The following is a 72,089-nucleotide window of genomic DNA, read 5'->3' as shown; positions in this document are numbered from 1 at the left end:
AATTCAACCACTCAGTTTAGTTCATATGTGTTTGCATTTGCGGTTGGACACCATTGCACAAATTTATGTGTACAGTCTGCAGTAGGGCCAGAAAGTTTGCATCTATGTGCGCAGCGCAGCAATGAAACTGGAGCACTGTATTCTCGTCTTTGTTTGCTTCTGTGTTCTTGCTTTCTTTTTCTTTGTTTGGGGGAACTTACTACATCATCAGCCATACATGACTGGACTCTCGAGTGAAATTGAGCTTGAAAGACCTTGAGAGTGGAACTGGTAGCTGTCCTGCATGAGAAGTACTGTTGTCATACATTCATTTATGGACATATTCCAAAATGCCTTATTGACGATATGCAAGAGTGGGCTTTGGACTGCTATAGGGATGCGAGTGCTGGAACTCAGGACCGTTTTTTTCAAGAGGTCTAAGTGGAGAAATGCCCTGTCGCCAAAGCTTTGGACTGCTATAGGGATGCGAGTGCTGGAACTCAGGACCGTTTTTTTCAAGAGGTCTAAGTGGAGAAATGCCCTGTCGCCAATTTTAAAAATCACGAAAACAGAGGGGTCATTTTCATAGTTACCTTTGTTGAAGAGCCTTCAATCCTTTTGTGGCAATCGGAAAGCCAGCTCTGCCAATATCCAGATTCATGTGTGATTCTTTGATTTCTTTTGCATTGGTGAAAGACACATCTTATGGTCCCTTGGAGCTAGAGAAGTGCACTAATCTCCAAGTACTTCTTTTGCAGATTTCTCTTCAGGATAGTTGGCAGTTTGGATGCACACTTTCGTACAAATTATCTTGGCCTAGTTTTTTGTTTTTTAATATAAAATCTTTGAAAAAAAAGTGTAAAAACGGCTGAAAGGGAAATGGTATACTTCAAAATTTCCTGATATGTTTTTGTTTGTGCACACTCACGTGCACTTGGGCATGAACACAATGCATATGCATGGATACATGTTTATGTGTGCACGTTCGTGCATGTGCATGCATGTTTCACACACATGTGCATAGCTATTCACATGTCTCTTTCCCTTTCTTCTTTGTGCTTTATGTTGGTCACACATACATACATGCACAGATGCACAAGCATGTGCACATGCATGCAGGTAAATGCACTTGTGTACAAGCCTACAAGCATGTGTATGAGGTTGATATTTGGTGGATCTCTATTCTTGTTACTGGATTTTGTTCCCTTAATTAGTCAACAGTAGCTTAACTGAAGGAAATTAGTATCTGTGAAAAGCATGTATCTGCTGTAATTAAGCTCTTTGTTCAATTTTTGGCTGGTCTCTTATTTGTCTTTTTCCTGTTGCTTTGTAATCATTTGCATGCTTCACACATTCTTCTGTGAACTAGTAAAACATCATGAAATGTGCAAGTTTGGCAATATGATGTTTCACACGTATAAAGGTTGTGGCTGGAACACTTTTCCTGAATCTAGCTCTTCATATGTTTCCCAAATATAATTTGCATTTGCATGGTTCGCTAGTGTCTTCTAAGGGGATGTATAAGATGGGCTTGAGAATGCCTCCTCTTCTGTCACTTACATGGTCCCACTGCCACATTTTTTGTTTTCACAGGCGGGTAGACAAAGGGCAGAGGGAAGGCATAAAGTTATGGAAGACTTTCTTGCAGAGTTCTATGGAGAATGGGAAGGAAGACTCTAGACACATGATGGTAACCATCTGTTGACTTTTACACATACGGGATTGTTGTATCTAGTAAAAGTACCAAGAGAGACTGATTTTTAGTAAGCCCATATAGTCACAATTTCTTTTTAAAATCGAACATAGTTTGTATGGTGGGGGATTGACCATGCATGGTGCATAAAACATAATGAATTGGTATGCTCATACAATATATGTATGTGTAGAAACCTATTGCAAGAACATTGCTCAAGCACAGCCCATGTACTCAAAAAGTTTCAGAAGGTTCAAATTTTGTTTATACACTAGGGCATGCATATTTTCTCATATTTTACAATCAAGGATATAATGCATAAGTGTCTACAATTGTGCATCGATATGCTTATACATAAGCGTATGTGTCCAATGGTCATGCAACATTAAGAGGGTCCTTTGAGTTTAAGTGTCTAAAATTGCACATCAATATGCTTATACATAAGTGTATGTGTTAGATGGTCATGAAACATTATGAGGGTCATTCTTTGAGTAAGGCCCATATATTCACAAATTTTGGTATTGGTCAAATGTCATTTGTATTGGGGGGGCATGCATATTTTCTCATTTTTAACCATGTAGAGTTACCATATGCATAGTTTTCAATGTCCATGAAACTTTTCAAGGGTCTTCTTTTGAGTACGATCTATTTAATTTCATATTTTCATATAGGACATGCATATTTGTTGGTTTTAAATCATCTTGGTGTATAAGTTTCTAAAAATATGTAGTGGTCATTATATGATATGTGTAGGTGCATACATGTGGGTGTATGATGTTCATGGAATTTCCAAAAGAATTTATTTCGCCTAAATTTCATCTACTTGCAAATTTTCACAATCAACATCATGTGTATGAGGCATGCACATTTTTTCATTTTATACCTCATGGCATACGAGTGTCTAGATATGGACACTTATAGACTTATATCATGTTGTATGTGCTCAATGGTTATGAAACTTTGCAAGGGTCCTTTATTAATATATTCAAAATTTTTCATATGCGTTGGATATCGTGTGTATGATAGGACATCCATATTCTCTAATTTCTCACCATGCATGGTGCAAAAATGTCTAAAAATTATGCATCTGTATGCTTATATCATGTCTATGTGTCCAATGGTCATCAAAGCTTGGAGGGATCTTTTCTTGAGTAAGACACGTATTTTCATAGTTCTATAACATTTTGTAGTTTATAGCAGGACATGTGTATTTTTTCATTTTCCCCCCATGCATAATGCATTGTCTAAATTTTGTGCATCAATAGGCTTCTACCTTACATGTTCATGTTTGATGTTTTAAAACTTTGTAAGGGACTTATTTTTAGTAACACCAATAAACTTACCATTTTTCATAATGATTTCTATGGTGGGACATTCACGTTTGTTCATTCTTAACCATGCATGGTGCATGTTAAATGTGTATCGGAATGCTTATACAATATGTGCATATGCATGATGCTCATGAAACTTTGGGGGGGACTTTTTTTTAAGATTCAACCAAATAATCATAAATTTTCAAGGGTTCCGACATCATTTATATAGCTAGGCATGCATATTTCCTCATTTCACTCGTAAAGTTTCAAAAGGATCTGACATTGTTTCTATAGCTAGGCATGCACATTTTCGTATTTTAAAGCATGATTATCTAAAAATGTCCATTGATACTCTTACACTATACGTGATCATGAAACTCCCCTATAACTAAGTCCCATATTCTCTTGGTTTAGACATTTTTTGCATGGTTGGGCATGTGTATTTGTTCTTTTTTTTACCAAATGCGGTGCATAAGTTTCTAAAAATTATGTGCATTCGTATGCCTATACCATACACGTGTATACAATGGTCATGAAACTTTATAGTGACCTTTTCTTTAGTAAGACTTATTTACTAGAATAGTTTCCTAAGGTTTGGACACTGTTTGAATGGTAAGGCATGTGTGTTTCTTCATTTTCAAAAATGAGAATGTGCATGTGGTTAAAAATTATGACCGAGAGGCTTCTTACATGTCCAAAAATTGCATCGTATGCTTATGCAATACGTGTATGTGTCCGATTGTCATGAAAACTTATAGGGATCCTTTTTTGAGTCAGGCCCAAGTAGTGATAAAGTTTTATAAAGGTATAAGGTTATCTACATGGTAAGACATACACATTTTGTCGTTTTCAACCATACATTATGCATGAGTATCTAAAAATATACATTGTTACCCACATATCATATGTATGTGTATGTGTTCGATGTTCATGAAAACTTGGTAGGGACTCTCTTTTAAATGAGTCACATATAGTTAAAACTTTCATATGCTTCAAACATCTTTCCCATATACTCACAAAGTTTCGAAATTGTTTATATGGTAAGGCATGCACATTTTTCTATTTTCAAGCTTATATGGAACATGAGTGTTTAACAATGCACATTGATACACTTATACCATACAAGTATGTATCCAATGGTCATGAAACTTTGTAAGTGTACTTTTTAAAATAATTTTCATAGCCAAACTACCAAGTGGGTAGCTCAAAACCAAAGTCGATTGAAGGCAATGGTACCTCACAGATTAAGGCAACAGAGGGGATCATGGACCAGGATCTATTCATGCTTAATCTAGTACGCCGAATAGAGTGTAGGAGCATGGCTACACACACTTGCTACAATTTTGAAGATGTTGTAGTTCAAGTCAAAATTTTGGTAGACACAAGCGAGGTGGGAGTGCAAACCAAGCTGGTTTTGGATGCTAAACACATTTTGTTGAGCTAGAATCTCCATGTTGCTATCCCAACTCTGAAGTTTCGGGTTAGAAGGAGATACCTATTTGATATCGGGTCTGGTGGCAGATGGAGGAAGTTGAGTTCACTGCTCCCCCACAATCCATGCATCAGGTGTACCTGGGCCAGTGCATCCCATAATATCAGTCTATGACCAGGATATAAAAGCTTTCAATCATTTTGTCGAACAGCGTACCTTATGCTAGCATAATATTTTTAAGGCAGAGCGTCGCTTGATTGCTAATCAAATCTAACAAGCCTACAATGCCTGAGATCTCTACCTATTACTCTAAAATTTTGTTGGAGCTCGAGAAACTCCTTAGTAACCACGTTATATAAGGCAGCAACAATGCGCAATAATGTGCGCGACTTATGTAAAGGATCTGCTTACTAAGTGGCAAGGGGGTGAACTGGTGAGATACTGCAAATTCTGAGACGACATTGGGCATCACAAAGCCACACAAAATGAGCATGAGGCAATGTGTAAAGTGAAAATCTACTCAAGATGGAGCAAATAATAGTAGAATGCAAAAGGTTGAAAAAAGCTAGGGAGAGAAGGAACACATGAGAGAGGAATCGCCTCCCCTATGGCAAAAACACGAGCAGGCTGCATGCTCTCTCCCTCTACATGCACCCTTCACCCCCCACACACACACACACGTGTATGCATGCACATATGCACGCATGCCCACATACACACATGCATGCATGTACACATACACGTGCAAGTAAACATGGATACATATATACATATATATCTCTATATATACATACATACATATATATATATATATATAGAGAGAGAGAGAGAGAGAGAGAGAGGGAGGGAGGGAGGGAGGGAGAGAGAGAGGGAGGGAGGGAGGGAGAGAGAGAGAGAGAGAGAGAGAGAGAGAGAGAGAGAGAGAGAGAGATCTATTAACATCTATAGAAGGCCTCATACATATATGAGACAAAGTACAAACACCATGTAGTGACTTACGACATCTAGATAACCAGAGAATCGAGGGTGGGTGGGGCATCAAACTCACTCCTCCCAAGTAGATTATAAGGCATAGCTAAATTCTTATACTATCATAGTGTGGCTTTTATAACATGAGTTTAAAACTGAGAGTCTTTGGGTTTGGATTTAAAATCCTTAATGAAGACCTACCCATCTCAATAGATAATTGCTCATTTTCCTAATTTTTATGCTCCCTTCACTTCGGTGAGTTCACTGCCTTTTTTTTTGAGCTTGGATGTAGTGAGCTCCTTAGATATCCAAATCTTTGTACCCTTCAATGTATGTATTTTCTTGAGAATGGGTGGGTGGGGCATCGAACTTGCTCCTCCCAAGTAGGTTATAAGGCATAGCTAAATTCTTATACTATCATAGTGTGGCTTTCATAACATGAGTTTAAAACTGAGAGTCTTTGGGTTTGGATTTAAATCCTTAATGAAGACCTACCCATCTCAATAAATAATTGCTCATTTTCCTAATTTTTGTGCTTCCTTTACTTTGGTGAGTTCACTGCCTCTTTTTTTTGAGCTTGGATATAGTGAGCTCCTTAGATATCCAAATCTTTGTATCCTTCAATGTATGTATTTTCCTGAGAATCTTAACCCTTGCTGCCTTTCATCTAAAATAGACTAGTGTTGCTATTTTGATTTATATAATTGCATATGTCATTTATATCCCATTCAACTTGTGGTACTTCTTTGTTAAGGCATATGATTATGTCATCTACATGTCTTTCCTCATCATCATGAAGGAAGACATTTTTCAAGCCCCAAATGCATATGATCATCTTATTGTGTGCTCTAGCTTCTTGCTCTCTTACCTTCTAGATAAAAGGTCAGGCCTATTGCTTTTGTTTTTGGAAAGAGCAAGCATTTCTTGATTGATTTAGCTCACTTGATTGGTGATTATGTCCTTAAGCATGGAGACGAAGATGCATTACATTTATGTATGACCCTTGCAATAATTTATTTCTTTTCGATACTCTCCATGTCCAACACTTTTCTCCCAAGAGCTGTAAGCTAAAGCTTCAGCTCTTTGATTGCTTGGTGCAGATAGTAAATTTTCTTATGAGGGTCTGAGATGGTCCTGCGTCTCAAAGAGGGAATCTTTGCATAGGGAGTGGGTACCAATAGTGCTACCTTGGCTGAGTATGAGGGCTTGCTTAACAGATAAAATGACTTCATCTTGCAAGGGTTAGGAGGCCCCATGTTGGCTTGCATAAATTTGACTACACCAATCTCACACCAATGCTAGACCTAACATCTAGGTTGGGCCAAGGGATCAACCCAACTTGGAGTTATCTAAGTGAACTAAAACTAAAAGAGAGGGCCTGCAAACTAGTGAACTAAAACTAAAAGGGAGGGCCTGCAAACTAGACTAGAACACACCAAAGTAAACTAAACGGTGATGATTGAATTAAACCAAATTGTGACTTGTGAAATTGTGAACTTGCAAACTAAACCAAGAGGAGGCGGCCTATTGACTTGTGAATAGGCCAATGATGAACTATAGCGTGGTTGCTACTACAAGTGGGCTAACATTAGAGGAGATAGATGGAAGACGAGTTGCAACTAGCCTCAATCCCTAAACTCTCTAATTTCCCTCTATCTTTTCCATCTAGCAAGCTCAATGTTCCAAAGGTCACCATACTGATTTTCTGTTTTAGCTTTGATTCATGAGCTAAATTTTTATCGTGGATGTCTTGCGCACAGAAGTGTGTTACTTTGTCTACCACAGAGGCTGAGTATGTTGCAGCCATAGAGGGTTGCAAGGAGGCTATATGGCTTGATCAGCTAGTGGGAGGTTTGGTAATTCATACAGGTGTACCAACATTGCATTGTGATTCTATGAGTGCTATTCAGCTAGCACGGAATCCGATTTTTCATGTAAAGACCAAACACATTGAGGCAAGGTAACTTTTCATCAGGGACGTACTTGAGGACAAGCGCATAGAGTCCAAGTTCATATAGATGATAACCCTACAAATATGCTGACAAAGAGTCTACCTAGTCAATAATTTGAGTATTGTCATGTATTGATGGGCATTGGATAGTATGTCTACTAGTTGTTCTCTCTTAAAGGCACATTGGCCTTTAAGTCAGAGGTTGAGGGTGCTAAAGTCCACTTTGCCTTAACTCAATTATGTACAATACTTAAACATATATATATATATATATATATATATATATGAATGACATGGAAGATTAGGGTGTTCTGCACCCATCAAAACTTGTGTGGCTCTGTTTTGGCTCTTGCTCTCTCTCACCCTCTTCCGTTCCACTTCCGTTGAGAGCACTCTCACTCCACTTACTACTTGCAAGTGCACAGATGTGCGTCCATATGTCAATCACCCACATTCAAGCAGTTCAAACAATTGTAACATATGATAGTGTTTTTAAATTCAACATCTTAAATAGAAAGGTGTAGATGGTACACTAATATTCAAGTCCGTGAATATGGTGGAAAATGGTTGAAACGACCCCTAATTTTCTTAGTTACTTGTGTTTGATGACAAGGAACATGGGTCAACCACTGCCAATCACCTCAATTTATTGATTAAGAAGGGGAGACCCTATCTCGCCTGAGTACAATAGGGATCAAATTCCAAGAGTCTCTTCCTAATTGCTAGTCTTTGCTTACCCTCCACATGATTCTTACAAGTGCACAGATGTCCAAAATTGATCATTTAAATCTTGACTCCCTTAACATGGTTAATAGTGGGTTCAACCACACCCAATCACCTCTACTCCTCATGCATGACTACAAAGCTATGATGATGCTTGGTTCCACTGACCCCTCAAATTACACGGTTCTCAATGCTTGGTGACTGGTGCATGTATAGTGCTTGGCTGGAAGATGCTCTCTCTACACTTAACAAGTATCCTGTCACAAATCTCCTACTCAAGGCTTGCTTTCATATTGACATCGTGAACTAACGGGTCTATGTTTCATGGGCAAAAATCATTCGAAGATGTGAGAATGAGTAAACACATAAACCAATAACAACCACTTTGTAGAGAGCTTGTAGTAATCAAGATTACTTGGCCCATAGAAATAGATGATGACTCCACAAACACTCACCTTGGATCAAGGCGGACCACTCACTCACTGACAATGGGACTTCAGACTTGCGCTTGGACTTGCCACTCACACAAAACACTTGCAAGCTAAGTGCAAGCTAAAAATTCTATCTTTCTAATACATCTTGGTACTTAGATTGGTTCCCATTCTACTAGGTTGTTCTAGTAATGGACCTACAAAGATCCTACCTAGAAAAATTTCTAAGCTGCTAACTTTAATTGGACCATAGTGTTGGCTAATCACTCTCTATCCTTGTCGCTTGAGGATCTTCCACTTGGCACTTAGGTCTAGTTCTATTTCTACCTCTAACCTTTCGCAACCTGATGACTTTTACAAAGCAGTAAATAAAATAATGCTTAGCTCTGGAAGGGATAAGCTTACGTCCTTGATCATGATGTTTACTTGCATTGTTATTACTTGACACAGCTTCTTCTAAGACTTTTGCATGTCTTTTATCAAGATTATCCTTGGCTAAAATATCCAAGAGTGCTATTGACAACTGTTCATGCAAATGCTTAATCTTTTCCTCTGCTTGCGATTGTGCTGTCCTTTCATTAGAAGCATGTGTATGATATGCCAATATCTTGGACACACCAAAATATTAGCTTGATATCCCTGCACATCATATCCCGATTCCATCCATTCAAGTGCACATAGGCCAACCTACCATTACTGCTATAATCTCCACCACCTTGACAAATGCTAACCCAAATCTACAGTCTAATCGATTCACAACGGTGACATAACTCAAATCCATAAAGCTCCAGCTATATGAACTAAACATTGAGAAGTGGTTGATTGGGTGAATGCATGACTAAAGGTACAATGCATTAGTATTAACAAGCTCGATTTAACCTTCAATTGTCAATAGCACAATTAACAAGTTAAAGATATGAACGTAGCCTATATGAAAAGCAAGTGGATGTGCGTATGTACTGAATGGAAACCTAAGTAGAAGACTCTAAGGTGCTAGGAAATAGCAATTAACGTATGATTTCGTTCAATGGTCTGTATTTAACTGGAAATATGATTGTGGTGAAAGAAGAGATTCCATGTGAAAATTTCAATTAAACACGTACATGATCATTGGGATATATTACGGAGGGAATAGGTGAGTCTGTTTTTTCTTCCAAGGCCACCTCCATCTATACATATTTCGACAATATACAACTACAGAGGTTTCTATCGACACAAAAAACAAGAGGTTTCTGTCGCCACAAAAAACAAAGTGTTCATTTGAGAAATCTCAACACCTAGCTCACGGATTGTGCTAACCTGATTAGAAAGTGCTCGGATAAGCTCTTCCTAGTTCTACAATAACACTAATTACTGAAGTTAGTACTAGAGGTGCGTGTGCTTTGTTTGTATAGCTACAGAACATCTCAATATCAAATGCTATAGAACTTTGTTAGTACTAGAGTCCTACCAGTGATCAAATTGGCACATTAGATTGCGTAGTGCTTGCATAGTGCTTGCAATCTAGGGATCAATATATTTGTAAGTGGTATGATCTTACTCAGTAAGGACAATGAGAAATTATATCAAACAGTTTTTGGCCTGATAAGAAGGAAAAATAGGTATTTTTTTAGATATTTCTTTTTATTTTAAGGTGATTTGTCCACATATGCTCCATTGAATCGTTTATAGGTTGTTGTAAGGGGCTTTCAGTGCATGCATTCAGTGGCTCCATCTTCTTTGGCCTGCCCTCCCCCCCCTCCTCTCTCTCTCTCTCTCTCTCTCTCTCTCTCTCTCTCTCTCTCTTTCATGCTCCCTCCCTCCCTCCCTCCCTCCCTCCCTCCCTCTCTCTCTCTCTCTCTCTCTCTCTCTCTCTCTCTCTCTCTATTTTCTTCTTCTTCTCTTGGGTAGGCCACATGAATGAAACTCATCTTGTTGAGATCATGGGTGATGGCATTCCCTGCCTTGGAAGATAATTTATATAAGAGAGAGGATCATGAGGAAGATGCCCTTCGAAAAAGGGATACACTTTTTGCCCTCAAATTATGAAGTTTCCATGAATCGTGATCTTCCCACACGTGTAATATGTGAGCACTGAACAAAAACTCCCCAAAAAGCATATGAATTTGAAAGGCCAAACCACCTCTGATGACACCAAGGTGCTATAGGTGCTCTAGACAGAAGGGACAGAGGCACTTGTCAGATGCTGACGGGGCGAACCGGAAGCAAACGTAGATTTTGATCATCAAGCTTCAGAAATGTTTGAGAATTGAATACATCATCATGATTCTTTCTAATCAATGCCTACACAATCAGCTTTTGATTAGGAGTGTCTTTGCAAGGTTGAGAAACTATTGAACAGATCATCATTCTGGACTTTTGCAAGCATCACACACTTGATGTCTATCTCTAGAACTATTCAAATTAAACAGGTAGTACGAATAAATTACCACTAACTCCTAATTCTGAGGTTGCTTTTCTACAAGCTAGCAACATTGTTAAGTGAGATTAGTATGCAAGACATGTCCTTCCACTAGTCCTTGCTATAAGTGAACTGAGGATGAATTGGCATCCAAAATTGATACAGAAATTAGCATTATTCCTTGCTTACATTCCAATTTCCATGGTCTGTTAGGGAGATTTGTCACTCACCCTGCAATTTAGGGCTAGCACACTCTTCCTTGCTTAATTGATTCCCATTCGATTGCAAATTTGTTGAAACATGTTTGTCAAGTAGAAATAACATTCCCAGGGGAAAAGTCTCATTACGAAACTCCAATTCGTATTTCCAAGAAGAAACTAATCCATGATGCTTGCAACGTGAAACTATCCATAAATATTCTGGTTCACTGCTTTTCTTTCTCACTGAAAATAAGTCAGACCTATCTCTTCTCAAATCGTTTGGATTTGATTAAGATGGAGATTCTGGAATGGCACCCATGAATGTAAGCTCTCACTGATCCGATGAATGAATACGACATCTGGGTAAGAATAATTTCTATATACTCAACTTAGACCGGTAGGAATTCAATGCTTTTGAATGAGAAGCTCTGTGAAACTCATCAGTCAGCTACGTGCATTTCTAGTGCTTATGGTCTTGATGGGTTGTAGGAAAAGGTAGAGGAAAGGCATTGTGGGCACAAAATAGGAGGTGGATTTGAGGCAAAAAGAGATTTTGATAAGGTTTTTGTAGGCGAGAAAGGGGCTCCACAAAGCTTGTAGAGAGCTTAGAAGGAAGAAAGTGTTCAAGTTGGAAGGCTTAACAAGAGAGATGGCCCACATGACATGCTCTTATTTGCTATGTTTCTCTAAGTAAATTCCTCACTCTTCACTTTTGTAATATAAAGGCTTGCGAGGCTACACAACACTTATTTGCTATGCTTCTATGGAGTAAACAAGGTATTTATTAGGTCAAGTTTGTGCAGCCACACCTAGCAACGATGATGATAGGCTACTTTTTTGCTTGTTTATTTAGCGTGTTCTATTAAACTTGCTTGTTACTACTTCACACCCATCTTTTTCTTATGGAATATGCTATGCATTAGATTTCTTTGAACTACATGGTGGCACCTCAATGTCAATCTTTATAAGGCATTTAGTAGTTCAAGTTTGTTCAATCACATCTGGTAGTAGCAATGATGATAGCCTAAGATTATATGCATATACATTTATGGATAGATATGGTTTGTATTATATTGGAATCTAAAGAGCTTTTATCATGAAATGACCAAAAGGCATATCTCTCTTTTCTTTTAAAAGAGGGATCTATGAAGATTATCTTGTTTGGCCATTGTAATATACTCCAATGATTTTTATGCTTTGAGGATCTAGTAGCCATTTCCTCCATTACCGTATGTTTTTTTCAATTTAGAGAAAGTTTTGTAATGGTTCGAATGTTTCACAAGTGAGTGCCACATTTTGGTTTGAAAATTGATACCGTAGAGGGAATTCACTTGAATCAATAGATTACTCTTCACCGCATGAATCCTCCTTTGTAGGTACACCAAAGACTAGTCAAGATGGCATTGTGTTTATTAGGGTATTCAACAAGGTTTGTCATGGTGAGTTTTATTGGTTTCACATTGTATTGCTTGAAGCCCCACAAGTATCCTTCATTACCATCTTTGTGTAGATCAATATTTATAGCAATCTCAACAAGAAGGGAATCTTCTTGTGTAGCTTCTTTGTCTTCATTGCCATTATCATCTGTGTCTAGCCTTTTACTTGCTTCCGATTGTGTCACTTGTGGGTTGGTATGTTGAGGAGGTGGCCTCTTTTCTCCTCTTCTGGCAATAGTGATAGGATCCTTTGCTTTTCTTTTTTTTCCTGTGTCAGCTTGCATTCGCCCTCGAGAATGTTGGGCCCCATAGCACCTACTTGCACTTGATGTTTTGAACCTTGGGAATCTCTAGGCCTACTTGCACTTGCTACTGAGAACCTTCTTCCTCTCCACCTTGCTTGGATTCTTCAATCTTTTGTGTAGTCTGTTGAGACCTTACTACTTCAATAATCTACTCATCTATATATCCTATCTCTTTAAAATCCACAACAACTTCTAGATTACCTTCAATAACTCTCTCCATCAATGCATCCCATATACTCTTCAACTGCCTCAAGGCATTAGCTAGATATGAAAATCTTGCATCATCTGGTCCTTCAAGCATAAAGTACTCCTTGCTCGTCCACAACTTCTGTAAATGTAGTTCTAAAAGAGGTACTGACTTTACATGCCATCATGACTCCACCTTTGAGCACATCCAGCTACATGAGCACACCAAGATTTCTAAATGCCACAAGGCTAAAATCTTCACTTCCACTTTCTCTTTTGTGGCAACTATATGGCAAAGCTCTAGCTTTTCTAGAATGTACCAGCCACAATCAAAAAAATTGTTCATATCGTTGGTATTGCTAGTTTAGAAATCATGCCCGTCACGTCCTTAGTATAGATAGTGAATGCGAGCTTGGCAATTGATGTAGAGAAAGTAGGAAACAAATAGCTTTGAAGTCTGCAACATTTCAAAAAAAGACACATTATTTGAATTAATAAAAGTCACTAAATTTTGAAAAGTAATAAATTAAAAATTCTAAAGAAAATAAAAAATAATAATCACTAATACAAGATAGCTTTCTCCAAATATATTTTATCTTATTATTTATTACATAGTTTTTCATCTTATAATTAACTGTATTAAAATTTATTGTTTATTAATAAAAATATGTGTCTTTATTTTACTAAATTTAAATAATCTAAAATTACGAGCATCAAATTATCTAATTAAAAATAGATATAAAATAAATAAAATTTTATTAGAAACAAATTAAGGTGAGGAAGAAAAATAAGTGTTCATGGGAAATGACTCACCCAAGAAGAAGGAAAAAAACTATGGGCACTCCTAATGGAATACCAAGACTGCCTAGCATGGTCATGCAAAGAGAATAGCAATGGGATCTTTGCCCACAGAGTCATGCCATTTGGATTATGCAATGTCCCTGCCACATTCCAAAGAGTCATGTTCACTGCTTCAAGTCATTGCTCAATAAGTTTCTATAGGTCTTCTTTGATGACTTCTACATCCATTCTAAAAGCAATACCACCTTTAGTGCCTTGAAGTAGTTCTCATCAAATGTAGGGAGTATGGCATCTCCCTAAATCCAATAAAGTGCTAGTTTATGGTCACCCACGGAGTTGTTTTGAAGACACATCATCTCTCAACATGGTCTCACTCACATCGTCTCTCAACATGGAATTGAAACTAACATGGACAAAGTCAAAATCATTATGCAATTACCACCTTCGTAATATTCAAAAGGAGTTCAGGTTTGTGAAGAGAGTGGGAGAGAAGGAAGGAGTCTCACTTACAGCTTTCTCACATACATAATGGGGGAATATACACAAAGGTGGAGGCTGAAAAAGTTTTCCTCTTCTTAGTTGTGAAAGCCAAAACAACTCTAACTACAAAAGAATACGTGAACCCTATATGTGGGTCTCAAACCAAACTCAGCTAACTAAGGTGGCATACTAACTGAGCCACTAACTAGAGTACATATAGATAGCTGTCATCCAGCTATTATTCATGGGCGGTGTACCAACCGCATCTGCAACTCTAACAAGTCGGTGACATAAATGCACAATAGTCACTTTGGCATATCATGAGTGGAGCTCGATATCTCAACACTCCCCCTCGAGCTCAATCCCAATTCCTGCACACAAGGCAGGTCTCTGAATTTGCGCAGCTTCTCTCCACCCAATGCCTTCGTGAATATGTCAACTACCTGATCCTCTGTGCTGACATAAACTAGATCAATAAAACCTACTAGAACCTTCTCCCGCACATAGTGATAATGCACCTCAATGTGCTTTGTTCTAGCATGATAGACTGGGTTATTTGCCAAGTTTATACTGCTCATGTTGTCACAATAAATGACAACTGGCCCATCTATAGACTGATGCATATCATAAAGTAGCTTATGCAACCAAGCTGCCTCACATGCAGCCATTGCTGCACCCTTGTACTTAGCCTTTGTGCCCGACAAGGCAACCGTAGGCTATTTCTTGTTGCTCCAAGTGACTGCAGCACTCCCAAAAGAGAACACATATCCATTGGTAGATCATCAATTAGAAATACTACCAGCCCAATCAGCATTAGTGTATCCATGCAATTGTATCTAAACCCCAGTCTCATAAAATAGTCCATACAGCAATGTGGACTTCACATACCTTAGTATGCGTCTAGCCGCATCCAAATGCAGTTTCCTTGGAGCCTGCATAAACTGACTTACCAAACCAACAGCATAGCTTAAATCTGGCCTAGTAATAGTCATATAAATCAAAATTCCTACTATGCATCTATACATAGTAGGGTCTTCCAGAAGCTCACCTGCATCCACGCTCAACTTCACATTCTGCTCCAAAGGAACTGAAATAGGCTTACAGCCTATCATCCCATATTTGGACAGCATGTCCAATCCATACTGCCTCTGCAAGAGCCATATCCCACTTGTGGATCTAATCACCTCAATGCCCAAGAAGTAATGCAGCTCTCCCAAATCCTTCATCTCAAACTTCTGCCTCAATAGAATTTTCACATGAAGGATATCTTCATCACTATCACCTGTGATAATCAAATCATCAACATAAATGACAAGCAGCATAATGCCTTTCTCTGTTTTTCTCACATAAAGTCATAAATCTGCCTTGGAAATCTAAAAGCCAATAGTGACAAGATACTATCCTATCTTGTTAGACCATCCTCTAGGTGCTTGCTTTAAGCCATACAAGGCTTTCTTCAACTTGCAAACAAACTCAGGATGAACAGCATGAACATAACCTGGTGGCTGCTCCATATAGACCTCTTCTTGCAAATCACCATGCAAGAAAGCATTCTTTACATCCATCTGATGTAAAGACCATTCCTTTGATGCAGCCATAGCAATGACTGCTCTTACGGTTGCCATCCTTGCAACCGGACTGAATGTTTCTTCATAATCAATGCCATATGTCTGTGCATACCCCTTGATGACTAATCTTGCCTTGAATCTGTTCACAAAACCATCTGCATTGTGCTTCACCTTATACACACACTTGCAGCCAATTGCATTCTTGTCTTTAGGCAAAGGCACCAATTCCCATGTAGCATTTCTTCCAAGGCATCCATTTCTTCATCCATGGCTTTCTCCCATTTTTCTTTACCCATGGCTTGCTCAAAAGAAGTGGGTTCTCGTTCATGTATCACTTTGACCATATAGGCATAGTGAATGGCTGTAAATCCATCATATTTCAGCCTATCCATAGGATACCTAGCTTTGGTAGACCTGTGCAAAATAGGCTCAATGCCAGGTGCTCTCAAAACATCCCTTGTCTTCCTTACTCTAGGTATAACAATAGAAGGAATACCCAACTCATCATTAAGACACTACTAGAGGACAATACAAGTCCACTAATATTTTGTGATTACTGCTGTGAAGTCTGTGCAGCATTACCATTTTGTGCATCTACATCATCAATCACATTTACTGGTTTATACCAGCTATTCATCTCATCAAAACATCATCTTTGCTCACTATAAGCTTACAAGTAGAAGGGTTATAGCATCTATACCCTTTCTGCTGCTGCAGAGAATAACCAATAAAGATGCACTTCTCAGCTTTTGGATCCCCAACTTGGATCTCAACTCATTTAGCATATGAACATAGGCAATGCAACCAAAAACTTTCAAATGAGAAATATCTGGTTTCCTACCAGTATACCTCTCCTCTGGCATCATGCCATGTATTGCTGTAGTGGGAGTCATGTTCATTATGTCGACTACTGTAGCAACTGCTTCAACCCAATAATAATCTGGCAGGTCTTTTTCATTAAGCATGGCATGAAATACCTCTCCACTATGCCTGTTTTTCCTTTCTGCAAGTCTATTTTGTTGTGGGGTATGACTGCATGAATATTGCTGCTTTATGCCATGCTCTTGTAGGAAACATGCAAACTCATTTGAGAGGTACTCTCCCCCTCCATCTGACCTTAGGCATTTTATTTGAAGCCTATTTCTTTTTCAACCATAACTTTAAAAGCTTTGAAATGCCCAAACACTTCGCTTTTCTTTTTCATAAAATATACCCAAACTTTTCTGTTGTAGTCATCAATAAAAGTGACAAAATAATGACAGCCTCCAATAGATGCAGCTGTAGAAGTCTACACATCAGAGTGGATTAATTCCAATGTACTCTTACTCTCTTGAACATGTCTAGGAAATGGTTTCCTTGCCTGTTTTCCAAATTGATAGGCTTCACATACCTTATGCATTTCTGCAACCTTGAACTTAGGCAATCTTGCAACAATATTTTGGGCCTGCATTAATTTAAGTCGTCGTACATTAACATGACCAATGCATTTATGCCAGATATCAATATCTACAACTACATCGGTCCCATGTGCAAACATTGCTGCAGGCACTCAATTCAGGCATGTCCGCATCCAACGTAAATATCCTACCCATCTTCTTCCCTTTTGCTATCAAGCGACCTTTATTTTTCATATCCTCAAAAAAGCATCCATGAGGATTAAATCTAACCTGCAAGCCCTCCTCAACCATTTGACCAATAGAAACCAGGTTCTTGGTGATATTCGGGACATGAAATACATCAGACAGGTATTTCTTTTTTCCATCCTGCATAGACAATGGAATTTTACCAATTTGCACAATAGGATGTGTAGTATCATCACCAGTTTCCACAAATCCTGGTCTTTCCATTTTCCTTGCATCCTACATCCATTCTGCATGACGGGTCATGTGATTTGATGCACCTGAGTCAACATACCACACATCATTGCTTTCTTCTACACTTGTTATAGAATTGGTCTTGTGCTACACCATAAACAGATGCTCATTTCTGTCATCACCCTATCTAGTAAAGGATGCATAATTGCCTCGCTGTAATTTTTTAGTCATGATGTCATTCTGCTTTTTATAGCAGTCTTTAACCATATGACCCATTTTACCATAGTAGTAGCATTCAACATTGCTGTTTGCATTTTGCCCTCTCTGCCATCCACCACAACCTCTTTGGCTCCCCCTGCCTCTAAAGTTACCACATCCTCCTCCATAGGACTGGTTTTCTTAAATTTGCTGCATATTCTGATTTCTACCATGGCCTCCAAATCGGCCTACTCTACCTTTGCCTCTACCTCTTCTAGCATTTGAGTAGAAGATAGCTTCTTTTGAAGTTCCTCCTAAAGAAGATGCACCACCATTTCTCTGCTCTTCAGAAATTAGAAGAGCAATCAAGTCCTCAAAATTAGGAAAATTCTCACGGACTGCAATGTATGTCTGGAATGTGCATAATCCTTTCCTAGACCATTCAAGGTCACAGGAACTAAATCATCATCTTCCACTGGCAACCCAATAGAAGCAAGTGCATCTGCAATCTTCTTCACCTTCATGTGGTAGTCATTGATGCTCATATTTTCTCTCTACACATTATGCAACTCCTACTTGAGCTGCATTTTCCTGGCTTGCATATTTGTGCTATACATTTTTGTCAAAGTATCCCATGCCTCCTTTGGCGTGCTTGCATCCTAAATATGCACAATCATAGAATCTAAAATACTGATAGACAGCTAGTACATAACTTTTATGGCTCTCTCATGCTAGCCTTTAAATGCCTGCAACTCCTGTTGATTGGGAACATTAGGAATAACTGGTTCTTGTTCAGCTCCAGTAATGAACTCCCAATAGCCTTTTCCCTTAAGGAAATTCGTCATTCTAAACTTCCATGGTTGGAAGTTGTTCTTGTCAAGCTTTTTAGTGACAATTTGTGAAAGAGCATCAGACACCATTATAGCACACTATTCCAAATTGAGGATGTCCCAAAATGGTGTACTAGCATCATTGGATACTTAATGATAGGAAGACCCCCAACAAAGTTGCGGCCAGTGGAAGCACAAAATCTCATCATCAAAGTTGCACCATATCAACTCATAGCAGGCTAACTGTACAAAATAGTTACAGATCAAATCCTACGTAGATGCATCATTCCACATGAAATCTTACTCATCATCCACCATGAAGTGCATGAAGGCATTGTAGGAGAACAATTTGATAGAGAATCCACAAGTTGAAAAATTCTTTTAGTTGGCTATTGGTGGCCCACATTGTGTAATGATGCCTATGAGTCCATAAAAAGTTGTATGCCAAAGAACTACCAAATGCCAACACAAAGACTTCAATCTTCTAACCATAGTCATGGTGCAACAACCCTTTTAAAAATGGGAAATTAAATTTGTAGGACTCATACATCTCGCTACTGCCAATGGAATATAAGCCTAGTACAAAATTGTGGCTACATGTTAGTTCACTAAATGAGCTGAGGCAAAAGCAGTACATAGAGTTGATGTGATCACACGGTATGGTGTCCTCGTGAAAATAATCTCTGACCGATGCACACACTTTGTAAATGAAGTGATTCAGGAACTTCTCTCAAGATTCATGGTTGTACATCGAAAGAGAACTCCCTTCTATCCCTAGGGGAATGGGCAAGCAGAATCTACCAATAAAACCTGATGCATTATTCTCACAAATGTAGTGGTGCCCAAATGCTCTGACTGGGAAAAAAGCTCAACTCTTACCGGCCTACAAAACCACTTTTAAGGTCAGCATAAGTTTTGCGCCATTCTAACTAGCATATGGTTTGGAGGTAGAAATCCCATTAGAATTCACTATCCCTAGTCTATGAGTGGCAGTACAAGAGCACCCTGGTGATAAAGAATCCCTTGAAGCATGACTACTCCAACTTGAGAAGCATACTGAAACAAGATTAAGAGCCTACCATGCAATGACAATAGAAAAAGACAAAGGAAGGCATGGTTTGATAGGAATCTCAAGGATAAGGAGATTAATGAATGTAACCTTGTCTTGCTCTACAATGCCAAAGTTAACAAGCAAAAATTAAATTATCAAGGCCAAGGACCTTATAAAATCATAAGATTAACCCCATTGGCACTGTGCTCCTAGAACGTTTGGATGGAGTGCAATTGAGCTCGATGATCAATGGCAGTAGATTAAAGCCTTACTTCCATCAATGGCAGTAATGCTTGAAGTGCAATTTAGCATCGCGATGATCAATGGCAATAGATTCAAGCATTACTACAATAACTCACAACTCATCCACAATAACTTCCAACTCATCCACAACAATTTGCAAGCCAACATCAACAATACCAAAGATTTGGGAATCTCAAATCCCCCCTAGTTAGAACTAGATTGTTCCACCTACATCATTGGCAGATATACATTTTCACACATATAGGTCAACCCAATCGATTTCAACCTACGGCTCAGAGGTGATGATTGGGTCCTAGTTACCCTATGAATTTCCAAAAAAAAAGCATATAGTCAAGTCCCTCCCTAGTTGTTAAGACATGTACACACACAATTTCACATAGGCACATAGTGTATTGCATCAATAAAAACTCTGTAACACACTCTCAAAGCATGACATGATTTCACAACACACACATGTACTCATGCACAACTATCACACCTGCAAACAAATTGATCTAAAGTTTCATGACTCGGTTACAATCCTATTCAAAATGAATGCTGGATGGGAAGAAATACCAAAGCTAAAAAATATTCAATGCAAGAGTCTGCAGCCTTAGCATTGAGACCCCCACCAAAGTTCATAGCCGCCTACCTCTTCTCAACCAAAGTGACCCCAAGAATTTGTGGTGCAGAGTGATAGCTCTGACAAGGAGTCAGTGCATAAAATGGAATCAAGAGAAATATTAATGAAACCCACGTCTCATTCCAACTATATGACCACTGATGCAAGCAAGTCCCAAGAACTTTTTATTGCCACATCCATCAGCATATGCACTTTCCAATGCCACAAAATCCTTCCTAGAGCAAAGGGGACTTGGTGCCTTATTTGACCACCTACAACACCTACAAGAAGGTCCTACCATGATAGCATACATCTAGGAATTTCTCCACTCATATCACTCCAAGGATGCATAGGCCAACAAATACAGCACCATCATTGTAAATCAGAGTCCACTGAATATTATTCTCAATAAGTAATTCAAAGGGCTTTCTCACTTCCAACTAAAGGGGCAAAATACCCCTCAAGGCTTGCCAATGCCAAAATTTGAGAAATTCAACATCTCCTCTCCAAGGGCAACCAGTTCCATAGGGATGGAATAATTTTGCATATAATCATAGACACTAGACTCAAAGAAGCATCTACATTCCTATCCACAATCTTGGTGTCAACTATGGAAAAAGTCAATTCCTTCTAATCCACACATTTCTTTCTCAGAGGAAGCTAAAACAAGACTAGATCCAACATTTGGTCATCTTCTTCAAAAAGAAACTCGATGGTTTATCCAGCCAAAAATGTAAAATTCCACACTTATTGGCAGTAATCATCAGTAAAGAGGTTTAAGAAAATTAAATGGCTCTTACAATGTCACCAAAACCTCGAGGATCTTGACATCCTCCTGTCACCCATGTGGGAATAATCATAATTGCCTCCTCATGCCGCATTTCCCAATGAGGATGCCCAAAGAAACAACTACCTCCAATGGAGGTAGGGAATGAGGAATTGCCACAGGACATGCTACAGCTTGGTGCACACTTGCAACCAATATATCTCAATCAACAGCAGCAAGAGCCATGTGAAGAGAGTGGGAGAGAAGTAAGGAGTCTCACTTGCAGCTTTCTCACATACACCATGGGGGAATACACACAAAGGTGGAGGCTCAAAACAGTTTTCCTCTTCTTAGTTGTGAAAGCCAAAAGAACTCTCTCTAAGTACAAAAGGAATAGGTGAACCCTATATCTAGGTCTCAAACCAAACTCAGCTAACCTAGGTGGCATACTAATTGAGCCACTAACTAGAGTACATAAAGATGGTTGTCATCTAGCTATTATTCATGGGTGGTGTACCAACCGCATCTGTAGCTAACAAGTCAGTGACATAAATGCACAATAGTCACCCTGGCATATCACGAGTGGAGCTCGACCTCTCAACACTCCCCCTCGAGCTCAATCCCAATTCCTGCACACCAAGCAGCTCTCTGAACTTGCACAGCTTCTCTCTGCCCAATGCCTTTGTGAATTCCTTGCCTGTTTTCCAAATTGATAGGCTTCACATACCTTATGCATTTCTGCAACCTTGAACTTAGGCAATCTTGCAATAATATTTTGGGCTTGCATTAATTTAAGTCGTTGTACATTAAGATGACCAATGCATTTATGCCAAATATCAATATCTGCAACTACATCGGTCCCATGTGCAAACATTGCTACACTCAATTCAGGCATGTCCACATCCAATGTAAACATCCTGCCCTTCTTCTTCCCTTTTGTTATTAAGCAACGTTTATTTTTCATATCCTCAACAAAGCATCCATGAGGATTAAATCTGACTTGCAAGCCCTGCTCAACCATTTGACGAATAGAAACTAGGTTCTTGGTGATATTCGGGACATGAAATACATCAAACAGGTATTTCTTTTTCCCATCCTGCATAGACAAAGGAATTTTGCCAATCTGCACAATAGGATGTGCAATATCATCACCAGTCTCAAATCATGGTCTTTCCATTTTGCTTGCATCCTACATCCATTCTGCATGAACTGTCATGTAGTTCAATGCACCTGAGTCAACATACCACACATCATTGCTTTCTTCTGCACTTGTCACGGAATTGGTCATGTGCTGCACCATAAACAAATGCTCATTTTTTCATCACCTTGTCTACTATAGGATGCATAATTGCCTTGCTGCAATTTTCTAGTCATGATGTCATTCTACTTTTTATACCAATCTTTAACCATATGACCCATTTTACCACAGTAGTAGCATTCAACATTGCTGTTTGCATTTTGGCCTCTCTGCCATCCACCACGACCTGTTGGGCTCCCCTTGCCTCTAAAGTTACCACGTCCTCCTCCATAGGACTGGTTTTCTTGAATTTGCTACATATTCTAATTTCTGCCACGACCTCTAGATCTTAGCTTGCTCTACTTCTGCCTCTACCTCTTCCAGCATTTGAGTAGAAGACAGTTTCTTTTGAAGTTTCTCTTGAAGAAGATGCACCACCATTTCTTTGCTCTTTAGAAATTAGAAGAGCAATCAAGTCCTCAAAATCAGGAAAATTCTCATGGACAGCAATGGATGTACGGAATGGTGATAATCTTTTCCTAGACCATTCAAGGTCACAAAAACTAAATCATCATCTTCCACTGGCGACCCACCCAATAGAAGCAAGTGCATCTACAATCTTCTTCGCCTTCATGTGGTAGTCATTGATGCTCATTTTTTCTCTTTGCACATTATGCAACTCCTGCTTGAGCTACATTTTCCTGGTTTGCGTATTTGTGCTATACATTTTTGTCACAGTATCCCATGCCTCCTTCGGCATGCTTGCATCCTGAATATGCACAATCATAGAATCAGAAATACTGATAGACAACTAGTACATAACTTTTTTGGCTCTCGCATGCCAGCCTTTAAATGCCTGCAACTCCTGTTGATTGGGAACATTAGGAATAACTGGTTCTTGTTCAACTCCAATAATGAACTCCCAATAGCCTTTTCCCTTAAGGAAATTCATCATTTTAAACTTCCATGCTTGGAAGTTGTTCTTGTCAAGCTTTTCAGTGACTATCTATGAAAGAGCATCAGACGCCATTACAGAACAGTGCAAAAATATTCTGTCACTACAAAAAACAACTTCTGCCTCACAAGGGCAAATTTGCAAAACTGATGAAAGTGGTATTTGACCACACAGTCACTTCCTAGTGACGATTTTGCATCAATAGGCAATAAGAATGATTCTATCACTCCCAATATCTCTGCTCGTAGGCATACAATACAATTTTTGTGGCAACTTTTCACCGACCTGCGGAACAGTGGTCGCACAGCAAAAAGCAAGGCACTTTTCTGAGTGCCTGCGAAAAACTTCCGTCACCAAAATGGGCCCCGAAATGTCCTCGAATCAAAAAAATAATGTCACTAAGGGCTATGCCCTTACCTATAGCATATACTGCCCTCTCTCCACACTGCGAAGGGCATCTCAATCTGAGACAGTGTACTCTTGCACTTTTTGCCTATGCTACCTGTAGAGATTTGCTCCCAAACTCGAAAAAGGAAAGCAACACTGATCCTCTTACCAAGACACCACAAACTTGATTTGATTTCTTGAGATCCTTACCACGAATCGAGCTCTGATACCATGTGAAGAGAGTGGGAGAGAAGTAAGGAGTCTCACTTGTAGCTTTCTCACATACATAATGGGGGAATACACACAAAGGTGGAGGGTGAAAACAGTTTTCCTCTTCTTAGTTGTGAAAGCCAAAAGAACTCTCTCTAAGTACAAAAGGAATAGGTGAATACTATATGTGGTTCTCAAACCAAACTCAGCTAACCTAGGTGGCATACTAACTGAGCCACTAACTAGAGTACATAAAGATAGTTGTCATCCAGCTATTATTCATGGGCGGTGTACCAACCGCATCTGCAGCTAACAAGTTGGTAACATAAATGCACAACGGTCACCCTGGCATATCACAAGTGGAGCTCGATATCTCAACAAGCCAGAGGTTACATTAGTACAAGCACAACCCGGCAACATCATGGCATTCAATGAGCCACAAGGGGATCTACTATAAGATCAGTAACAAGACTACTGCACCCAAGTGTCAAAACTATTGACGGTTCAAACCACAACCAACACTATAGTGTTTTTAGGGTGGATGCATGGGCACCCCATGTATCAATAATTTTGACAAACCTCATCACCATCAGCCATCCTCCAACATCAAGCCAAGCAAATGCTCCAAATGTTGGAAATATTCACTATCTTGGCCAAGGAGGAGCATACCCAAGAATTGGAATGACAAGCTGTAGTAAGCTTCGGGCCCAAATAGCAAAGAAAGAGGTTGAAGACATGCGGATGAACCAAGATCTCCAAACTTAGGAGAAAGAAATTCTTAACATGACTTCCACCCTCAAATAGAGCCAAATATAGTTGCGGTAGTAGTTCACGCAACAACAATCCTAGCGACCACCAATGACCAATTCACCTTAGTCCACACTCAGTAAACGAAGGAACTTGTACAAGCTAGGCTCACATTAGTCCAAAATGAAGAAGAACTCTAGGATTGCCAAGAAAAGCTTGTAGACATGCAACAATCTCTAGTGTTACACACTTTTTGCATTGAGGAGCTCACAAGGGAGTTCAAAGAAGAGCTTGCCACCATTTTACAAGAAACCACTGCTTAAGCCCAAGTCTTGGAGCAATGGTCAAGTACCAATGAAGCCATTCCTAAAAAAGAATAGGTCACCTTACAGATGAAAAAGCTTAAGGGTGTGTATACATTGATCTACCATAAGTATAAGGAGAAGTTTGATAAGCTGCACCTCCACAAGGTTACAGTCTCAAAGCTTAAGCTACAATTTCTACTATAGACCAATGAGCAATTGATGACACAATAAATGAAGCCCCACTAAAGTGCAAGATTGTGCTTTACCAAGAGCTTGTGGCCGCTCTACAAGCTAGATGATCATCTCAAAGGACCTACACTAATCCAATGGAAGTAGATACAACTCAAGATTCTATCTGCTCATCCAAAATAACAGGGGAACATTCCATAGCGGCAAAATCTTTGCACAACATTTGTCAAGACTTGTCAGAATATGAAAAGCATATATTTTGTTTGTCCATCCATGTAGGCTTTACGACATTGAAGACGAATGCTTTCACTTGCCTCATGGGTAGTCCTCTCCTCAGGGTCATCAGTGGTCTACTACCCGCTACTACAAAAGCCCTCAATATTATCTACAGGGAATGACATATCCACCATCCTACCCTTGTAGCTAATGATCCCATCTCATCAAGAAAAAGAAGTGTCAGAGGATGAATTGGCCTATCTCATATCTAACTTCCCATATCTTTCCACTCTCTATGCCAATCTCATAAACTCATTCCCCGTGTTGTTACTACTCTCTTAACCTTTCTTGAGCTCCAGTCAAATCTCTATTCCCTCAACTGCCTATTTTCTCATGCCTCTAACCAATTCCAACTCACCCTATAGTCTCCTTTCTTGCACCTCATTCCTAATTTCTTACCTACTATTGCTAATCCCACCATCGAGTATTACCAAGTTGCTCAATCCATTTGCCCAATTCTTCCCCCCCTCCCACCAACAATACCCTTCCATATTGTTCCCCCATCTCCCCAAACCCTCTCCATGCACCTTTATCGCCTCCAACACTAGTTGAGGTGCCATTACCAGCAATGGACATGATCTTTGATTTTGAATATCAAGATCCAAAGGATCCTAATTGCATTTCCAAATCAGATTCCAATGATGGGGATGATTATGATGTAATCCCACTTCTAGGTAACCCCATCAATGACTTCTCAAACAACTACCTAGATATGAAATTCAAGGCGGATGGACCCTAAACAACTTCCTAGTCCAACATTTGTCAGCATCAGATTACTGAAGCTTAGATCTGTAAGTTGGATCCCCAACCTGACAGCAGGAGATGATCCAATCTCTTTGATGTGACCTTCTTAAATGAATACCTCCATGCCTCATAACCCATACCAAGTTCTATGTAGTACCATGATGGCACCATTGTGATGCCAACATACACAATTTGAGAGAGGATTGCACCATTAATTGGCCACTAATCGAGCCATACTCTAGAGTGGAATGAAACATCCAAGGAACGTAGATTGAGGCACTTTAGCAACATGATGCATGCATGCGAGGCAACATTGACTGCATCCTATGACAAATTGCTATCTTTTGCAAAACCTTGGAATACATTCTTGAGGTTTTCAGCCACATCGATTGCCATCTGCTTACACTCGGTTTCAATCCAATGGCCAGATTGATGCTCAGACTACAAGTAGACTCTATCAAAGAGTCTTCTTAGAAGCTTGCCACATATCTCTTTTTGAACAGATGGTGGATACATAGTTCCTAAAAACTGAGCAAATATTGTATGGTGGAAAGGCATGACAACATGATCGTTTGGCATGCCATAGGTTCCACAGCCACTAGGTTACACGCATGGCATCCCCAACTCCATGATCACAATAGGCCATAACCCGAGGATGGGTAATAAAATGGATCCGAGGGTATGTTAACTATGTGTCAACATGGGCTCAAGTAGCATAGAAGGTGTGTGTAGAGTAGTGGCAAAGCTTCGCTTGTACTTAGATAAAGCTAAGAATAATCTCTCTTAGGAATCCTACATGTATGTTCTAGATGCACCTTCTACATGTGCATCCTACATGCAAGTTTCTACATGTGAATCCTACATGCATGTTCTAGATGCACCTTCTACATGAGCATCCTACATGCAAATTCTACATGCGATTCCTACATGCATGTTCAAGTTGCAACTTCTGCATGTGCATCCTACATGCAAGTTCTACATGTGATTTCGACATGCATGTTTAAGATCCAACTTCTACATGTGCATCCTACATGCAAGTTCTAGATGCAAGTTCTATGTACCATTCCTATATGTGCATCCTAGGTATAATTTCTACATGTAGAGAGAGAAAATCCTACATTCCTACATGCAGAGAGAGAAGCACTCCAAATTTGGATAAATATCTCATGATGGAATGAAGGCCACACTCTTTGGGGCATTGTGATGAGCTCTACTTTTGTGTTCTATGTAATTGTCTCCAAGTGTCCATGCTCACTTGCACTCTCACATCCAAAATCATGTCCTACCCTTGTCTCCTACTCCCCCCTTCTCCAACCTTGTAACTCCTCCTTCCCCTTTCCTGCTCCCTTCTCCTCTCTCTCGCCCAACCCCTTTGCTCTTACACCTTCTTTCTCACCCACCCTTATGCTTTTCATAAACCTTTGCCCTCTTAGATTAGTTTCTCAATCCTTGTCCTTCAAGATCTATAAGGGAGAGGAGTTCTCCACCATGTATTCTATTTTCAAACCTGGATCCCCCTTCTAACCTCAAACTTCCTTCTAAACCTTGGAGTCTCCTTCTGAACCCTAAACTCCTTCTAAACCTTAAACCCCCAATGGAGTCAAAAGCCTTCACTACCCCATCCATGTTGCTAAGTATTCCTTTCATGCAAGCATGTGCAATTTCTTGCTTCCTTTGAGAGCACTCTCAACTGGTATCAGAGCCTAGGTGATTAAGCTGAGCATGCGTGAATGCCTGGAAGCTCAGCAGCTCTGTGGGAGAAAGGAGAAGCTCGGCGAAAGCTTTGTGGGTGACTTTACTTGCATCCAAGTGTGCAGAGACCTTGAAGAACCTTTGGAAAGTCACTTTGGTTTTGTGAAGTGGTTTTGAGAGCCTGTTAAGTGTTTTCAAAGGAAAAGTCATTTTTTAAGCTTTTCCTTGTTCCATTCGATGACAGAGACTCTGTATTGACTTGTAGAGGCAATTATTGCTTACTTTTGGTGTACATTTCACTTCAGGAGCTTGGAAACACCTTTATTCTTGAATTTGGGATCATTTCTTTGGAATTCTGACTCAGTGTGTCAGTTTCTATGTTTTTCTGCCCAGGTCTTGGAACTCAAGTTTGGAGCAACCATTTGCAGATCTGTCAGTTCCAGTGGACTCCAGAGGTCCTAAAACTTCTATGTTGCTCATCATTTGCACTTCGATGGAGTTTACAAATAGTTCTGTTTCCAAAAACATGTCGGTGGAGTATTTTCAAAGTTATAGATCTCTGTGCATTGGATTTTGTCTCTCTAGTATGCATTTTTCATTCTAAGGTTTTGAAACCTTAGATTTATGCCACATGGCAGTGGATAAGTGTTGACTCCCATTTCTCACTCATCAGTTGGGATTTTGGAGTTCCAGCAGAAGAGAGATATTTGCAGATTGTCTTGCTAAGTTTGATTATGCAATGGTGCCCATATTTTGAGGCATCTTAGGTTCTATTTTCAGTAGCAGTCATTGCCGTGGGACCATGATTTCTTGAGCATACCTTATGCAAATCACTCTAGTTGCAGTTTGAGATGTGTGCACTCATTTGTGGTGTGCATTGGGTTGCAGTGAATGATTTATAGGCCATTTGGATGCATTGTGATCCTTATTGGATGTGCTAGTAGGCCCAGATTGCCTTGTGGGATGCTATTTTTATGGATGCTTTGCACATGGATGCTATTTTATGCCGAGGGATAGCTTTGACACATTGTAGGTGATGCACTGATAGTGTTATGCTCTCTTGGATGAGATATTGGTAATGCATATGCCCATGAATGGTGTTTATGCTTGAGCCATTTGGTGCTTATTGGCATTTTGGATTGCCATTGCAGCTGGCATTTTCTTTTGGGCCAGATTTTCTCATATGGATGCATAGTACGTGCTCATGAGTCAGCTGTATCTTTTGATGCCTTGAGCTTTGAGTTTTGGTGATATTTCACTCTATTGTGGCATACACATTTGGGTGCACCTGGTATTTGGTGTGATTCTCTCTTGCAGGCACTAGCATTTGGGATTTTGCTTCATTTGCATCATGGCATCCTCTTCCATGTTTGAAAAGGAGATTTTCAGCATTAAAAAGTTTGATGGGACAAACTTTTCTTTGTGGAAAGAACAGATAAGGGATGTGCTTATTCAAAAGAAGTAGATTAAACCCTTGGCACGTATTGAAGCTAAGCCTACAGATATGTCTAAGGATGATTGGAATGAGTTGGATGCATTAGCAAAGTCTACTATTAGACTTCATCTTGCAGAGTCAGTTTATTTCACAGTAATAAATGAGCAGACTACGGAAGATTTGTGGAAGAAATTGTGTGCCACTTATGAGAAGGAAACTGCCTCTAATAAAGTTTACCTCATGAAGAGGTTGTTTGAGTTGCAGATGAAGGAAGGGCTTCTCACTTGACTGAATTAAATATTATTTTCAGCCAGGCTTCAGGCTCAGAAGATGAATTTTGATGCGGAGACTAAGGCAATATTTCTCTTATGTTCATTGCCATCCTCATGGGATACCTTCCGTACACCTATTAGTAACTCTGCACCTAGTGAAGTACTGAAATTTGATGATGTTGTGGGTAGCTTGTTGGCCAACGAAGAGTCTACCTAGTCAACGGTTTGAGTATTGTCGTGTATTGATGGGTATTGGATAGTATGCTCCCTAGTTGTTCTCCCTTAAAGGCACATTGTCCTTTAAGTGGGAGGTCACTGTGCCTTTACCCCGGTTATGTATAATACTCAAACACATATATAAATGAATGAAAAAGAAGATTAGGGTGTTTTGCACCCACCAAAAACTTGTGTGCCTCTCTGTTTCTCTCTCTCCCTCTTTTGTTCTTACTTTCGTTAAGAGCACTCTCAAAGGTAGCCATTCTTTGAAGGGGAAGGTCGAGATGAGCTTGCTATGGTCCGGGCAGCCCCACTGCCATTGCTTGGGATGGATCATGTGGAAAAGGTGAATGTTAGAAAATTAGGCATTGAGATAAAAAACTAGGCGACCATGGCATTCAATCTCTGTTGATCGTTGAAAACTGCCAAACTTTGACAACTTACATCTTTTAATTGACAAAAATAAATGGGTTCATGTAGAATATTTTGAATCGAATGGCAAGGCATGATTAGATATTTAATAGGTTCTATTGCACCATTTAATACATTTACATGCATCAAAGTAAGCAACTTATGAATTTATGGCTAATTTTCTCTGCCAAGTTTAGAGCATGATCACCCATTTTAGGCTTTCATTTGCCAAGGGTGAGGATAGTAGGTTAGCCAAATTAGGTGCTTCTTTTCCAATGATTTTTAAACAAATGCACTCCTAAGTTTTGCCTAATTGCACCATTAATCCTAATTTTTTGTGTAAAGGTCCTTTGGGATTGGTACTTGCCAAGTGACTCTTCATCGGTGCCTCGGTAAATTCTATCCCACTGAACTGTGTCTTTCAGACCTCTCACGAAACCCCTTGTCCTTTGGAACTCGTTGATTCCTTTCAACTTAAGGACTGCCTCCTTGTAGTTCGTTATGTACTGGACCTGGACTAAAGTGTTCTTAGTGTTCGTAAGTGGAGGGAAGTCTTGCCATTTTTGCAAGAAAGTATTTATTGTGTCCTAGTTGCGCTCTTTTCTTCTTCTTTTTTTCGTGTGATGTACTGAAATTGAAAGTGCGAATAGCGCCCCCTTACGAGGTGACCAAGATAAAATCCTAAGGGAGCTTGAAGCCCAATAGGGTTGAGCCGCTTGGTCTAAACTCCGTTGGATTGAGTTCTTTTCCTCCCCGAGGACATTCCATGCCTAAATTCAAATATAGAACTCAAATACACTAGGTGTGTTCCGGCGGCAAAAGAGCAAGTTCCGTCAAACGGGTTCCGGCAAAATTGCTTTGGAATTCTGGTTTCCAAAAAAGGGGTTCCGGTTTCTTCCGTCTGCACAGGTTCCGTGCGGAAATCTCTATTTCCGTTATGCAATTTCTATGTTTGTTGCTTGAGGATGAAGAAGTAACTTGGAGTGAACGTCACGCGCATTCCTTTCCTTAACTCAGATTTCGTTGCGTTCTTTCATCACAGTACCGTCACTGTTGGTCCATACTTGAGTTGTCAGTAGTTTGTATCCGTTGTCATCGCTCGTTTGATTTTATTAGAGTATGGTGAACGGGGGCTGTTTGGAATCTATGAGTTTATGCTCACAAAAATAACTAGACTACGTTTCCGGAGCAGAAACTGCTCAGGACCAAGAGGCTATGGAAGACATACGTATACCTTTTTGCGCAATTGTAGCACTGGATACTTCAAGCTTATGGTAATTTTATGAAATGAATTAGTTTCATAGGCCGTCCGTGACTTTGGGATTACGTTCTCATCTCATAAGCTGTAATGGACTCCAGCTACAGGGTATGTCGCACCTGTGAAATCGTACTGCCGGACAATGGCGGCATTGAAGCCGTTTCTTGCGGGCGTTGTCGACCATGCAATTCTGACAATGGTACAAAAATGCTCTACCGTTTGCAGGTATCACACTATTTGCCTGGCTTGTCTTCTTTACACTATTGCGGTAGCAGTTATTCGATCGCTATTGATTATTCCTTAAATATACAGCTGTCAATCGCGACAGAGGATCGAGTAATCCCAGTGGTGGCTTTCGATAAGGCTGCTCGAAGGCTTATGGGTTGCTCTGCAGATCAATTTTTTGAATTTGCATCTTCCAATCCGTTTGCAGGTATTTGAATCCCCCGCTTTTTTTCAGTGCTTCGTGTTGTCTTACGTTTAATGTAGCTCATCTAAGTGTGTAGATGCCCCATTTTGTTGGCTTGAGCTAATAAAGGTGGGTTTCTTTCTAGCTCAAATCGTTAGCGAGATACTTAAAGGGGAGATGGTCGAGGTGATACTGCGGCCTCCAAAAAGTGGGCGGGCTCAACATATGAGAGTTATGTCTGTGGTTCCACTATCTCCAGACTTTGAGCAGATGATGAGTATTCTCCAAGGCGTGCATGCAAAAGGTACACGGACCACATTCATGAACATTCTGAAACCTTGTGTTCGCTAAGACACATTATGTTAATCTGAGAAATCTGTTTTGAAACATGCAATGGAAGGAGAGATGCATGTACGGGCGTGGGCCAGTGGCATACCAATCCTTGACTTTTCGAGAGAAAGTGGCACACCAACTCTTATGCAAGTCCTTATTCCTTTCCAATAATACAAGAGCCTGAAATAGTAAAGGCAAAGCACCACTGCATGGTTACCTCGGTCCTTTTCCAGAAAGATATTGTTTTTCCTAGTTCTGAACATTTATCATGTTGGATCACTAGTGAAGTTGGGAGTTGCCTCCACACATAAACCCATCTTTCATGTTAGTAGACTGAAAGAGGCTTTTGGAATAGGGGACAATCTTGTTTCTCCCCAGGAACTTGTGAAACGTGAGGACCTGACTTAATCCCACATGAACCTGAAAAGGTAATTGATTCCACAGAAAGAGAACTCAGGAATAAGATAATTCCAGAGTTCATGTCATAGGCATCCACAGCCCCTGGCCATGCTGGCTGCTGCCACTCAGACAGCGCAATCGTACACGCCGGCAGCGCAGGAGCTGCCACGTTTCAGTGCTGACATCAGCGTCTGCCACGGGCCAATCGGCTGTCACATCAGCAGCAGCAGCAGGTCGGGACAGGATGAGGCTGGTTGGTCAGCATCTAGCAGCCTGGTCAATATTTTAGGGCCACCTTCTAGCAATCTGCGTCCGAGATTTGAAGAAGCACCAAAACTTCCCCTTCTGCCTTCGAAGAAGGCCAATTCCTTCCAATCTCTTATCTCCTGAGACAAATGAAGAGCAGAATCTCTCCACAGCATGCTATAAAGGCTCAAATGCAGAATATCAAATACATACCAGACTGTTGTACTGCCTGAATGTTCGCTCTGAAAGCAAACCCTGTACCTCAATGAGGCACCCGCCAAGATCCTGTGTAATCTTGTATTGTCCCCTTCTGAAGTCCAGCATCCATCTGACCATGAGACCCCAGGGCCTTCCATGGAATCCACCCTCGTGTCAGTGTCAACAGCCACACACCTGGAAGGTACCAAGCGCTCCATACTGTCCTTCACCTTCACAAAGGCATCTGACTCCTCGTCGACCCAACTCTATATGTCAGACATCCTTACTGTGATTTCGGGATCAACATACCTGACCTCGGTAACACTCGGTGATGTCACCAAGAACAATTCTTCAATTACCACATTAGCTTTGGCCTTTTCCTCTGAATCTGGGTCAGACTCTTGTTTGTTTTTCAGATCCGCCTTTTTCTTTCTACAGTCCTTTGCAAAATGTCCGGGCGTATCACAATAGAAACACTTCTTCTTGTGCTTCCTCTTCGAAGTCCCCTCGTCATCAGAGTCATCTTTATTGGACTTGCCACTGTTAGGCTTGCCCTTTCCCTTACCTGCGGAATCCTTCACCAGCATCGCCTTGTTGTCTTTGTCCCCGTTGTAGAGCTTCTCCCGAGCTTCCTCCTGTAGCAGTAAGGGACACAACTCCTCAAATGTCAGAGGTTTGGTCCTCTGTCCTGCTGTCACAGCTGTAACAAAGCTCTTGAAACTCCGAGGCAATCTCCTCAGTACCATCAAGGCCAGATGGCATGAGTCTGTCTTCTGACCAATCACTGCTAACTGATCCCGTACCACCTTGACCTTTGTCAGATGATCATGCACCGTATCGCCTTCTTCCATATCAAGATTGTAGAGTTGATGCTGAAGAAGCACGATCCGGGAGGTATTATCTGTCTCGTACAGATCCTTCAGGGTGGCCCACGCCTCTACTGACGTCTCGGCCAGCTGGATATGCGGAAGAACAGAGTCCGCCGTAGTCCCTATGATTATTGCCAGGGCATGGGCATCTCTTTCTTCCCAAGCTTCAAGCTCTTCTCTGTCTACTGCCATGAGTACCTTCCCTTTACTGTCCACCATGTCTGCCGGCTTCGACTCCTCTCCCGTGGTCAACTTCCACAACTTCCGAGCCACTAAATGACTCCGGATCTTCACTTTCCAGATCGGGTAATTAGTCCCGTCCAGGTTCCCGGACTCTCCAAAGTTAGGGATAGTGAAAGAGAGAAAACTGGAGGAGGAGGAAGGGATAGCAGGGGCTGAAGAGGCTGTCGACATCTCTGCTGTATATACCACACAGCAAAATCAACCAAACTCAAATGCAGTAACCCAGGACTCTGAACGCACCTGACTGAACCTGAGTCACCCTCCTTCTCGAAAGGGCACAATTCTCCAGTCGTGGTAGTCGATTCCCTAGAGCTTCTGAATCAAGGTCGTCCTTCAGCAAGGTCCCTGCCTTCAGGCTCCCACACCTGTGAGCCTCCTACTTGGGCTCTGATACCATGTTAGAAATTTACCCAACAGAGGGTACACGCAGCGGAAGACTGATAGTAATGCCCAGGAGCTCACACAGTGTGCGGTGTGGGTGTGGAATCACAAACTTCTTTACTGATGTGCATTCAATAGGTGTGCAGACTCATCAATAGACAATGAACCAAACCAGATAGAGAAACCACCAAATAATATATTTCCGTCCACAACTATGGACACAATACAAAAGAGACAGATCCAGAGTCCCACCAATGGTGTGGTCCTCTGATCTTACCACAAAAGTCCTTCTCCTATCTGCTGGCTATCTCTAGACTAGAGTCCGCGTGCTCCACCTCGAGCGTGAGTAGACTTTCCGTCTAGAATGATCTTCTCCACCTTGCTGTCTGGAAACCAGTCTAGGTGGGCAGCTTCCTGTTAGCTAAGTCTGCAGCACAAGGTACTACTTTCTCCTCCTGACTGTAGGCCCAAAGATAGCCCTGCTGCTGCTCCTTCTGCTGGTGGAATTGCTGCTCCAGATGATGTGCAAATGAGACCTGAATGGCCCCCTTATATAGCCCTCAAGGGCCTGGCCAAAAAACCGACCCAGTCTGTACAAAAACCGACCCAGTCTGTATGAAAACCGACCAGACTGCTTGGAAAAAACCGCCCTTAAAGGGCTCACAATTCAGGCCTTTTATGGCCCAAACTTCCAGGGCTTTTGGCCCTCCATTCAAGGCAAATATGCAGCCTATAAAAGGCCTGCCACCTCCCCACTGCCAGTCACATTCCTTGCTGCAGATCTGAGCCTGCACTCCCTGCCATGTCTGCGCCTCTGCAAACAGTGCGCCTCCATGTCCTAGATCCTCCGCAATCTGTCCCAGACTGTCTTGCTTTTGCTCCGTACTTTCCTGGCCCTGTGTCCTGCCCTTAACAGTCCTAGATGTGCTGCCCACATGCCAGCCATGATGCTGTCTATGTGGCAGCCCCTTTCTCTCATTTCCTGTTGGGTACTGCCCTAGGTCTCCCTCCCCCATGCTCTCCTCATATGGGGGCTTACAGATGGGGAGGTGACCTTTCCAACAATTCCTTTATGGATTGTGATCAGACATCTAGTGGTATGTCTGTAGTTTTCGGCCACGGGACTTTGAGTGTGCATACGAGCTTGCTTAGAACTTTGAGCTCATGCACAAGGGTCAAGGACCCAAGCAGGTCATCAGTAAGAAGCCCCCGGATTCCACCACTATAGATGGAGGAAAGAAGGCCAGCACGGGACAACTGCCGAAGAACTGGCTAGCAAAAGACATCAACTGCTACGGAGGGTACTTATATGCAGCCACCCAAACGACCTATGCCAAAGAGAACTGTTGCTTCTTTTGCCATGAGCAAGGGCACAAAAAACATGATTGCCCACATTTTAAGAAGCAGCAAGCAAATGGATCCACGTCTAGTGATTCTTCTACAGTTGTGACTCCGGCCAAGACAACCTTAGTGGGTTATAGAGGAGATCGAAGAAGATTAGTAGAAGGGGACTGTCACCAGTTTCCCACCATGTTCTAGTTATACGGACTGATTGGTGGCCAGAAAGTCCTCATCCTTGCAGATTTAGGGAGTTTTGAGAACATCATTTCTACCAAAGTTGCTCAGCGAGCCACGTTGACTCTCACTGTCTGATACCATCGCCCTGAATGGGGCATTCATAGGACATCAGGTGGACATCAACAAGGTGGCCTTAGGCGCCACTCTAAAGATAGGAGGATGGGCACATACCCGTACTTTCAGGGTTGCACCAACTCAAGCATTAGACATCATCTTGGGAGCTCGATGATGGCACCAGTTCGAAGTTGGCCCAGACTATCAAAAGCAGCATTTGGACCTCAAAATTCCATACTACGAGACACTTTGTCTCGGCCTTTGATTCCATGGCACCAGTTCAAAGTTGGCCCAGACTATCAGAACCAATGTTTGGACCTTAAAAATCCATACTACGAGACACTTTGTCTCGGCCTTTGATTCCACAATCCGGATGGCACACAGGGGAGGAGAGGCACACATTGTCTATGTCAACGTGACCAACACAACAGCTCCAGCCAGGACCCCCTAGCAGGAAGCTTTGCTTCAACAGTTCCAGGACATTTTCCCAACATCTTGCTTGCTTTCAGCCTTGCCACCCATTGAGCTAGAGGACCATCAAATTGAGCTTTTGCTTGGATCATCACCTGCCAGCAAGCATCCTTACTGTCTCAACAAGACGATGTAGGAGGAGCTTGAGCAGCAGTTAGAGAAGTTGTTACGTAGTGGCTTCATCTCCCCCCAGTAACTCACCGTATGCAGCTGTGATCCTCTTCGTCAAGAAGGACAATTCAGCTCGAATGTGTGGATTACCGCGCATTGAACAAGATGACCATCAACATCAGGTTCCCCATGCCAAGGATCTTGACTACGTCTTGGAGCACTTGAACAGAGCCAAGATGTTCTCAAAAATTGATATTCAGAGTGGGTACCATCATATTCGGATTCATGAGCCAGATATTCAAAAGACGGCTTTCTGCACAGAGTAAGCCCAGCATGAGTTCGTGGTGATGCCCTTTGGTCTCATAGGGGTACCTGCGTCCTTTAATCGTATGATGCTTCAGATCTTCAAACCATGGATCGGTAAGAGTGTCTTTGCTCGACGACATTCTGATTTTCTTGAAGGATCCAGCACAGCATGCAAAGCATGTTCAACTTCTAAAGGACAACCAGTTGTACATCAACGGCAAGAAAAGAAAATTTTCCTTGGAGGAGGTACAATACTTGGGGTACATCATCACTCCGATAAGTGTTCGCCTGGACCTAGCCAAGGTGAAGGATATTGTGGAGTGGGAGGTGCCTACCACAGCATAGGAGATTCGGATGTTTATGGGCATTTGGCAGGCCTACCGAAAGCATATTAAGGATTTGGCAAAAATTGCAGTTTCCATCACCAATCTTTTACAAGGAGTTAAAGCCAAGAAACGACCTATCACTTTTACTTTGGTAGCTCTTTCAGCCTTCGCCCAGTTGAAGGATGTAGTTACTACAGCACCGTGCCTATCATTGGCACAATGGGATCAAACCTTTGATGTACGGACCAATGCTAGGGACTATGTCATTGGAGCAGTTCTGGAGCAGAACGATCACCCCATTGCATTTGAGTGCAAGCTTCTTCCAGCAGAGACCAGATACTCAGTCTATGATAAGGAGTCATGTGTAGTCATCCATGCCCTCAAGACATGGAAACATTTTCTCTATGGTCAAGATTTCACAGTTTGCACAGATCATTAGGCCTAACGGTGGCTTCAGACCATGCCTGCCGCTCATTGGTCCGATCGACAGACCAGATGGAGCCATATTTTTAGCAGTTTGGCGGCATGATCGAGTATCAACCTAGATCAAAGAATGTTGTAGCAGATGCTCTTAGCAGAAGAGGAGGAATGGTCACCTCTATTTCCATAGTCCAAGAGTCTTCTATCGAGGAGATGCGCAACTAGTGCCATACGGATGTAGATTTCCAGACACCTTGGTACAAAGTCATGAATGATGAATGCCTAGGTGACTATGCTATACATGACTGGTTATTCTTCAAAGGACTACTTTGTGTATTGCCCTGATACCGTGCTACCATACTCCATGATATGCACGATTCTCTAGTAGTTGGACATAGAGGCATCGTAGATACTCTTGAGAAGATAGAGCGCAAGTGGTCTCATTTACGAAGTGATCTTCATCAATACGTGTCTCATTGCCAAGTGTGCCAACAAGTGAAGGTATCTCACGGGAAGCTACCAGGATTACTCCAGCCCCTCGAGATTCCGAACCAACCCTTCGAGCAGATTAGCATGGATTTTGTTACAGACCTTCCGCTAGCTATTGGTACCAAGAACACCTTGTGCTTGACCATTGTGGACAGGTTTAGCAAGTTTGTCATGCTAATTCCATACAAAGGTACCATCGATGCTCATGACACAGCTCGCTTATTTCTCAGATGGTGGTATCCGATGTTTGGCATGCCCTGTATCATTGTGTCCGATAGGGATTCCAAGTTTACCAGTCATTTTTGGAGACCCCTTTTCGATAACTTTGGTACCAAGCTCAGTTTCTCCAGCAGTTTTCATCCGCAAGTAGATGGCGAATCAAAAGTCTACAACAAGTTATCATTTGATATTCTGAAATGCTACGTTGCGGATGCTCAGTCTCGTTGGGAACAGTACTTACCCCTAGTTCAAGGGATCCTGAATGACAACCATTCTTCCAGCGTGGGTTAGATTCCCTATGAAGTTCAAGTCCCTTCTCACTAGGACATCCGAGAAGCAAAGCTGATCGACATCACATAGACCTGTGACCAGATCATGGAGTGAGTAAAGGATTGCATTGCCAAAGCCCAGGAGACCTACCGAAGGCAAGCCAACAAACATGGGTGTGACGTATGTTACAATGAAGGGCAATGGGTTTATCTACGGATCATGAAGAAATGTCTCAAGTAGATTGGAAGGAAGTGCTTGAAGCTTTCTCTTCGGAGTTTTGGACCCTTTCCAATCATCAAGGTGGTGAACGACGAGGCCATGAAGTTGCAATTACCTTCGACATGGACCATGCACCCAATATTTCATGTGTCCTGGCTCAAACCATATGTGGGTCTAGCACTAATCACAGTACCAGATGCGGAGCAGCCTAAAGTTGTTGTTGAGTTCAAGATTGTGGAACTGGAGCAGATTAACTTCATCGATTCAAAAGAGGAACAAGCAATTGACAATGCCTAGCTCTCACAAAGCACCATGGGTGGAGGAAGATTTCTTCGTAGGCTATTCAGACCTCCTTGCAGCATACGAGGCGGCTTTCTCTCTAGTCTAGTTCGAGTTTTAGCAGAAGGGGATGTCACGGGCATCCACAACGCGAGCCATGCCGACTCCCATGCAGACAGTGCAATAGTACACGCAGGCAACACAGGGGTTGCCACGTGGCAATGCTGACGTCAGCAACTACCATGGGCCGGTCGGCTGAGGCGGTTCAACAGAAGCAGTAAGTTGGGATAGGATGAGGCTAGTCAGTTAGCATCTAGCAGCTTGGTTGGTATTTTAGGGCCCAAGGGGAGCCCATAAGCCCTCTTGGCCCTCATTCTTTATGCACTCTTTAGGCCTTCAAGCCTTCAGAGTAGCAGTAGCCAAGCTTCCCCGTAGCAAACCAGCAGGGTGTCTCAGCCTCTACAAGGATCTAGTGTGGATTTACCTTCTCTAGTTAGCTTAGTCTGTTCCAATTTTGCAGTTGAGGGTTTCAGACCCTCCATACAGTTGTATTCAGCCCTTTGGGCATTCATACCTTTCAGTTATATTTCCTCTTTGGAGGCCCGCTATATTGTCTTCCTCTGATTCTCTCACTCACATCCACAGCATCACTTCGTGTATCTAGTGCATCATCTTGCAGTTTTGTAGTTAGCGAGTAGGAGAGAGTAAGGATAGTCTATCTCTTGCTACAGTTCAAGATCAAGTGGAAGGATAGGATGGAAGAAGACTCAACTTGGGCGTCAATTGCTAGTTGAGAGAAGACCTTACATGCATTCATTTAGAAGTAACTGTTTGAAGAGGGAAGCAATGTTATGTATCTGGAATGCTAATCTTTGGATTAATGGACTTAATTCAGCACGATTAGGGGGCCCTGGGATTACGATTGGTAGGCTTGCATAGGGTTTACAGCGGGAGCCAGCCAGCTGTATTTAGTTGGCTATGGTAATTATGGTGGGATGCTCTTCTATATAAGGCTGGTTATAGACCACCCATCGCCCGCCCAAGTGAGCAAAGGGGATGGGCAGGGTGGGTTACACACCAAACTCAAAGAATAAGTTAAAGGATGAGCTCATTTATTGCATGCATATGTGAATGGCTTACGTGGTGTGAGCTAATCGTTTGGTGATTGGAGATCGCAGGTTCAAGCCCCACTGTCAAAGTTTGGGCATGCTTTGGGCCGGGGGTGGTGGCTGCCCATGATCTTGGGTGCCCCCCCTTTTGCGCTCCAAATCAATGGCGGCCATACTGGTGAACGCGCCTCTCCAATGTTGGGCGGGCGTCGGTGTGTAACCACCCTAAGAGTAGCCAAGGTTATTATGCAACAGTTTAGTTGAGCGCTCTTCAACTAGATGGTCAGCCTTGGATTGTGAGCCAAGACTCTTCCACCAACATGGCAGATGTAGGATGTGCTAGTGTTGTGGTTTTCGTGGATGGGATTTGGTTGTATGGGGCGCCAAGGTCTTTGGCACAAGCTTGTGGATGGAGTCTTAGCTCGTTCCCATGTGTTTGGGGGTGGTTGGGAGGTGAGTTTCCTTGCCCCATGATTATTTATTACTAATTTTTACTACGATGTGAATAGGGAAAGATACAGAGAGATTCGACTCTCAGTGACTATACTTATGGGTGTTCCCACAATGGGCGTATTTACGAGGCACTAAAGCCCGCTGGCGGACCAACACCCACATGAGTGTATAAACTTTAAAGGTTGCTCCTTTTGGCCTCTTGGAACTACATTATGTAGTGCAATGTCCTTAGCACTTATTCTTGAATTGCACCAGATAAGTAGAGGGTATTTATAAAGATATTTTGGATTTGGTTTGAAATAAAAAATTGTTGCACATTATGGCAACAAAGATGATAAAGAAGAAAATCAAACTATGAGCATACGATGAATAAGCACATCAAGTATACCTTAACCATCCCTTCCGCTTATTTACGTTATAGGAGATTGTTATAAATGCTAAGTTGATATGGAGAATGTTGCATTTGTTGAGGGAATTTGTTTGGTGCAGATAGCTGCAACTTATTCTTCTTTTAGAACATGAGCACGATCTCTCTCACCACTAAGGACTTTTTCTTTGATGAAGTGGTTATATACCTCAAGGTGTTTTGTTTTGACATGAAAAACTAGGTTTTTTTGGGTAGCTAAATGTAGCTCATGTTGTTTGTAAAGTGTTTTTAGTTCTCCATAAATAATTTTGATTTTTAAAAGAGTCTTTTAACCCATATGGCTGCACATACAACTTATATAAAGATGATTCTTACTAGGATTTTAGGTGATTACTATTGTTGGGATTTGCATTGTGACATGAAGTTGGGGGTAATAAACTTCGCGCACCTCTTCACTTCCTGTTGCTTTCGAACTGAGTGATAGAGATATTCATCATTGGAAAAGGGACATTAAAAAGAAGCTTTTATACCAAGAGACCACACCATACTATCCATAGTTACCAGCCGAAACGGAAACGGAAGAAACGGAGTTTCCGGGCCCCGCCGAAACGGAAACGGAAGAAACGGCAATATGATACAATTTATGTATAAAAATTTATTTTTTATACATAATATAATTATCAATAGAGTGCAAATCATACATAATACAAATTACAATTATCTATACTTGAAGGCTGAAGCTTCAGGCTTCGGCCTTCAAGCATCAATGCATCATTCATGATTCATGCCTCTATGATTCTAAATTCTTGAATGATGCTTCAATAATCTGAAATCAACATGTATCATGAGTCATGACTAACAAGTTTGGCATTACAAGAATCTGAAATTTAGAAGTTTGAAGTACTTAAAAGTTTAAACTTAGCACACAAGTTGAAACTTGAAACTTGAAACTTGAAACTTGAAAGTATTCAATGTCCAGACTCCATAGATGATCATGATTCATGGTCCACAAATTTCATGATCATGATTCATGACTCATGACTCATGAGTCATGCAAGACTCAAAATAAAAGCACTCATGGATGATATAAAAAAACAGCAGGACTACTGATCATCTGCATCATCCATGGCCTCCTCGTCATCGTCATCCTCTGCGTCCTCAGATAAGTTCGAGGCATCTGTGTCACTGTCTGAAGAAGAATCATCAACATCAGGATCAGGACCATCGGGTGCAACTGAAGTACTAGCACCATCTCCAGATGGTTGAGTGTATGATCGTGTGTGGTGTGTTGGTGCTGACAGCTCCTCATACAACATGGTGTATATGTCCAGCTCCTCCCGTGGGATATCTGGTATGACCTCCATCTTCTCCACGTCCACCTTGTCTACATTCACTTGGCGAGGTTCGGGGCAGCCGGCGGTGAACTCAAGGAGACGGAGGTTGCAATGACAAAACACCAACCGCTCCAATTGAGCCGTGCTCAATCTGTTCCTCTTCTTTGTGTGAAAGAGGGCCCAAGTGCTCCAGTTCCTCTCACAAGGACCGGAACTGCAGTCCTGTGAGAGAACACGTATAGCAAGGCGTTTCTGCCATAAGCCAATTAAGCCGAGATAAGTATCAGGAACTTGATAACTTTAAACATATTTGTAGTAGATAAAACTTCAAATTACTTAACGACTAAGCTCCAACTAGTGGCGTTGGAACTTGTCTCTTAGACTCTTACCAAAGTAGGAGTACAGTTGCCATATTTCTCCCACCAGGAGACAGGTTGCAACTGTGTCTCTCGGAGCCTAGATGTAGGTCGACCAAAGGAGAGGCTATGATTGCGGAACAATAGAAGTTCATCCTCCAGTCTTCGTTGCATCTCCAAGTCACCACCCGTCCAATTTTGTAGATACTGTTGCATCCCCTCCTCCAACTCGTCATTCTCATATTGCTCTTGACTGCGCCAGAGCGGATGCAATACATGTGCCACCGCATGGATTGGGCGGTGGAACCAATTCCACCGCTTATTCCATATAGCACGGATGGACTCAACCCTAAATCATGCCACAAGAAATTAGAATGCATTATGCATGCAAAATTCATAGACTATAGATAATAGTACATACATAATATATATCTGAAAATTCCAGGCTTCATGATAACAAATTGCCATTTAGTAACTGCAATAATTATACATATTACAAAAGTAAAAAGTCTTACTTATCAGGCGATAGGGAAGTGTTTCTGTTGAGGGCCTCTCCAATCTTGTCCATAAACTCGTACAAGAGCCCTAATGTGCTTCCCTCCATGTCTGTGATGCGAAGCACCGTGTAGATAGGATTAATCGATTTGATTAATGCCTCCGCCTCATTCCACCAAGACTCATCCATGATCATGCGAAAAAATTTGATAGACTTTGCTTGGCCTCTATCATCCCAATCTCCCCACTCCCGAGACACAACCGTGCGCAACAAGCCCTGGCGCACTCGCACAAGCCTCTCCACCACTATGAACATGTAAGCAAACCTTGTGGTTGGAGGTTTCAATAGCTCAAGGTCACTGTAAGCCCGATAGATGCTGAGGACTTTGGGTCTCTTCGTGACAAACTTCACGATACTGCGGGCTGTGGAGAAGATGGCATCAATCCAAGGTATCTTCCCTAGGTCCTCGATCAAAAGATCAAGGCAATGTGAGGCACAGGGTGTCCACACAATCTTAGGGAACTCATCTTCTAACATGGCACCCATTGACACACAATTGCTGCCATTATCTGTCACCACCTGCACCACATACTCAACACCTATCTCCATAATGGCTGCCCGTAAATGCTCCCAAATATACAGCCCTGTAATCACTGTACCTGCAGTGGAAGCGTCTATGGCTCTCAAGAACATGGTTCCCTTGCAAGAAGATACTAAAATATTGTACACATTCCTCTTGCGTGCATCTGACCATCCATCGCATAAGAGTGTGCATCCATATTTTTTCCAAGTCTCTTTCAAGGGCTTCATTTGGTCTTCCACACATTCCCTCTCTCTTCTTAGCTCTCTTGTCCGCAAGGCCTCATATGTAGGCCCTTCCCATTCATACCCAATGCGGCTTACGGCTCTCATGGCCTTCCTCCATCGTGTAGTCTTCGCCACATGAAAGGGTATTGCACATTGTATGAAGAGCTTTGTGAGCTCACTAGTGGCCTCCTTCACTGCTTGCTTTTGCAAGCGTGCTTGAATGCTAGACCTTTGCAGTGATCCTCTTTTCCCCGCACTAGCATCCACACTAATTGATCCATGTGGCAAGGGTGTTCTTGTGGCACTAGGACCTGCGCTCGATGTAGTTGATGCCCCTCTACTTCTCTTTGCAGAACCCAATGTGCTGGCATCATCCAATGGCTCAGTGTCAGCAGCCTCTTCTTCATCTTGCAGCCCTTGTCCTCCACTTTTTGCAGCCAAGGCTGCCATACGCGCACGCTTCCATTCTGCTAGGCCACCTTTCACTGCAGTAGGCACGAACTCACAAGGTCCTACATCCTTGCAGGGAACACCTGCTAGATGGTCTTTCACCCGTGTGACAGACCCCGTCTTGCTTATGCCGCAATAGTTGCATCTCCACTTCTTGGAGCCACCGCCTCCTTTATAACTATCCAGGAGGGAGACATGGACCCAATAAGCATCTCTCGGCATTGAGGAGGATGGAGAGGTCACAAGTGACTCGTGAGAAAGGATGGGAGGTAGACTGTAGAAGGAGGATGGAGAGATAGAGGTAAAAGAGGATGGAGAGGATGGAGAGGTAGAAGTGAAGGAGAATGGAGAGGAGGAGGACAGAGAGGTAGAAGGTAAGATTAAAGAGAGGATGGAGAGAAGAAGGATGGAGGGATGGAGTCAGGAGAGCAGGCTGCCAAGCTGCAGGCTGCAGCTTGCAGGATGGAGAAGATGGAGCAAAGGATGAAGAGGATGGAGAGAGCTCAGAGAAGGATGGAGGTGAGGGCAGGTCCAAGAGCAAAGGATGGGATGGAGAGAGCTTGAAGGATGCTGAAAGGATGCTGGAAGGAGGTTGAAAGAATGCGGGAGGCGGCGAAAAACGGCAGCGGCGAAATTCTGGAAGAAAATCCAAAAAACCCGTTTTTAGGGTTTCTGGGAAAACAGGAAAAACGAAACGCCGTTTCTTGACGAAACGGCGTTTCCGTTTCGCGTTTCCGTTTCCTCCCACGAAACGTGCGTTTCGTGCAACTATGATACTATCCTTCCTTATATGAGAATGAAGATGGTAACATCCCAAGTGATGTTGTACTCAAGCATAGGGAGAAGGAAAGGATCAGTGGAGGCCATAATCTCAGCAAGCCGGTGATATGAACTGATATATATTGAGGAGTTTGAAGGAGCTTATTGGATCGGATGGGTAGGTTCCGAGGAAACATTGCACCTCCTTCATAGACACCTTTACACTTAGCTCAAAACACTCTCTAAAAAGAGGGAGCGGAAGCTCCAAGACTACTCATAGAGAGAGAATGAACTAGAGAGAGATGGACTCAAGAGTCTACATAATAGAAGATCTACAAGAAGGCTCATGGAAGAGGCTTGGGGAGACTAGAGCTACAGCAACATGAGGCCTAATGATGGAAGAGATGATGAACAAGGGAGAGGAGGGCTTCTTTTATAGAGATTTTGTCACTCTTTTTCATCCATTTACAATTACTGTCTGTAGATTCCTTTCTTCATCAATCACATAAGCCCGTATGTCACCATCCATGTCCTTTTTGGCTACTCTTGCCATGTGTCCCATCAAAAGATGCTCAAGACTTTTAAAATATTGAGAAAGTTAAGAGTCTCCTCACATGAAGCCCATAGGGATCCTCTCTTTTCGATATGTCCACATCCTTCTTATTTCATATTGGAATTCTAGAAGGATTCCTCTTGACTCCACACTCCTCCACATGCTTTCCACACGCTTGGCATGTGGCCTCTCTTATATTATTGGAACACATGGACATGAGCCCACCTCTTTATATGACTCACTCTTTCTATTTTCTAAAAACTCCATAATATCCCATACACAAATAACTCTCACCCCATATCAAGGTATTTATAATTCATATCTATGGTATTTACAATGATCCATTCCACTCATCCTCTCAATCCCATACAATATCTTAGAAAATAGAAATAAGTGAGAGCCGCTAGGCTATTACTTAATACTCAAACTCTTATCAAACATAGAAGAAAACAATACCAATGTCAAATAAAAAATATCAACTTTTGGCGTCACAGCATGTAAAGAAATGCTTCAGCTCTTTAACACGAATAAGAACACTCACACGAAATATTCAAGTATCTCGCATGCAATATCAGCTCAAAAGGCGACTCTTCCTCAAAGAACACATTGATTGTAATAGCCGAATAGCTCTTTATTAAAAGCACTTTATTATAAAGGACACGGATGACAGCAGCGCATCCCTACGAGGCTTTTTATTGCAATACAATACCAAAATGATCCAGAGGATTGACTCTGTTGGCGATTTTAGAAATGAGCAGCTGCTCTAACAAATCTACAGCTAACAACCGACACACTTGACAGAGAGAGTGACTCTCATAAGAGCTTTTGGACCTTTCGGCCCTTCAAAAGAGACCACGACAAAAGAACCAGACGTAATGTCCTCCAGGGCTTTGTAGAAGCCACACGCACCACCATCTCTTTGCCACGTTGAAGACATACACTGCCAGCCAATCACACGCCTTTCATTTGCATCTGTGCCAGTGTCCACTCAAGTGCCACCAATCAAAGCTAGACCTTCACATACTTTGCATGCAGGAACAACCGCCAGTACCATGTCCATCTAATCCTAAGGTTACCAAAACACCCCCCATGATAGGAATTCCCAACAATCCTTGCAAAATCCGAACTGGGGAAGACATATAACATAGCGAATTTCTGTTGCCACTAGAGATAACCAAAGCACTTCTGTCTCGAACATCTGAAATGTAGGCTGCTCTAACAAAGCTCGACTACCTCACACAACTCCGAACTTCATGGCAGTTCTAGAAAAGCCCAATCTTCATCTGGTACTCTGTCCGTCACCAAACCTGCAACCTCCTCCTTCAATTATGGCCTGGCTTCCCACAGTAAAAACATTCACACGTATCTTCCTTTGCATCCTTAATTGCTTTTCTCTTTTCTTTAGCAGCATATGCATACTCATCTGTCGGTTGCAAGCTTCTTCTCGTTTCTCCTCACTCAACAAGAGATATACAGTCCACGAAATCTGCATCCTCATCAAGTCAAAGGATACAAACCGTGTCAGCATACTTTGGGGGTAAACTCTTCAAAAGTATTGCCTTCTTATCATTGTCTTCTACATTGGACCCCAGATCATGAAGTTATCTCAGCAAAGCTTGCATCCTGTTCAGAAATGTACCTATTCCTTCAAACTCGTTCATCTACAAATCATATAGCTCTTGTTTTAATAAGGCCTTAGAGTGTTTCATTTTAACTCTTGAGTGTTACCCAATTCTCAGCAACTGTCTTCATAGTATACAAGTGATGGAAGAATTCTGCTCCGAAGTCTCAAACCACCATACCAAGCGCTCATTCATTTTTTCCTCCCACGCAGGGATCTTTCTGGCCTCTTGACCACTACTCTTAGGTTTCTTTTCTGTCCCTGATACCACAATCCAGAGGTTTTGTGCATGAACCACAGCTTTGTCGACAATTGCCAACTGGAAAAATTTCGACTGTTGAATTTTACAATGATCGCCTCATATTTCTCTTTCTTCTTGGAATCCATAGCGCTCAGCACCTGACCAACACTTTCAAATTCTTCGTGATAGTAGGTCCTTTCACTCGTATGGCTCTGATACCAATTGTTGGGATTTGCATGCAAAGAAATGCTTCAGCTTTTCAATACGAATAAGAATACTCACATGAAACATTCAAGTAGCTCACATACAATATCAACTCGAAGGTGACTCTTCCTTAGAGAACACAAGGTAGATCTTTATTAAAAGCACTCTATTCTAAAGGACACAGATGACAGCAGAGCATCCCTACGGGGCTTTTTGTTGCAATAAAATGCCAAAATGATCCAGAGGATTGACTCTGCTAGCGACCCTAGAAATGAGCAGCTGCTCTAACAAATCTACACTTGACAGAGAGTGACTCTCATAAGAGCTTTCGGACCTCTCGGCCCTCCTAAAGAGACCACTACGAAAGGACTAGACGTAATGTCCTCCAGGGCTTTGTAGGAGCCACACGCACTGCCATCTCTTTGCCACGTTGAAGACATGCACTGCCAGCCAATTGTGCCTTTCATTCGCATGGCCCAATCCCGTGCCAGTGTCCACTCAAGTTTCACCAATCAGAGCTAAACCTTCACATACTTTGCATGCAGGAACAGCTGCCAATAGCATGTCCACTTAATCCTAAGATTACCAAAACACCCCCCATGAGAGGAATTCCCAACAATTACCAAGTACCAATGTAGCGCTTCTGCATCCTTTTCCTCCCGCTTGTCTAGATCTGCATTTATTTTTTCCTTTCCATCACATCCACTATGTCTAGGGGTTTCCTTCCATAACTTTCCTTGCCGCCATGTGGCTTCATAGGTTCATATTTCAGATAGGATAGACATCCCCATGCAATTTGCCCACTTCTCCAAAGTTTGAGATTGGCTAACACATGCAGCTGATACAATCACTTCCAACAAACCCCTCAGGCACACTTGTCTGAATCTAGGTCACCCCCAACACTCACGTAATAGAAGTTTATATAGCCCAATAATCACACGAGGCCATATCAAATCTCACTCCGTTTTGTAGTGCATGCAGCGTACAAGTGTATACAGAGATAGAGGAAAACATAGATCTCGAATAGTACTCAGTAAAGTAGGACAGCTAAAGTTGTAATATAGATTGCTCCAAAGATGGACGAAACCTGATACAAAAGGGTGCTTAGTGTGGCACCGTCTAGCAACAAAGGTACTGTCTCGATGTGGAACCCTGGCACCTTACAGAGGTATCTTCTACCTCCTCCAGCACCTTTAATTTTCTGTCAGCCTACTGCTTACCAAGAGTTTCAGTTGGCTGGCTGTAGTGATGCCACTTCTTGCTGCTTCTCTTCCTGTTAAAGACTTGCACGCTGAGTGCTTTTCCAAACTCGGGATCCCTAGACCTCCTTGCTGCTGGAACTTCAAACCACTCCTGAACCATTGATGTCGATTCCTGGCCTTCCTGCTGCTTGCAATTCAGCCAATTGTGGGGATCTGCGAATGCCATGACCCCTTGCCAAAGGGTCTTTATATAGGGCACTGAATGCTCCCCAAATCTGGCTTATCAGATCAGTTCTCAGCCGACCAGTACAGACTGGGCCGTCCCAGTCTGTGGAGATGCTGACATCAGCTGAATGTACTTGCTGTACAGCCGACCAGTACAGCCTCTTCATAGGCCTGTACCTTCTGCTGTAACCTGTGCCTGTACCTGCCTCCTCGTGCAATCTGCAGCAGAGCTACGGCCGTTCATACGAACAGGCTGCAGTCTCTGCCAACCTGATGACTGCCAACCAACTCCAGGCCTCTACCAGCCCATTCCTGCTGTCCTGCAGCCGTATAGATGCTGTACTGTTCCACTGCCTACCGCAGGGCCTGTTGCAGCCAACTGCACTACTGTCGCTGCTGCCCACATGGCAGTCTACATGCTGCTCATGTGGCAACTCTCCTCTCTCTCAGATCTGCCCCGTGGCAGCCTTCTCATCTGTCCATCTGGCTTCCATCGTATGCTGTTGGCACAGAGCTTCCCCATGTCGTGGGGCTGAGAGGTGGGGAGCTGACCTCTAACCTCCAGTACCTCTTCATCCTTACTTAACACTATGATATCATCGAAGACTGTCCCAACAAAAGATCGGTGCTTCTGAAAAATACGGCTCATTATATGATTGAGTATAGCCGGTGCATTGCTCAACCCATGTTTAACTACCAAGTGTCATAAAGTCCTTGTGCTGTACAAAGAGTTGTTTTATGTATGTCTGGCTCTTTTCGATTGACTCGCACCCAAGTCAAATAGAAACAAACTGATTTCTAAAAAACCTTTTGTGTTTTGATATGACTCACTATCAATATGAGATTACTTGATACACCAGTCTGGATAGCAATGTCTCAACCTCAGTGAAGAGTTGGCACAGTCTTCTTTCTGTAGTCGTAGGTAGGCTGCACCTTGTAGTCCCAAAGTTGCCTTATTTGTATTTTGTGATGGTCTGTTGATCTCTTTTCCTCCTAACTGGTGCTGCATTTGAGGTTGATTTAATTTGGACCTCCTCCACGATTAGGATTTGGCCTGTAATCTCCTCTACTAGTTGCAAATCCTGGTTGATGCACTTGAAACAGATCCCCTTGTCTTTGCAAACTCTAGCATGTCTCAACTCGAGTCAAACCTTCCTCCATCATCTCCCTTCTCCTCAATTTTCAGCCAAAGGTTTTGGGTTTTCGGATTAAAACATATAATCCCAGTTATACACACCACTGAGATTCGTAGGCTTGTTCGTCCTTCGACTTCTTCCCGAAAGATTAGTACTGCCATTCAGAATCGATCCTTGTACTCTTGAAGGGTCTCACCTCCTCTGTCTAAAGCTATTCCACTCGACGAGCATCTCCGACTCGAACCTTGGATGACAAGAAGTGTTGCTGCAACTTCTTTTTGAATTCCAGCAAAGTCTTTGGCATCATATCATGTATTTCTAGAGCCTGGTGCCAAAGAGCAGCTGACCCACTGAGAATAAGCAATAAGCAAAATTCAGTTTGGCCTCCTATTCGTGTGCGAAGTACAAATCTAGACTCTTGATCCATTGGAGCAATACCTTGGGCTTATGGTCTTTCTCTTGTAACAACGTGATGTATTTATCTTCTCGTTCAAACATCGGCCTTAGGTATGGGTGCTTGTTTTTAGTGGCCCCAGCCCTTTGCTTTCATTGTATCTAGTTTTTTTTCAGTTTCATAGACCCTACTGTGTTTCGTAGATGTTAATAACCTTTCTTTGTTTACTTCTCCATGATACATCAACATCTGCACATGTTTCTCTCCCAACTTAATCTTCTGACTAGTATGGTGACGGCGTTTTTTGTAAGGCTCCCACAACAAGCCTGGCATCTCTAGTGACTCTGATTTGTAGCGCTTTCTCAATTCTTCCGCAAGTGCCCATCATCTGCCACATCCTCAAACTAGTCCTTCTCATCCTCATCATCATCATCGGCCTCTCCTCATCATCATCAGAGGCCTGCAACATATTCTCCACACCAATAAAGCCAACTGGGCTATGCCCTCTCCTTTCTGTTGGACTCATCCCTCTGCCTCCTTTCTAAGAGTTTTCCTTTGTTGTCTGCTTTCCCCACTTCCCTCAGGCTGGTATGTCTCATGAATCCCAGAGAGCAGTATTCATGGCATACAAATTTTTCTTGAGATTCGTTCTATTCCAACTTTGAGAGAATAAATAAGCTAAAATGTCTGGTGCCTCCTGATCTCCAATAGGCTCTTTTCTGGACTTTTGTACTGCTGGAGTCTCTCCCTGCAGTGAATAGGTTGCATCCTATCTACATGTCTCACAATCTTGTGTTGCTTTTATAATTTATTGGTACCATTGACTGCCATTTCCCCCTTGGTTATCCTCTTGTCCACCATGTAGTAACGTTAGATAAAAACACGGACTCTCAAGCAAGACACAACCACACATAAAGGAATCCCTAAGTTGACCTAAGGCTAAAAGAAAGCAAGCTCTTAATACCTGTCAGAGTTTTGCTAAGTGGAAGCACAATTTCTAGATAATTATTTAATCAAACTTATAGCCATGGAACTGAAAACAATACATATCATTCAAGATTCACACAGAGATTAGGGTTTACAATGAAAAAAGACACCTGCACTAGATGGGGTGTGAATGAAGCACACCCCCTACACCATAATATATTTCTATATTCCGAAGATGCAAGGCTTTGACTACAATAGCAAGGCACAGAACCCATGGGAACTAGAGGCCCTATAACATATATCCATGATCACAATTATCTCTTTTTGTTGAGAAGTCCAAAATATATGTGCCAAAATGATAGATCGTAGGCACTAGAAAAAGTTTTGGAATGGGGTAGCTTTTAAAAGTGATTTGGCTTTTGGGTTTCGCCTAGGCATGAAAAGCAGATAAAAAGCAGAATCGTGGCCGTTAGGGATGGATTTTAGGCTGTGAGTGGGTCCTAGAAAGAAGTGAGCACGAGTGAGACCTGCTTGATGGGGTCAACGCTAAGCAGCAGGAGGCCTGGAAGGGGGAAAAGCTGCTGTGAGCTCTCCAGCCCCAAAATGAGCTCACGAGTCTGCTTTGTAGGGTATCGGGATGCTCAGAATTGCTCATTGTCAAGTCTCCATCAGGGAAGGGGGTGCCTAGAAGATGCACAGGTGTTAGAAGAGAGAGAACAAGAGGGGGAAGGGATGATGAAACTTGTGCGAAGAGGGAGTAGGGTAAAATTCAAATACCCTAGGAGACAGAGTGACTGAATTGAGGGGAAGGCCCTTACATAGAAGTAGAGAGTCTAAAAGTAGAAAGTGGAAAGCCAAATAAAGCTAAAAAGCTGAAAAGCAGAAATGCTGAAAGTAAAGGCTAAAAAGGCATGTAATGAACATTTATGTGCATGAAGAGGTACAGTTGTGCCCATACATAACGGAGCACACTCTTTGAAGTGCACAAGAACATAACTCTGAATATAGGGATGAGAGGTATCCCAAAGGAAGAATCATCCTCCTTCGCGTATGATATACATCTCATGTAGAGGGTTGAAGCCCTTCATGAGAGGGTAGAAAGGATCGCTCATGTTGTCAGCTTTGGGAACATTAAGGAGAGATCAGTTGCAAAATCTGGCATTGTAAATTTAAAAAAGCCACCATGATTTGTCCACAAGTATTCTGTTAGATCAGGAAATTTTGATTCATGTTTATCAAGTTTGAAACAATGTTAGATAGGTTCCTTGATGATGTACATCACGCCACCTCATCCCAAAGAGAGCCCAAGCAGGTGGCATTGGCATTGTAAATTTAAAAAAGCCACCATGATTTGTCCACAAGTATTCTGTTAGATCAGGAAATTTTGATTCATGTTTATCAAGTTTGAAACAATGTTAGGTAGGTTCCTTGATGATGTACATCACGCCACCTCATCCCAAAGAGAGCCCAAGCAGGTGGCATTGCATGCATTCACACCAGCAGACATTTTGACCACAGTATACAAAATATTATATAATGCAGGTTACAAACTGTTTATTTCCAGATATCATCCTTTATGGACCCAAGTGAACATATATGACATATGATGGTCAATGGAGTGGATGTCAATTAGACATTCATAAGCATCAGTACTGTCTGATCTGCCTTTGCAGAGCGGTGGAGCTTTGCTGAGCTCTGCATGTGTATTCTCCTTCATTTGAAAACAGTCCTTGCAGTGAACAACTGTTTTCACTTTCCAGTCATTACGGTATAAGCATTCCAATGTGCCATGTGTATGTTGCTATTGTTTGCTTCTTTCTATCCTTATAGATGCTCACCTGTTGTTATGGGCCTTGAAGAAACTCTCCTGGCAAAAAAAAGGGTGCAGTCTTGTTTTGCTAATTCCCCCAAATCTCATCCAGGGGTCCATCCCCTTTGGAGTTATTTTCCCTTGCATGCAAGAAAGCAAGCACCTATGAAGATTTTCAGTTGTGGCCTTGGTCTACCTTAGACCGTTTTATTACTTTGACAGAAGATACTAGATATTTTCTGGACCATTCCAATAAGGAATGCTTCCTCCCTCCCGAATTTTCACAGGAACAAAATCATCAAGCCCCCTTAATTTGGGGAAGAGGGCCTTGAAACATTCCAATGTTTCTGTGTGGTATGTTTCATTGTTGTTTTCATGGTCATTGCTCTTGATTTTGAGACCTTCAAAAAATGCATCAATTACTTTTCTTATATCAGGGCTAGAATTGTTGGAAAGAGCTTGGATGAATCAATGTTCATGATTTCATTTTTTTTCTTATATCTTTCGAGAAAGATTGTATTGACCTATATATAGTTTAATGCTTTTGGGATATTAGCAGCTCACAGTCTGAATGGTTTACTACAGGACCTTGAAGTCTTTTTTGAAGCACTTAAAGATTGGTAACGCACACATATAGCTCTTGTAAGTGGGACTTTTGTGTGGTAGAGTTGGGATTTTGTGGTATAGTCAGGCTTGCAAACGGCTCTAGATGCTTTGGAGTGATGTCAGAGCACTGAGGTATTATAAGAGTCTGATGGAGTTATCCTATGCCTTCAATTGACACAAGATATGTGGAAATGTGCAAAGAGATGGGGTCTTATTTATGGCTTAGAGGTCGGCATCACTGCATTCCATTTTCTTGTAGGTCAGCTTAGTGTCGTTTTGAGTAGTTCCATTTTTCGTGGCTACAAAATTGCCTTGGCTCTCTTTTTGCATCTTTTAAAAAAAATTACAATGTGAAATTACTATAAGAAACATATATTTTTTGGGGGGGAGGTTCAGAAAAAGTGAAGAGTTGATCCAAAACTGTGCATTAATAGCATGTGTTATGGGCTTTACAATGGGGAACTAGATTGCATAATTAGATATGGAAAATGACATTTCAAGACACCACCAGAAAAGTGCAAGGACTACAAAAGTTGTAATCTGACTTATTCAAAACCTGCTCTTGCCCCCCTCCCTGCTGCCACGGGTCAATTGGCTGCTCTCTCCTCCCCCTCCCATGCAAGTTCTTGTACCCCCTCCTATGGGATCTTACTTGGTTTTCATTTTATCTTGGTATATGGTCCCACTTGAGGATATGAAGACGAAACATAACATGCCTAGTTCCTCAGGGACCCTTTTCTTTTTGTCCTTCCTAAGGATCGTGCGCCGCTCGTTCTCTTAGATGGATCGAGCCTTCGCTCATCTGAAGACCTTTAGTGGAGGAAAGAGCTACACAAGCAAGTGGAGTTGGTGAGGTATCAAATTAGTGTATCAAAGCAAGAGTTGGGCTACTATGCTAAATCTAAGGAAGGGTATTGTAGTGGCATGCACAAGCTTTTGCCGTGCTTGAAGGCCCAAAATCAAGGAGACACTTCTCAAGTGAAGATACGGGAAGCACACAAATGAGAATGCCATCTGCAAGGAGTGGAGGAGTCTATTGTGCATAGCTTGTATACTTTTTTGGTTGGGAGTCCCAAAGCTCTCATCTGTGCAAATCCCTCCTCATTGCGTTAGAACCCTCCCACCAAGATACTCCACTTGTATACACCTTCACGGTCCGCATAATGAGTTGGATGCCAGAATGTGTATGGTTATCACAATTGTGCATGAAAGCAATTACAGAGGTTGATGCTATATCAAAAGCTTGATAGGATTGCTAGATCTCACTACTCCACTATAGCCATAAAATGGAGGCTCTTGTTCCTAGAAGAAAGCCAACTCTCTACCCTCAACCTCAAAAATTACAGGCTCATGATAGTTGAAGTATTGGAGTCCTTACAAAACAACACGCTAGATGCATTTGACTCTTATGGTTGAAGAAATGATCACATGCTTTTATCGAGAGCTTTTTTAGGTAGAGGCATCCATACCTCAAGTGGAGGCCACATAGGAGATACGAGCACAAGTTTCTTCAATGGTCCCATTAGAGATATAAGGAGATTGGGGGCCCCCTTCATTGCCGCTAGCAAGTTCTTTGTCATCTTAACGATAGTGGATGCAATGAAGGAAAGGCAATTGGAACAAGGACAATAATTGCTTCCTCCTTTGCGGATGGGAGTTTACGTATGGGATGGCTCGTTACATGGTGTCTCGGTGTTCAATGGCTAAACATTTCGACATACCCAAGTACTAGTGACCATCCATAGCAAGTCTATTGGATCATCTTGTATGTAGGGCTTTGGTGGTGAACTGAGTTTTGCTAGTGAGACCTTGACATGCAACATCATGTTGGTGATTTGATAATGTACACATGGGTCAATTAAGGACATTGATCTAAAACTTTGTGTTGGCATTGATGGGGTATGAGATTCATGGGCTAGTGTGTCGTAGGTGCATTGAGTGGTAATGATGAGACCTCCCCCCTTCTTTTTTCGGAGTCGTAAGGGGCCTCCACAACCCATCAACCCTTAGCAAATCTAGTTCTCTAAGACAAGTATCTTTGAGGATAATGGAGGTGAGATGCCATTGCAATCATCCATGGTTCTTCAAGATCATTGGCGAGTGACGATTAAAGCTAGGGTCCCAACTTCTCTAGCATATTCATGGACCATATGTTTTTCTAAATGATGTCCGATAGTTTTGAGGGTTCAAATGGAGGGCAAAAAGGCAAGCACCATGTGATTGGCTCAAATCTTGGTTGCATGTTGTATGTGAAGCAATTGCATTTATGGCCATGGGAGAAGTGACCAATTGTAAGGTGTAGTGGCTCGCAAAGACACCACAATTGTAGTTCCTACAAATACATCATGTGGCCTTCTTTGTGTAAATTTAACAAACCAACAAGGACCTATGGCTTGTTTGTTTTATGTAGAGGCCCTTCTTGGAGAGACAAATATGCCTAGCAATATCCACAACTTGGGCTTGCCTATGCTCTAGCCTTAGATCTTAACATACATTGTATTTTCTGTTGGCGCTAATTGGAGGGCCACCCTTAGTCCCATGGTTGGAGGAGATGTAGCATGCTAGTAATTTCACCATTGTGTAGACAAATTCCATGAATCCCTTTAAAGCTATCTTTGAATGCAGTAAGTATTCTAGCTTGACTCTTCAAGGATCCCATGGTAGTTACAATGCACATGGTATTAGGGGTCATAAATTAGTGGCATAGGAAGCATTCTAGCTCGACTCTTCAAGGATCCCATGGTAGTTACAATGCACATGGTATTAGGGGTCATAAAATAGTGGCATGGGACATGGTAGCTTGTCTTTGCAACACGAGTGATTCCTCTAGTTGGTATTAGGGGTCATAAAATAGTGTTAAAGGTGGGTTCCATTGTTTTGCTCAATCTCAGAAAAGCACTATGGACACTTGTAGAGGCCTCCCATACCCCATGAGAACATAGTGTAGGAAATGATCGCTAGTGTCACAACTTGGAATATTGGGGTTGCTTTTGTAGTTTGTGATGATGAGATAAGTAATTTAGACAAGTAACCTCCAAGATTGGCATTTGGCTTGATATTGTCCACATTTTTGCACTACATGTGGAAGCAAGCACATGAGGTGTCTCATCAAACATCGAACATTGTGTGAGTGTTTCTTGTCAAACTTGGACATAAGTGTTATTTTGGTTTGGGCTCATGATGGTAATTGGCATGCAAATAGGTGCAGAGATATGTGACTAATGACATAAGATGTGTAAAGGCATGCATGCAAAAGGTCACTTTGATTCATTATCACATGAAAGGGCATGTGAAGTAATGCAAGCAAATATATGTGAATAAAATGTAAAGGCTTGGTAGGAAATAGGTAGATAGTCTTTATACCCAAAAATGAGGGGGAATTTGCCAAATACCCAAAGGGTGAGGAGGGAGAGAGATTGAAGTAGGTGTTGTTTCGATTCCACGTACACATACAATGGAACAAATGGCAAATTAAGTGGAAAACTTTCGAACCAAGGTTACATTAAAGATTAGCATTTAATTCTAGGGTTGTATCTAGTCTAATTAACATTAACTTATTACTATCTATCACAAAATGTTCTCCTAAATCTGTCAACTTGACCAGATATAAAGAAAATGAAACATTTGCACATGATTGGTAGGCCTTTGCAGGGCCCAAAATTCAATATGCAGATAGGATGAATAAAACATGTAATAGATTATGCGATTTTATGGCATGATTTAGACCAACAGCTTGCACTATTGTTTTTTCATGCTAAAAGTGTTGACTCTCCTATGACAAGAATATTAAATTAATAAGCATGAAGAGAACATTTTGTTGCAATAAATACATCTACATAAGATAGTATGATTCTTACAATATATAAGATAAGATGGTGAGCCAAATCTTTAGCTACCTCATTAAATTGTAGAGATTGCCTTGGAGAAGAGATGTCTTAATGGAATTGTTGTTCTTTGTTGGACACTTGACATCTACAACAACCAGATAAGAATGCCTTAAATATATTGTTTTAATTGTTACTATATGTTATAAGAATGAGAAATAAGTCATATCATGACATGCATAACAATAAAAAATGTCGTGTTGAAGCAAAAAACATAATTGCATTAAAATACGAAATAATTTTATGTCTTGTCTCAATATAGCTCTCCTCAATGGAGAGGAAACATGCTCTAATAATTTCATTGCATGTTCTAGTATAGTCGATGCCTACAATGGAAGGGAATGAATTGAATATATTAATAAGGTCATATACGAGTGTTATAAAGATAAGGAAGCATTGCATTTCATGTCAAAACAAATTAGAATCTTTGTTTCTACAAATGCATTGCCTTGTCAATGTTGCATGGCACATCTTGTATCTTGCATACACCATTATAAAGCTTCAATTTTCTTTTGAAAGTAAGAAACTTGGACTATTTATCTTCTTTATCACAAAAATGACAATGTGGCATATTTTCTCTCATAAAATATTCTATCAATGCTATTTGTAATTTCACTGCTTTGTGTTTTATCAATGAAAAAGATTGTGGCTTGTTCCACAATGAATACTCGGAGAGGAAGTCCTCATATGAAACTCCCTTGCACTCCACAAAGTTATCATATTTCAAACTTATCACTAATTTATATTGATAATGTAGTGCTCATTGACCAACTTCGTTGCATATGTCAACATCCATTGTGGAATGCCTCGTCTCATGGTTGCGATGACATTCTCACATCCATCTTCCAATGTGCCCTTGTTGTTTCCTTTGTTCTGGTAGTAAAAATGCTATCTGCTTCACACCCTTTTGCCAGTATTGCATTGACTAACCAAGAGATACTTGACTGCACAATGCATTACATCACACTCGATGCACTCCTCCATTTGTGTTTCTTCCCAAAAAGTCTTTAAAAAAAAATCTCCTCTGCTACCATCATCATGTACAAATCTATTGAAAAGTACTTCAATGCCTCTACATCCCATGCAATTACCTCTCTTTTCTTAGTTTTGGGCATTTGTGTAAGAAACGACAATGCTTCATATGTTACAGCTCATGTGTAGTGTAGACATTTACTATTTGGTCAATCAATTTGTCAGGATGGAAAAGAATGCTTGTGTAATCTTGATATTACCCCTTACCATCTTAAAGGTTGTAACCATCTCTACTCTTTCTTGTTTTGTCCTTGGTACAAATGCATGTAAGTACATAAATATACAAGCTTTTGTGGCCATTCTCTTTAAAGTCGTTATGGGAGAATCATATGTCTTCCATCACCATGTAATCCTTTCTTTAAAATTTCCAAGGTAGAGATGATCTTTCATATTGCAACAATATCATGATTCAATATTTCAAACTCAATGATATACTTATTAGATGCTTAAACATATATATCATTGTAAGAAAGTAATGGAATTGAGGTATATTCTTGAAGACCTTGGCATCAATCTTTCTACTCTGAATTGTTGTTTTAAAAGAAACATTACAAGTAGTATCATCCATTGATTGCTTTGAATCTACGTTGAATTAAGATTGTTCTCCTTGTCTCTATTTTATCTTTCTCAAAATATGCTTTTATAAGATTTTCTTCCTTGATAGGTCAAAAAACTTTCCTAAGGAATTTAATAACTTGAAGTTCAAAATCTATAGGCCTCTCAAATATGATGGAAAAATCCTTCCTTTATCCTCTATAAACATAGTAAGATGGAGTACAAGGTGTGATAGAACGGGTTTCTTTTCTTCTGCTAAAGCCTTAAATACATGTTTTGCATAAGACACAATCAAGTGTCTTGCTACTAATGAAGATGCTTGGTGTTCTGACATTAGAGATATCCACAAGATATGGCCATTGTCCCCAAAATTATTCTTTATCATCATTTATAATTTCCTTGTTAAGTCGATGGTTTAGATTCTTCATTAATGTCATCTCTCATCCCCTCTTCCACTCCATCTTCCTCTTGTGATTTCTCTTGTCCTCCTTTCATCCTTTCCTTATAATAGTTGGAACTATAGCTCTATAAGCATTGCTCTTCTGCATTTCACACCATGGTTTTATTTTAAGGGTTCTACCACATTTTCTCTAGACATCATGGTTTGATTTTAAGGGATTCTACCACCTTTGCTTTGGATCTTCCTTCTTCTTATTCTATTATTTCACTCATGTGTACTCAAGGCTTCTCCCTTTCGTGTCTTTCTTATGTGTCTCGTTTTCTCCTTCAATATTTATGATGGATGTTCTTGCACGAGATGCAATGTTTATCATTGGTTGGCCTTATTGATGCCTTCATAGATCCTATCTGAACCTAAAACAACCCTGTGGTGGTTGATCCTCTATTTCAAAGTATTCCAACCTTATCTTCGAGAGCATCTAATTTGTCTCTATTGTGGGAAACTTTTCCACAATGTGAGACCCTCTAATGCAAGCTTCTAGAAATATGAGATATTAGAAGTAGCATCACAAATAATTGAACATCTTATTTTGACACAAGTATCAAACTTGTTGTCATTGGAGTTTGATTCTTTGTAAAAATATTCATTAAGAAATTATCCCACGCTTCGTCTCGCTACAATGCCACCATTCATTATATTTGTCTTAGAGAATGGATTTGTATGGAGAAATTTCTTGTAGTAGCCCACAATTTCTAGCAATTATAAGTTACAATGAACCTCTCTAACCTCAACACTAAGCTTACTAACTCAATTCTCTAAATCTCTTGAACTAACAACTCATCAACTTGCAATTCAATTGACCCAAAATGTTGATGCTTCGGTTTCCTCGCCATTGACTAACTTTAAAACATGTACGCGATGTTATCCCAACCCGATGTAGTGCGATGCTCTCTCTTGCCATCCTAAGTACGGCGTGCTTGGTCGATAGAACCGATGACAACATTAACACTTGGAGTTTGGGGTTAGATGTCTATAGGAGAACCATATAGTGATGGGAGAATACCGAGTTATACACACTTAGAAAGATAATGAGTGTAATTCATCATCAATACGAGTAAATTGACAAACAAAATCAACTTGTATTGATCTGCTTATAACCAAGCCGCCTCAACTTGCAATGAACTCTTAGCAGGTTCCTATCGTAGCAATGACACTCAATAGGTTCCTATCCTCCACTTGCAATGAACATGCAGTAAGTTCCTATCCTAGCAAGCTTGAGTGAGAGGAAGAGAGCTCAACACATTGTTCTCTTGTTCTCTCCTCTACTCCGTATTACAACCGCATCACACCTAACTACACAAAACTACCTTCTAAGTACAGTAGCGCTTGGTGCATCATGTTGCTATAGGTGGTTGGTGGAATTGTTGCAATCTTTTGCACCTTTGCTCCAAAATGGTACTCGGTGCAGGACTCCACCACTTCCAAGTAGGTAAGCACTCGGTGACTGGACTTGGAACTCTATTGTGTTAGCCTAACTCAAGGGTCACACACACACACACACGCACACACGCACACACACACACACACACGCATGTGCGCGTGCACACACACACACACACACACACACACACACACACACTTTTCCTTTTTTTCTCTTAACCACACTAAAACAGCCTTTCCCCCTTTCTCTCTCTTTAGAAAATTTTCCTCACTCTCTCTTTACCCTTCTCTCCCCTCTCTTTCTCCTACCCCCCTCCCCCCCCCCCCCCCCAAAAAAAAAAAACCCTCCCAACTTGTCCCACTCTACCACCTCTTTAGTTTTCCTTATTTTTCCTTATTTTTCTCAAATTGCCTTAAAAATTATTTATTTTATTTTGTCTTTATTTTCTTTATCTACCAAAATTTTCCATTTTTTCTTATTCTCCTAAAATTTCCCTACTAGACCTAAATTTTCCTCATTTTTACCTTTTGTAAAACCCGCGTGGGTCTTGGTGGTTGAGGCTCTGGTTCATGTCGTTGTGTGTGTGTGTTTGATCCTTATGGTCGACTTTGGATACGCCTATTGCGTGCGTCTTGGGATTGTTCCTACGAAGTAAAAAACTCTCTCTCTCACCGTGTATAAGCCATCCTTCCCCATCAAGTTTTGTAAAACCCGCGTGGGTCTTGGTGGTTGAGGCTCTGGTTCATGTCGTTGTGTGTGTGTGTTCGATCCTTGTGGTCGACTTCGGATACGCCTACTGTGTGCGTCTTGGGATTGTTCCTATGAAGTAAAAAACCCTCTCTCTCACCATGTATAAGCCATCCTTCCCCATCAAGTTTTGTAAAACCCGCGTGGGTCTTGGTGGTTGAGGCTCTAGTTCATGTCGTTGTGTGTGTGTGTTCAATCCTTGTGGTCGACTTCGGATACGCCTACTGTGTGCATCTTGGGATTGTTCCTATGAAGTAAAAAACTCTCTCTCTCACTGTGTATAAGCCATCCTTCCCCATCAAGTTTTGTAAAACACGCGTGGGTCTTGGTGGTTGAGGCTTTGGTTCATGTCGTTGTGTGTGTGTGTTCGATCCTTGTGGTCGACTTCGGATACACCTATTGTGTGCGTCTTGGGATTGCTCCTATGAAGTAAAAAACTCTCTCTCTCTCTCTCTCTCTCTCTCTCTCTCTCTCTCTCTCTCTCTCTCCCCCCTATTCTTTTTTCCAATTATCCCCATCTCTCTCCTAACTTCTCCTACTTTCCCCTAATGTTTTCCAAATTTCCCGCTCAGTCCCCCTTTTCCCACCAGTTTATTCCTATTTTCCCCTCCTTAAAATTTTCTTCACCCCTTATTGTTCCCTAAATTTTCTCCTTGTTATCCCTATTTCTTCTCTTAATGGCTTCCCTTTTAAACACTCCCTAACCAAACTACACTCCGTAACCTGACCCTATGCCAAACCATTCAATTCCTTGTCTTTAATTACTTCCTTAAAACTACATTATTAATAAATAGATCTCAAACACTCCTAACGACTCATTAACTAAACCTTATTACTAACTAACGCCCCCCTCGGATTGTATTGTTCCTTGGCTGCCTCGCTCTCTCGCCGTCTCGACTCCTTCGCCTCCTCCTTTTTTTCACCATTCCATCTCCCGACCCCCGACCGACTTCCACCAATCGTAGCAATAAAATACCCTCCTTGCCTACTCCAACCTAGTCTCTCCCACTGCTTGCTACTACATCTGTCCACCTTTTACCTCTACTTCCTTGCTCGGTTACATCTGCCCACCTTTCGTGTCTACTAGCGCTCTCTATTGTACTCGCCTTATTCTAGGCTGCACCTCTAACCCGTCAGTGAATTTACCCCGAGCCTCATCTACAACATTCCCCTCTTGCTGTCCACATTACACAATACTTCACTGCCTCCTCAACCCTTGTGCCTTATGTGGTCCCCTTTAGGCCCCGAATGTGTCTTCAAAGCTCTTCAATCTTGAGTCTTCATGCCTCTTCGTAGTCATGCATTGTGCAATAGTTGCCACTCCTTTGGAGTCCGTACCCAAACACAATTTCCTACTCACGGCTCCTTCATTAACACTCAATCAACTTCATTAATTATGTACTCACAGGTGTTGTTTCCTTTTTCCACGTTCTTTTTCATTAAACCCTCCCCCCCCCCCCTTTTTCCTTAATTCCCTTTTCTCCCCTATTTATTTCAATCCCCCTCATCTTACACAATTTCCCTCTCACTTATTTAAACTTCTAAAATTTTCAAATTCTCATTATTTCCTCTTAAAGCTCATCCCCAACCTTATCTTTCTCATTTATTCCTTTTTAGTCCCCGTTCCTTTAGTCCTTTTTTTAAAAAGAATGTTGTCCTTTAGATTGAAAACCTATAGTTTTTTCCCCTCCTCGAATTTTTCCTCTACTAATCTAAGTTCGTATATATTTCTAAAATTTCACTCCCCCCCCCCTTCCCTTTTATCTCTTGTATATTCTTTCCGTAATTTTTTCTTTACTACTTACCCCCCTCTTAATTTGAACTTCTCTATTCTTTATTTTCAAACTCTTAAGTTAAAAAAATTCTTTCCCATTAAGTTCTCTTCAACCTCACTCCCCAACCCTATCTTATTCATTTATTCCTTTTTATTGGTTCTCTTTTCATTAGACTAAAACCTAGAAGTCTTCCCCTCCTCTATTTTCCCCTTCTAAGCTAAGTTTGCTTATGTCTCTTAATGTTATCTACCCCCCCACCTCCCCTCTTCCATCCCTTTATTACCCTTGCATAACTATCTTGTCAATATTTTTATCATCTCTCCTCACATTTTCGATTTCTCATTTGTTTAACCCGTTTTTTGTATAGTACATAATAATCCTTTTTCCTCTATGATCTTAAAACCTCTTTTTCATTATTCTTGCACCATTATTTCTTCCCCCCTCATTTTTTCCACACTCTTGCTACAAGAGTGCCAAATTCACCCTCTAAGTGCAAAACTCACTCATGGTTACTCCAATCTACTTGATTTTCATAAAGATTTAAACTTGCTTGATAGGCTTGTGGTTAAGAGTTAATTTTATTGTGACCCTGATAACAAGGGAGGGGTGTTTATGACACCTGTCTTCCCAACTAAGGCTTAAGTGGGTTCTTGCCATGTTTTTCTTGTTGGATGGTGATAGGTAGGCAGATTCCCCTCTTCAATAAAAATAATGCTGCCAACAAGCTCGACTTCTCACATTTCCTTTTTTCTTAAAAAAAAATGTTCACCCTCTAGTGATGCTACTTCATTCATAGTGGATTTTCTATTTTTTAAACATTTCTCATTCCTAGTTTAAAGTGTCTTCTCTTCACTATGGAAAGGGGTGTTGTAATGTCTTCTACACACACACACACACACCTCCCCTTGGGGACCTTTGTGATCCTAGTTGTACATGATGGGTCCACATGACTTTTATGGTACGGTACCTGACATTGGTATGGGAGAGGAGTATCCTGGCACTTGTTCAACACTTTGATGACCTTGGATATTACTATTGAAAGTTGAAGAAAAAGGTGCCTTCACTTTGTTGTATTTTTTGGTCCTTTATGTGTACTATGAGATTTGATAAATTTGGAATGTCTTTCCCCCAAAGTTATTAAAATCAACAGGAATAAGTGGATAGTGGTTTCACATACATCATTTCTAGTAATTTCTAAACATGACAAGTGGGAGTTAGAAATTGATGGGACCATAAAGGATATTGTTAAAGGGGGTGGAGGAATTTTAATGGATATGCTTGGCATATAGGCCCCAGATAACCCGGATAAGGTTATGGGTACATTTTTTACCCCCCACCTTTGCACAACTATTCTCACCGTCTATGTATGGACTTCATGGTCCATTTATCAAGCAAAACTCCCTATGATAGGAGGGCATCCTAAAGACAAATAGGTATGTATTTATATCATTTTCGCTTGTTTTAGAATCATGAGGAGATCATGATATTTTGGAGGGGACCCCTCTGATCATAGGGTTCAAGGACCACTCTAATGGACTACTAGGAGTCGTGGGACTATACATGGACCAGTAGGATCATCTAATGGTGGGGGATATATATGTGCCACTATAAAGAGAGTGGACAGTTTAGATTGAGGTAAGATGGAGAGATGGACGTGCTAGGAGGATTCTCTTGATCTCTCCACCATCACACATTGGCAACAAAGATGCATGGGGAAATGCCCCATTCATGTATTCAATGGACCAACCAATGGTTCAGGTGCACTATGGTACATTGAATTGGATAAGTGGTACCAACGGCAATATCCATTGGAGCTGGGAAGCTCGTACCAAGCTTAGCTGACAGTGCTCTCTCCTCCTCGGCCCCTTTTGCAACTAACCAAAGAGCTTCAATGGTGACGAGCCTACAGATGGATGCATGGCCAAGACTTACGCGCTGCTTGTGGGTAAGAGCTCTACACAAGTTGCAAGAGCCTTCCTGAAGATGTCCGCAGCGTTCTCTATAGTCAGACAATACACCAAGTTGACCTCTCCATCGTGTTGTTATGAAGCACTGAGATGCCAATTATTTTCGATAGCTGATACAATGGCAACTATGGAAGTCATCGTAATGGCATCTTCTACATCAATATAGCTGCCTAAAGCTACTTACTCCATGCCGTCTATACCTCTAACAATGATGGGAATACAATAGCCTCAACTTTCGAGGTCCATGACTCGAAAGTAAGAGGATGAGATCTAAATGTGATCCGTGCTCAGACTATGATTTGATACCTAAAAGACTATGTTTGATCATTGTAAAAGCACCAGGATGAGAGGCTGATTTGGGTTCTAAATATACATGCTAGGTTCCCTGTCAAGACTATCATATATTGGTACATGTAGGATTTATCTAGCAGGAGCAACTCAACCTGAAATTGCAGAGTTGAAATGTTCCAAAGCCTTTCTGTTGGAACCTAAGGCTCCCTTGAATGATAGCTTGTTCATGCAAGTAGCATCTCCATTTTACCATGTACATATATGTGTGTGTGTGTGTGTTTGCCTTGTATACTACTTGAAATACAAAAGCAGGGCACGAGACAACATGTTGCAATAACTGGCATATGTGTTTCATATTCTCTTGATTCAGTTAATGTGATAACTGTAGTCATTTTGTCTTGGAAATGAGTAATCGAGTTTATCTTGAGACTTGAGACTCTTTGGGAAGGGAACGTACTCAAGATTGGAGCGAGAAGCTCTTAGATCACGTAAAGTGCACCCATGCCCCTGGTCACATGCTGCATTGCATCCATTGCAACTACAAGCACCAATGCACCCACGTCCGCAGTCACATGCCGCATTCCACCCAATGTAGCCACAAGCACCATTGTAGCCACACCATGTGTATTCACCAATGCATCAACCACAACATGTCTTTCCCCGTATCCCTTTTTTCCAAGATCTTCCATACCAAAAGGAAGTTCCTCCTCCCGGTCCACATCTCCCACCACATGCACGAGCACATTTCACCACATCTTTTGCTTCTCCATTTGTGCCTCCTACTGCACGTGCAGACCAGTTTCCATCTCTCGCATACTCGCCTGTACCAAGAATGCACAATCTATCCGCACAAGCCGGCTCTCCTCGGAACAGAGTCATTGACGTATGCACATAGAGTAGTACATAAGAGGATGAGGTGAAACTTATCTCTCATGCTCTCTCCCATCCTGTTGCCCTCAGTAATTATCTTGCCAGGATGGTGTTGAGATATCGAGCTCCACTTGTGATATGCCAAGGTGACCATTGTGCATTTATGTCACCGACTTGTTAGCTGCAGATGCGGTTGGTACACTGCCCATGAATAATAGCTGGATGACAGCTATCTTTATATACTCTAGTTAGTGGCTCAGTTAGTATGCCACCTAGGTTAGCTGAGTTTGGTTTGAGAGCCACATATAGGGTTCACCTATTTCTTTTGTACTTAGAGAGAATTCTTTTGGCTTTCACAACTAAGAAGAGGAAAACTGTTTTTAGCCTCCACCTTTGTGTATATTCCCCCATTGTCTATGTGAGAAAGCTGCAAGTGAGACTCCTTACTTCTCTCCCACTCTCTTCACATAGTATCAGAGTTCGGTTCGTGGTAAGCAGCTCAAGAAAGCAAACCAAATTTGCAGTGTCTTGGTAAGAGGATCAGTGTTGCTTTCCTTTTTCAAGTTTGGGAGCAAATCTCTATAGGTAGCACAGTCGAAAAGTGCACTGTCTCAGATTGGGACGACCTTCGTGATGTGGCGAGAGGGCAGTATATGCTGTGGGCAAGAACTAAGCCCTTGGTGACATAATTTTCTTAATTCGAGGCCATCTCGGGGCCCGTTTTAGTGGCAGAAGTTTTGCGTAGGCACTCAGAAAAGCGCCTTGTTTTTGCTGTGTGACCACTGTTCACATGGTATCAGAGCTCGATTCGTGGTAAGGAGCTCAAGAAATTAAACCAAGTTCGCGGTGTCTTCGTAAGAGGATCAGTGTTGCTTTCCTCTTTCGAGTTTGGGAGCAAATCTCTACAGGTAGCATAGTCGAAAAGTGCAAGAGTGCATTGTCTCAGATTGGGACGTGCTTCGTGGTGCGGCGAGAGGGCAGTATATGCTGTGGGCAAGGACAAACCCTTGGTGACATTATTTTTTTGATTCGAGGCCATTTTGGGGCCCATTTTGGTGGCGGAAGTTTTGCCCAGGCACTCAGAAAAGCGCCTTCTTTTTGCTGTGCGACCACTGTTCTACAGATTGATGAAAAGTTGCCACAAAAATGGCACTGTATGCCTGTGCGTAGAGACATTGGGAGTGACAGAATGATTATTATTATTTGTTGATGCCAAATCGTCACTAGGAAGTGACTGCATGGTCAAATACCACTTTCATCAGTTTTGCAGATTTGCCCTTGAGGCAGAAGTTGTGTTTTTTGCACTGTTCTGTAATGGCGTCTGATGCTCTTTCACAGATAGTCACTGAAAAGCTTGACAAGAACAACTTCCAACCATGGAAGTTTAGAATGACGAATTTACTTAAGGGAAAAGGCTATTGGGAGTTCATTACTGGAGCTGAACAAGAACCAGTTATTCCTAATGTTCCCAATCAACAGGAGTTGTAGGCATTTAAAGGATGGCATGAGAGAGCCAGAAAAGTTATGTACTGGCTATCTATCAGTATTTCAGATTTTATGATTATGCATATTCAGGATGCAAGCATGCCGAAGGAGGTGTGGGATACTTTGACAAAAAGGTATAGCACAAATACGCAAGCCAGGAAAATGCAGCTCAAGTAGGACTTGCATAATGTGTAGAGAGAAAGTATGAGCATCAATGACTACCACATGAAGGTGAAGAAGATTGCAGATGCACTTGCTTCTATTGGGTCGCCAATGGAAGATGATGATTTAGTTTCTATGACCTTGAATGTGGTCTAGGAAAGGATTATGCACAATTATAGACATCCATTGCCATCCGTGAGAATTTTCCTGATTTTGAGGAGTTGATTGCTCTTCTAATTTTTGAAGAGTAGAGAAATGGTGGTGCATCTTCTTGAGGAGGAACTTCAAAAGAAGCTATCTTCTACTCAAATGCTGGAAGAGGTAGAGGTAGAGGTAGAGCAAGCCCATTTGGAGGCCATGGCAGAAATCAAAATATGCAGCACATTCAAGAAAACCAGTCCTATGGAGGATGACGTGGTAACTTTAGAGGCAGGGGGAGCCAAAGAAGTCGTGGTGGATGGCAGAGAGGCCAAAATGCAAACATCAATGTTGAATGCTACTACTGTGGTAAAATGGGTCATATGGTTAAAGGATGCTATAAAAAGTAGAATGACATCATGACTGGAAAATGCAGCAAGGCAATTATGCATCCTCTAGTAGACAGGGTGATGAGAGAAAGGAGCATTTGTTTATGGTGCAGCACATGACCAATTCTGTGACAAGTGCAGAAGAAAGCAATGATGTGTGGTATGTTGACTTAGGTGTGTCAAACCAGGTGACAGGTCATGCAGAATGGATGCCAGATGCAAGGAAAATGGAAAGACCACAATTTGTGGAGATTGGTGATGATACTCCACATCTTATTGTGCAGATTGTTAAAATTCCTTTGTCTATGCAGGATGGGAAAAAGAAGTACCTGTCTGATGTATTTCATGTCCCAAATATCACCAAGAACCTGGGTTCAGTTGTTAAAAGATTGAGCAGGGCTTGCAAGTCAGATTTGATCCTCACAGATGCTTTGTTGAGGATATGAAAAATAAAGGTCGCTTGATAGTAAAAGGGAAGAAGAAGGGCAGGATGTTTACGTTGGATGCGGACATGCTTGAATTGAGTGCAGCAATGTTTGCACATGGGACCGGTGTAGTTGCAGATATTGATATGTGGCATAAACGCATTGGTCATGTTAATGTACAACGACTTAAGCCCAAAATATTGTTGCAGGATTGCCTTAGTTCAAGGTTATAGAAATGCATAAGGTATGTGAAGCCTGTCAATTTGGAAAACAGGCAAGGAAACCATTTCCTAAACATATTCAAGAGAGTAAGAGGCCATTGGAATTAATCCACTCTGATGTGTGGACTACTAAAGTTGCATCTATTGGAGGTTGTCATTATTTTGTCACTTTTATTGATGACTACTACTAAAAAGTTTGGGTGTATTTTATGAAAAAGAAAAGTGAAGTGTTTGAGCATTTCAAAGCTTTTAAAGCTATGGTGGAAAAAGAAACAGGCTTGCAAATAAATTTCCTAAGGTCAGATGGAGGGGGAGAGTACCTCTCAAATGAATTTGCAAGGTTCTTGTAGGAGCATGGCATAAAGGAGCAAGATTCGTGCAATCATACCCCACAAGAAAATGGACTTGCAGAAAGGAAAAACAGGCATATTGGAGAGGCATCTCATGCCATGCTCAATCAAAAAGACCTGCCAGATTATTATTGGGCTGAAGCAGTTGCTACAATAGTCTACATAATGAACAGGACTTCCACTGCAACAATACATGGCATGATGCCAGAGGAGAGGTATACTAGTAGGAAACCAGATATTCTCATTTGAAAGTTTTTGGTTGCATTGCCTATGTTCATGTGCCAGATGAGTTGAGATCCAAGTTGGATCCAAAAGCTGAGAAAAGCATCTTTATTGGTTATTCTCTACAGCAGAAAGGGTATAGATGCTATAACCCTTCTATTCGTAAGTTTACAATAAGCAAAGATGTTGTTTTTGATGAGATGAGTAGTTGGTATAAACCATTAAATGTGATTGATGATGTAGATGTACAAAATGGTAAGGCTGCACAGAATTCACAATAGCAATGACAAAATATTAGTGGACCTATAGTGTCCTCTAGCAGTGGTTCACATACTTCACCATGGACAGGCAGATTGAGATCAGGAGGATCTCCTCAAAGCAGTGCAGATAGTGGTATACGAGCATCACGAAAAGGAAAAGAGAAAGTAGATCAGCCCATGGTTGATGTGAATGCAAGTCACTCTTATGTGGATGGTGAATCCAGTGGCTTAGAACAGAGCCTTGATGATGAGTTGGGTATTCCTTCTGGAGTAAGGAAGACAAGGGATGTTTTGAGAGCACCTGGTAGTGAGTCTATTTTGTGTAGGTCTACTAGAGCTAGGTATCCTATGGATAGGCTAAAATATGATGGATTTATAGCCATTCATTATGCCTATATGGTTAAAGTTATAGATGAACCAGAACCCACTTCTTTTGAGCAAGCCATGGGAAAAGAAAAATGGGAGAAAGCCATGGATGAAGAAATGGATGCCTTGGTGCCTTTGCGTAAAGACAAGAATGCAATTGGCTACAAGTGGGTTTATAAAGTGAAGCACAATGCAGATGGTTTTGTACATAGATACAAGGTAAGATTAGTTGTCAAGGGGTATGGACAGACATATGGCATTGATTATGAAGAAACATTCAGTCTGGTTGTAAGGATGGCAATCCTAAGAGCAGTCATTGCTATGGCTGCATCAAAGGGATGGCCTTTACATCAGATGGATGTAAAGATGTTTTGTTGCATGGTGATTTGCAAGAAGAGGTCTATATGGAGCAGCCACCAGGTATACTTGTCATATTTCATATTTTCTTGTCATATTTCAGCCTATCCATAGGATACTTAACTCTGGTAGACTTGCGCAAAATAGGCTCACTAC

At 41.4% G+C, this 72,089-nt stretch overlaps 2 protein-coding genes across 6 annotated transcripts in view; both read left to right on the top strand.

The window, feature by feature from the left end:
• The window catches only part of LOC147888758 (Metal-dependent phosphohydrolase), an 8,098-nt gene extending 6,155 nt beyond the window's left edge, over positions 1-1,943 (top strand). For 2 of the 3 annotated variants that reach the window (XM_087392649.1, XM_087392647.1), the window contains exon 7: positions 1,573-1,943. In XM_087392649.1, coding sequence (XP_087248775.1) covers positions 1,573-1,659 — 87 coding nt within the window. In that variant the 3' untranslated portion in view covers positions 1,660-1,943. Of the gene's footprint in view, positions 1-374; positions 839-1,572 lie in introns of those variants that run through there. The other variant, XM_087392648.1, reaches the window with a different exon arrangement.
• A 29,250-nt stretch (positions 1,944-31,193) lies between these two features.
• On the top strand, positions 31,194-54,776 carry LOC147888757 (replication factor-A carboxy-terminal domain protein). 3 transcript variants are annotated; one of them, XM_087392901.1, is made up of 6 exons: positions 31,194-31,377; positions 31,585-31,742; positions 31,828-31,951; positions 32,039-32,159; positions 32,281-32,439; positions 54,576-54,776. In XM_087392901.1, the coding sequence occupies exons 2-6, from the start codon at positions 31,684-31,686 to the stop codon at positions 54,581-54,583; spliced, it is 471 nt and encodes a 156-aa protein (XP_087249027.1). In that variant the 5' UTR covers positions 31,194-31,377; positions 31,585-31,683; the 3' UTR covers positions 54,584-54,776. The 3 variants fall into 3 exon arrangements, with proteins under 3 accessions (XP_087249027.1, XP_087249026.1, XP_087249025.1); XM_087392900.1 differs by lacking the exon at positions 54,576-54,776 and adding an exon at positions 41,165-41,249 and having other exon boundaries at positions 31,661-31,742; XM_087392899.1 differs by lacking the exon at positions 54,576-54,776 and adding an exon at positions 41,165-41,249.
• Positions 54,777-72,089: the final 17,313 nt, after the last annotated feature.

The sequence above is a fragment of the Dipteris shenzhenensis genome, chromosome 21 (genome assembly GCF_047967505.1).
Source record: "Dipteris shenzhenensis isolate YYH24624 ecotype China chromosome 21, Dip_SZ_1.0, whole genome shotgun sequence".
Taxonomy (NCBI): Eukaryota; Viridiplantae; Streptophyta; class Polypodiopsida; order Gleicheniales; family Dipteridaceae; genus Dipteris; species Dipteris shenzhenensis.
The sequence above is the reverse complement of the archived record's forward strand: the minus strand, read 5'-3'. Positions and strand labels throughout refer to the sequence as shown.

Coding starts and splice junctions, on each gene's coding strand:
- LOC147888757 (XM_087392900.1), top strand. CDS start 31,684: ATGGAAGACATACGTATACCTTTTTGCGCAATTGTAGCACTGGATACT. Junction 31,743..31,827: donor CTGGATACTTCAAGCTTATG/GTAATTTTATGA, acceptor AATGGACTCCAG/CTACAGGGTATGTCGCACCT. Junction 32,440..41,164: donor CCAAGGCGTGCATGCAAAAG/GTACACGGACCA, acceptor CGATGTGAATAG/GGAAAGATACAGAGAGATTC.